Source organism: Macrotis lagotis, chromosome 1 (genome assembly GCF_037893015.1).
Source record: "Macrotis lagotis isolate mMagLag1 chromosome 1, bilby.v1.9.chrom.fasta, whole genome shotgun sequence".
NCBI classification, from domain to species: Eukaryota; Metazoa; Chordata; class Mammalia; order Peramelemorphia; family Peramelidae; genus Macrotis; species Macrotis lagotis.
Window position 1 is genome coordinate 162,853,117 of NC_133658.1, and position 72,089 is coordinate 162,925,205.

A 72,089-nucleotide genomic window follows, 5' to 3' on the forward strand; every position below is an offset into this window, starting at 1 on the left:
TGTAGAGGTCGTGTAGTGAGATGAATTAAGAGGCTAGTACAATAATATAAGTAAGAAGTAATCTTGGAATCATCTAAACTCGAATGTTCCTTCCTTATTCTCTCATGTTGGACCAGTTTTAATCTCTTATCTATTCTTGGCTCATATTATTTCACATCCTTCTTCTTATCTCAAGTTTTATAGTCACCACTGTAGCCCAGGTCCTCATCAAGTTTCTTCTGAACTGCTATATGACTTCTGAATTTCTAATCAACCTTGATGATTCTAGACTTCTCTTTATTTAATCCATTTTTCACACAGCTGACAAAATAATTATTCCTAATCATGCCACTCCCTTTCTCAAATGCCTCTATTTGCTTCTTTTTTTTTTCCTTTAGGAACAAATTAAAAATTCATCTCCATGACATTTAAAGTCCTTCTTAATTTAACTTCCCTCTACTTGTTTAGTTTTATTTCATAACACTCTCCTTCATTGTCTCAAGGTTATAATCAATAAATGTCTCAGGCCTTTCTCTTGGCTCAACATTCTGTTTCCAAAATAAAGAAATATAGGTAGAAAGATAGATTGATGGATGGATAGATTTTAGGAGATAGATTGTTGGCATATATACATATATATATATATATATATGCATATACATACACAGATATATACAAATACATATACACAAAATGTATATATGTTTGTGATACAGAAAGATAAGGACATTGGGAGAAATTTTATTGATATATAATTGTAATGCCAGATCCAAAGTACATTGGTGCAAGATGATTTCATTATTGGTAGAGATTAATGCCTTAAGCTTTCAAATGTGTGGGTGGGGATGAGAGAGGAGGGGTGTCAAAGTTATTGAGAGTGGAAGAAAAAAAGAGTTCTTAATTTCTTTGGAGTTTTTTTTTCTAGTTACTTTACATTTCAGATGGTTTCCCTTATAATTTCTCTTTTTAAAAAATCTCATTTATATTTTATTTTTCCAAATTGCATGTAAAATCAATTTTAACATTCCTTTTTTCCTTCAAATTTTAAGTTCCAAATTCTCTCCCTCCTTCCTTTTCCCTCCCTCATTGAGAAGGAATGCAATTTGACATAGGTTATACATGTTTATTCATGAAAAACACATTTCTGTTTATGTCATTCTGTGAAAGAAAACAAACAAAAATACCCAAGAAAAATGAAGTGAAGAAATGTAGTTTTCAACTGTATTCAGGCTCTATCAATTCTTTCTCTGAAGATGAACATCATCTTTCAATATAATATAGAACTGTCTTGAGAGTACTGCTGAGAATTTTCAAGTCATTCAGTAGATCATCATACATTATTACTGCTACTCTGCTCCTGGCTTTACTCATTTAACATTTCATCAGTTCATGTAAGTCTTTACATAATTTTCAGAGAGCATCCAGTGCAACATTTCTTTTTTCTTTCTTTTTTTTTTTTTTTGCAAGGCAAACGGGGCTAAGTGGCTTGCCCAAGGCCACACAGCTAGGTAAGCATTAAGTGTCTGAGGCTGGATTTGAACCCAAGTACTCCTGACTCTAGGGCCAGTGCTCTATCCACTGCACCACCTAACTGCCCCAAGTGCATTATTTCTTAAAACAAAATAATACTCCATTGCAACCATATGCACCTTGTTCATTTATTCCTCAATTCACGAACCTCCCCCCAGCCTCAATTCTTTGCACCACTAAAATAGCTGTTTTTGTATACACAGGTCTTTTTTTCATTTTTTCTTTTTTATCTCTTTGGGAAACAGACCTAATAGTGGTATTTCTTGGTCAAAGACAATGAATAGTTTTATGTCCCTTTGGGCATAGTTCCTTGTTGCCCTCCAGAATGTTTGAATCAATATACAACTTCACCAAAAGAACATTAATGATTTTTCCCATATTCCCTCCAAGACTTATCATTTTTCTTTACTGAAATATTGGCCAATCTTATAGATGTGAGGTAGTAGCTCAATGTTGTTGTAATTTGTATTTCTCTCATCAATAATGATTTACAGTATTTTTTCTTATGACTACAGATAACTTTGATTACTTTGTCTGAAAAATGTCTGTGCATGCCTTATGACTATTTACAATTGAGGAATGGAGCTTACTTCTATAAATTTGACTCAGTTTTCTATATATTTGAGAAATTAAGTCTTTATCAGAGGAACTCATCATAATTATTTTTTCACAATATTGATTATCAACTATGTAATTCCCTCCATAATATTTTCTCCTGTTTATTCTATTCTCTCTTCTTTTACCTTGTTCATTTTCAAGTGTTTTGCTTCTGATTGTTATATCCCCCAAATTGCCTTCCCTTCTATCTGCTCCCCTTTTCTTTTATCCCCTTCCTTTTCTACTGTCCAGCATGGTAAAATAGATTTCTACACTCAACTGAATAGATATATTATTCTTTCTTTAAGCTAATTCTGATAAGAGTTACATTGAACTACTCCATTCACTGTTTCTTCCCCCATTTTCCTCTTCACTGCAAAATCTTGTTCAGGGTTCTTGTACATCAGATAATTTAACCTAATCTACTTCACCCTTTCCTCCTCTCTAATATTTCTCAGATTGACATATACATATGTATATACATATACAGATATATACAAATACACACATAAATATAAGCATGTATACATGTATGTGTGTATATGATAGGGAAAGATAAGACATTTAATTAAATTTAATTTGTTTAGGTAATATAACATGATATTCAGCTCATACCTTTGCTTTCTTACTATGTATAATATTTCTTTTAACTGTCCAATTAAGAAATATTTTAGGAGTTATAAATATGATTTTCCCAAAGAGGAGTATGATCAGGTTAACATTATCAAATCCCTTATGGATTCTCTTTTCTTTTTACCCTTTTATGCTTCTTTTGCATCTTGTATTTGTAAGTCAAATTTTCTATTCATGTTTGGTCTCTTCTTCTCAACTGTTTGAAAGTCTTCTATTTCTCCTGAAAGATTATACTCAGTTTTTCTGGAAAGATGATCACTGGTGACAAACTCATCTCTTTTGTACTCTGGCATAACATATTGCAAGCCAACCTGATCCTTCCATACAGAAGTTGCTGACTACTGTGTTCTCCTGAATATGACTCCATAATATTTGAACTGTATTTTGAGGAGGGAGGAGCACTTGCAGTGTTTTCCCCTTGATTTTGGAGGGCTGGAATTTGACATTTGACTATAATGTTCCTGGGAGTTTTTATTTTGGAATCTCTTTCAGGTGGTGATCAGTGGAATCTTTTAATTTCCATTTTATATTCAGGTTCTAAAATAACAGGGCGATTTTCCATTATAATTTCTTGAAAGATATCTAGGCTCTTTTTAAAAAAAATCATAACTTTCAGGTAGTCCAATATCCATGTACAGGTAATTCAGTAGAGTCCTGCCCTTGGGGATCAGGGATCAGCATAGAGGATCCCTGTAAATCTCTCAATTTGTTGTACAATTGTTTTTTTTGCATGTGGGCTGAGAGGTTTAGAAAACACCTGGTGCTAATGATTCAATCACCCAGGGATCTGCTCCTGGTTTACTGGGACCTGGTCTGTACAGGTCCATGGACGCCTTTACTGAACTGAGCTCCCTTCTCACTGTAGTGCAACAGATTTGTCTTTCTGACACCCTAAATTATCTTGGACTGGAAAATTGCTTCCCCTCCATCTTTTTTTTTGTTCGTTCTTCCAATCTAAAATTTGTTTGGAGTAATTATTTAAAAGCATTTGGATGGTTTTGGGGAAGACCTCAAGTGAGTACCTCTCTTTCCTTCATCATCTTGGCTCCTGGCTTTCAGTTTCACGAAAAAAAATGGATGATGCCAATCCTTCAGATTGCTGATTAAAGACGTTAAGAAGAAGCTAACATGGGAGAGTTGACAGTGTCCATCATGTTTCTATCCCCAGCTTCCTGTACCAGAGACATTGGGTAACTTCCTTGAGGTTGACTTTACTCTAAAAGAGGGAGTTCCTTCACTCTGAATTGTCTGAATGTCCTTCACTCTGAATTGTCCTATATACTTTATCTGAATTCCACTGTACTGTGATTTGATTAGACAAATATCTTGGCTACTTACAATGCATATCAATTACAGAACTGGTATTTGTTTGAAGGGGGTTAATCCTCAGGTTCCTGTTTCTCTTCATTAATATAAGTTATCAAAAGTTAGCTTGAACTTAAAGAAATCACACCAACTAAATTAATATTATTGTAGGGAGCAGATAAATTAAATGCTCTGCAAATATGCCCTCTCTTTGAGGAAAACAGAGTGACTGCCACTTGCTCCAACCTCATTCTTTACCTCATGGCAAAAATAGCATCCTCCTTTGGAAAATTTTCTATTTTGTTTCTTTGAACTAAAAGCATATGACACCCTTAACTATAAATAATATAATATAACATAATATAACATAATATAACATAACATAACATAATATAATATAAATAAAACTAAAATACAGCAATGCAAATTTATTTTTAAAATTAACATAAATTTTTGTTGAATTGAACAAGGATTCTTTCAATGAGATAAGAAAATTTCTTTTTATTATGAAAATCTAATTATCAAAAGGGGGAAAAAGTAGATCATCTGGATATTAGTTCTAACTTTTTATAGCAGAACAAATAGTTCTCATTTAAAGAGAGCACTAGCGATATATTTGCACATATTTCATCAGATAAACTGTGTAGAATTAGGGCAGAACAAGACCCACTTCCCAGATCTGTGATATTCAAGGGCCTAAAGTCTAAGTGGATTGCTATAGCTGATCAGAGTTTTCCTTATCAGTTACTGGTATCAATGTACTGTTTAGCATGGGAATGTCATGACCTTACAGCGTAATAGCTATGATCTTTTTAAACATCACTGCCTCAGAGAAAAACTTCATCTGTACAATTCCACATTGTTCACTTGAAATACTTTCAAAGAAACCGAAAGAAGAGACTATCAGGGACTATATTTTTTCTGTGCTCAGTACTATTTATCAGTATATTATAATAAGAATATATTCATCTCTTTCCTAATTTGCAGTAAGATCCTGTATACCTATGCATAGTGATTACTTTGGTCTTCCAGTATTCAGTATCTTCCAGATTCAGTGCTTAAAACTTGCAGTTAAAGTCTCCAGGGAGGATCTATTACCCCAAAATATTCTGTGGATCTCTACAACTGGAGTTCATGAACTCCAGCTTCTGGACATGCTTTTAATATTTGACGAGTAGGTAGAATTAGCTGAATACAAAGGTATGGAGTTTTGAATCATTTATCCCATAAACTTAGGGAACACACTCTCTCACAGATACACAAAGTGTCAATGGGAAGATTAGGTGTATATACAGAGTAAATTGATAATGGGGCACACACATATATCAAGCAAATCAAATGAAACAACCTGACCACCACCTTCTCTATGACCCTGGTGGATACAGCTCAAGATTGAGTTCCAGAACCCTGGGAATACCAGTATTCTCCAGACCCCAATTCTCTTTTCAGTCCAGTTTCATAGCCATCATCATGGGTAACAAGCTTTGTAGAGAAAAGTCCCACCATCCTCACTAGTATTATACAAACTCCTTAGTAAAAACCAATTTACTTCAATGAGAACAAGTTCACATGGGAAGGGGGTGAAACTCAAAACCATTCCAAATTGTTTTATCTATTTATATGATTAATCAGTTCATATGAACTTTCATTACTAATGTAAATGTGATGCTATGCAAGTCACTTTTGTTTGCCTCAGTTTCCTCATCTAAATGATTTGGAGGAGGAAATGGCAAACCATTCCAGTATTTCTCCGAAGAGAACCTTAAATGGGTTCACAAATAGTCAGACAAAAGAGATATCTATATTCATATGTGTTCTATAGTCTTTACATGTAAACAATAAGATACTTGATAGTTGAGAGATTATTTCATTTTTTGTTTGGTTTTGTATTACCAGAGTCAAGCTACAACCTGTGTGCAGAGCAATATTCTAGATGAAATGTTACCTCATTTTTTTTATCAGGAACATAATTAGCCTGACTTTTAAGAAGATTTTGTGGTTCAGTGTATCATAGATCACTTAGACTGAGGAGAAAGATTACTATCAACTTTGGAGTGATATGGCTAAACTGTATTAATATGAGAGATATATCTTTAGTATTGATGTATATTGGTGTAATAAAAGAAAGTATGAGATTATGAAAAAAATCACGTTTCCCAAATTTTATTTTGAACTATCAAAAGTTAAGAGAATTTATCTTAATTTATGGTAACCAAAGTTCCAGAATACCAAAGAGTTCTTTTAAAGTAGCAATAACATCATATCAATAAAGTAAATGAAGTTCCTCCACTTAATTAAAGTTTTTTTTCAAGTCTCTTTTCTCAGCCTTTATTTTTTGCTACATAAACCAAAAGGTACACAATCCATTAATGTAGGAGGAAATATTGGGGTGAGGTGGGGCAGGGATATATTTCTAGGGTATAGGATGATGATGATGATATAATTTGTTAACTACCATGATAAATAGATGAAACTTCCCCAATTTTTCCAAATTCCTAATAGTTTTTAGTATTTTAGAATTTTCTATTTGCATCCTGAAGTTTCAATTATGCAACATATTAAGTAACAATAATAGCTAGATTTTATATAGATTCTCCAGATCATTTTTCAGATAACGACAGTGAGGAATCCAGAGTTAAGTGACTTGTCTAGGTTCACATTTGCATTAGAGATGGTTTACTTATATTTGGAGTTAGAAAAATTTTATATATGCTATCTCATTTGACCCTCAAAATTCACAATTTCTTGTTGTTTTCCTCATTTTACAGAGGAGGAAACTGAGGTTAGAAAAGTTAAGTGACACACAGTTGTATGCAGAGCAGGATTTGAACACATGAATTTTGGATTCCAAGTCCATAAACTCAAGTCAATTACAAAATAATTCAATAAAAATAAGACATATAAACTTTGTGTGGTAAATATAAACATATAAACATATTTATTGGAGTTAAGAGTCAGAGAATAGGAACTGAAGCACTGGTTTTATGGCTTTCTACATTTATATTTTAGGGGAAATCAATTCACTTTATTTCTTAGTTTCCTCTTATGTAAAATAATAGAACAGAGATGAATAACATAAAAACTCTCATCCAAGTAAAACATTATATGGTTTGACTGTGAATGATATCAATAAATATTGTTCTTTTATATATATCTATATATATATATATATATATATCTATATATATATATCTATATCTATATATATCTATGAAGGAAAAACATGGCATGAGCTATAGTAAGAGAAATCATTTAAAAATGCAGTATAAAGAATAATGAAAAATGAAAATCCAGCTCATTTATTTTCCCCCATCATAACTTTTGAATTATGTTAATATCTCCTATATTTTCTAATAAATGAGGATGGGGGCAATAAAATGATTGAAGAAAGATGTAATGTAAGAGATTTAGGGAAATTATTTTAGACCACTCTGTAATGGTCATGATCACTAATGTGACCAAATATAGTGGCACCAGTTCTTACTGGGATTGTTAATTAGGAGCATAATTTATCACTTAATGTCAATATTATGCTGGTACTTGACAGCACTAACTTCCATTGTCTATGAAGTAAATGATACATTAAACAATTTCTTCTACAGAGATGGCCGAACCAAATACTGAAAAAAAGACAGGTTTGATTATTTTTCATTATTCTTATTGCTCTTAAATATACAAAATAATAAAGGTGAGAGAGAGTAAAGGGTAATTATCTTGCTTTCTTTGTTTCAAAGTAATGAAAACATGGGACTAAAGTGCACTTTGTCATTCTGGACACTGGCAAATGAAAACTAGCTTACTGAAGTCAGAGATGGATATACATTTTTTTTCTTGAGTGGGCAAGGTGAAAGGGAGCACTGTGAAGAAGGGATACATTTTTCAATCCAAACTAATCTAGTCACAAAGCCTGAATGCCTACCAAAAGGAGTGGATGGCATGCTCATAACAATGTGATTGCCACTTAATGAAAATACCACATCACCATCATGGAAGGACTCTAATGAGGTCAAAGATGAATTTTTTGAAGACCTGGAAACCCTTATCACCAATGTACCAAAAGAGGACAAGCTTATTATTCTAGGTGATTTTAATGGTAGAGTAATGTCAGACTTGGGAAGACTTGGGAGGAATTGAGTTGAAAATAATGAAAAGATCTCATGATTTCATCATGAACACTCTCTTCCATTTACCTTAATTCAATAAAACTTTCTTAAACACCCTCAAGGCAAACATTGGCATCTAATAGTCTATATGATTGTAAGGAGAAGAGAACTGAGTGACAAAGGCAATGGTGCTAGACTGATCATAGACTCATTCTCTTCTAGCTAAATATTCATATCCACATTCAAAATGATTACTAGAAAAATTAATGTCAGGAGATTAGAGTGCTTTTCTGAGCAAGAACAGTTTGTTGTTAACTTTGAGGTAAAGTTGAGCTGATAAACAGTTGACAACAATGGAGCAGAAAGTAATGGACAGTTTTCAGGGATCTAATGTACATTTGCTCATCTGGAACAGAACATACACAAACATCAAAATTGGTCTGATAAAAATGAATTTTGTTACTGTTTTTTTTCTAGTTCAGTAAAATAGTTACTTGGTAGTTTGATTGGTATGGCACTGAATTAGAATTAATTTTTATTATATTGACTTGACCTAACCATGAACAATTGACATTTTTCCAATTACTTGACTTTGAGTGAGAAGTGCTTTATAATTGTATTCATGCAGTTTTGTCTTGGCAGGTAGATTCCCAAATATTTAATGTTGTCTTAAGGTTACTTTAAATGGAATTTCTTCTTCTATCTCCTGCTCCTGGGTTTTGTTGTTTATATATACAGAAATGCTCATGATTTATGTAGGTTTATTTTATATCCTGCTATTTTGTTGAATTCGTTAATTGTTTGAAAGTGTTTTTAAGATGATTTTCTCAGGATCACCTAAGTATAACATCATATGATCTGCAAAGAGTGAAAGCTTTTCTTCCTCATTGCCAATTCTGGTTCCTTCAATTTATTTTTGTTCTCTTATTGCTATAGCTAGCATTTTTAATACTATATTGAATAGTAATGGGGATAATGGGCATCTTTATTTCACCCCTTATTTTATTGGAAATGCTCCAAGTTTATTCACAATACATAAAATATTCATTGATGGTTTCAGATAGATACTGTTTATTATTTTAAGGAAAACTTAATTTATTCCCAAACTTTCTAGTGTTTTAATAGGAATGAATGTTGTATTTTCATCAAAGACTTTTCGATCAACTGTTGAGATAATCATATGATTTCTGTTGCTTTTGCTACTAATATGTTAATTATGCTGAGTGTTTTCCTAATGTTGGACCATCCCTGCCTACCTGCTATGCATCCTACCTGATCATGTTATATTGTCCTTGTAATAACTTGCTGTAGTCTCATTGCTAAAATTTTATTTAAGATTTTTGGAACAGTATTCATTAGGGAGATTCATAAATAATTTTTTTTCTTTAGTTCTTAATGGTTTAGGTATTAACATCATGATGGTGTCATAAAAGGAGTTTGGCAGGACTCCTTTTTCTACTATTTTTTAAAAATAGTTTACATTGAGTTGGAATTAATTGTTTCTTAAATGTTTGATAGAATTCACTTGTCATTCTGGACCCGGAGACCTTTCCTTAGGGATCTTATTAATGGTTTCATTAATTTCTTTTTTCTGAAATGGGACTATTTAGGAAATTTATTTCTTCTTATGCTAATGTGGGCAGTTTGTATTCTTGTAAATATTTATCCATTTTATTTTGGTTATTCAATTTATTGGCATAGAGTTTGGCAAAGTAGCTCCAAATTATCTCTTTAATTTAGTTCTTGCTGGTTTCATTGTTACACTGTAACTTGGTTATCTTCTTTCTTTTTTAGATCAGATTAAACAAAGGTTTCTCTATTTTATTGTCTTTTCCATAAAATCAACTCTTAGTTTTATGAGATCAGTGATTTTCTTGTTTCAATTTTATTAATCTCTCCCTTGATTTCTAATTTAGTATTTAATTGGGGATCTTTAATTTGTTCTTTTTCTAGCTTTTTTAGTTGCATACTCAATTCATTGATTCCTCTTTCTCTATTTTATTCACATAGGCATTTAGAGATATAAAGTTTCCCCTCCAAACTTCCTTGGTTTCATCCCATAAATGTTGGCATGATGTCTCAGTAATATCATTTTCTTGGATATAGCTATTGCTTATTTCTACTATTTTCTGTTTGATCCACCCATTAGTTAAAATAAATTTCATTCATTTTCCAATTAGTTTTTGGTTTATCTTTTCATGACCCTTTATTACATGTAATTTTTATTACATCATGGCCTAAGAAGTGTGTATTTATTATTTCTGCTTTTCTGCATTTGATTAATTTTTTTGTGCCCTAGTACATGGTGAAGTTTGGTATAGGTATCATGTACTCCCAAGAAAAAGGTATAATTTTTTCTATTTCCATTAAGTTTTCTCCAGAGGACTATCATATCTAAGTTTTCTAAGATTTCATTCACCTTTTTAACTCCTTTTTTATTTTATGGTTAGATTTATCTAGCTTTGAGAGAGGGAGACTGAGTTCTTCCATTATTAAATGTTTACTGTCTATGTCTCCTTGTAATTCATTCAGCTTTTCCTCTAGGAAGTTGGGTGCTATATCACTAGGTGCATACACCTAGCTTCATCATATAGCTTCATTACCAATGAGGACTTTTTAGAAAATGGAGTTTCCTTCCTTCTCCCTTTTAATGAGATTGATTTTGGGTTTTACTTTATCTGAGATTAGGATCACTACCCCTGATTTCTTTTACTTCAGTTTCATTGCCAATGATGCTTTACTACTAGATGCATACACCTAGCTTCATTACTGATGGTGCCTTTTAAGAAAATGTAGTTTCCTTCCTTAGCCCTTTTAATGAGATTGATTTTTGCTTTTTTACTTTATCTGAGATTAGGATCTGATTTTTTTTTTTTACTTCAGTTGGGGTGTAATATATTTTGCTCCAACCTTTTACCTTTACTCTGTGTGTATCTCTCTGTTTCTTGTAAGTGACATATTGTAGGATTCTAGTTTTTAATCTGTTCTGCTATCCACTTCTGTTTTATGGGATAGTTCATCCCATTCACATTTACAGTTAGGATTACTAATTCTGTATTTCCCTTCATGCTATCTTTCTCCATTTTTATTTTTTCTCTTTCCTTTCCTCTAATTCTTCTCAGCAAATTTTATTCCCTTTCCTCTTCGACTTTTCTTTTAAAATTTAACTTTAGTCAATTTTCACTTATACCTTTGCTTTCCCTTTTATCAGCCCCATCTTCCCTTATCTTTCCCCTTCCCTGTAGATTATGATAGATTTTTAAACTCAATTGAGAATGTATCTTATTGCCTTTCTAGGCCAAATCTGCTGAACAGAATTTACGTTGCATTTACATTCTCTCTTCTTTCCCCTCTAAAATTATAAATCTTTGTGCCTCTTCCCCTGATCTTATGTATTGCTCCAGTACTATTAATCAGGAATCATCAGACACAGTGTGAGTATTTCAGTGTTTGGTAAACTCATATTGTTATCAAGGTATGATCACAGATTGTTTGCTTGATTACTTGATAAGCAGTATCATCTTAAATTATATTAAATTAGAATTATAATCATTTTTTATCTTACCTCCTTTTCAAATACCTTCCAAGTAGACACAGTCCTCCTCATGAGCCAAAGTGTTATCCAATGGCGTATCATTTCTTGAAGTATTTGTGCCCCTTCCCTGGCCTATTTTCTCTTACACTTTATCCTCCCCCCCCCCCCATTCCCACCCAGGTTACTTAACCCCTCATTGAGTAAAGCACAGTTTATTTTCTCTCACACTTTACTTCCCCCTCCCCACTTTACCCCTTGGTCTTACCTGAAAACTGTACAAATGATTGTAAGTTATGTCAGACACTGATTCAGGAACACACAACTTGTTATTCCGTCATCAGAGTAATTGCTAAGCTTTGTCAGCACAGAAGAGTTAAAGTGGGTTAAATGATAACGAGACATTTAAATTTAGAGTAAATTCCCCTACTTTTCATCAGGGCTTTTTGTCTCAAATATAGTGATGTCATCTTGTACCTTCTCAATGGAGAGACAAAACCCAACTATACTCATATCCTTTAAGTCCAGTCCCTTCAGTTATATTCAACCCTTTAATTATCCTAAGAGAAATAAAGTTCTAAAGAATTAGTAGTGTTATATCTTCTCATTTAGGTTTATATACAATTTTATCATCTTGACCAATGTTTGTTTTGTTTTGTTTTCTTCCCCTTTTCATTTTACTTTTTATGCAACTCTGAAGTCATGTATTTGATGATTGAATTCTCTGTTCAATACTGGTCTTTGTGTCAGGAAGTTCTAGAAGTCCTCTATTTTGAACATCCATCTTTTCCCCTGATATTATATGCTGAATTTTACAGCGTAGTACATTCTAGGTTGTAGTCCCAGGTCCTTAAGTTAGTGAGCACTCTTTTAGCTCTTTTGCTCATCTTTGTTTTTTAAGCTCTGTTCCTGGGTTATCTGTCCATGTTCTGACTTAGGAATGGTTTGTTCATGATCACCCAGTCCTGTCTTTTTCCCTAATGTTCCCATGATTTAGACTTTGTCGGGGGTTGGGATCTTCCCTGCTGCCTTGCTAGATAGCTGCTGGGACCTCTGCTGTTGTCAAGCTGTTGGAACGTGAATTACTCTGTGGCTAAGGGTCTTCTTCTGACTTTACCCACTCTCCCACCTCCTGGATTTTACTTCCCTTTTATCCCTAAGAGACAATGAAGATGCTCCACGATGTCTACCATTGAAAACTTCTTTGAATACTCTCTTTTTCTTGGTAGGATCTGTAACTTGAATGTCAGACCAAACGATTCATTTATCTTTTGTAGGGAAAAGCTCTGGGAGTATGTTAGTTTCACACCACTATTTTCATTCTGCCCTGGAAGTCCTCCATAGTGTTCTTAATAGACCAACATCAGTCAATAAAGAAGTCATTGACCATTTCACTCAAGTTGAAGTCAATCTTTTCCTAGCTGAAGTTCCAATTGCAGAAAGTCATTAGACTTTTTTATGTGGCAAAGCACCTTGTGATGGTTCTATTCCATCTGAGATTTACAGATTATGTGTTTGTGTGTGTGTGTGTGTGGGGGGCTGATCCATTGTTCATATAAAAGGTAACTGAAATTTTCCAGGTTATATGGCATAAGGAGATTGTTCCCCAGGGGTTCAAGGATAGCTCCATCTCTATAAAGATTAAGAGAATAGATTATCCTGTGAAAATCAAAGTTGTTTCTCTCTTAGACATGCTGGCAAGATTCTTAAGAGTCTTCCTTAATAGCCTGATCCTTCACCTATTAGAAGAATCTATCTGAGAGCCAGTATGGTTTTTAAAAATGTCCAAGGAATGCTCAATATAGTGTTTGCTGCCAGATAACTTCAGGAAAAATATCAATAGAAGAGGGCTTTTTGAAAATTATATTAAAATTTGATTGCCCAGAATTTATCGGTATTGTGTATTGGGTTCATGATCGTGTGTTAACCTAGATAGAAGATGATGCTCTTGCAGTTTCTTAGTAACCAAAGAAGTGAAACAAGGTTGTGTACTTGTTCCCATGCTTTTTAGCATATTGTCAGTGATGTAATGAAACATCTTTAATGAGCATGAACATTGTATTAAGGTCAGCTATGACACTGATGATAGATAAATTCTTCATTTTGAAAAGGCTATAAACTAAGATAAAAGTAGAGAATGTTTTGGTTCATGATTTTCTTTTTGTAATTGATTTTTCATTCAATCAAGTCTGAACCTGAGATAGATCAATTCTCTGTTGTTTTTACTAATTTTGGTTTAAAATTAATACCAAGAAAATGCAGGTGCTCCATCAGCCAGAACCACACTTTTCATATAGGAAAACTTTGCAGAGATTAGAGAGTGTTTGAGAGGCTCTCAGCGAAAGTGTGGAAAAGAAGAAGCATTAAACTGACTTCCAAACTGGAGATCTACAGAGCCATTGTTCAGACTTCATGGTTGTGTGCTTCTAAAACCTGGACAGGCTTCCAGTGCTATTCAGAAACTGAATCACTTCCATTTAAATTGTCTTATAAAGATTCTGAAGATTATCTGGCAGGAAAATATACCAGACACTTATTTCATTTCTCAACTTAAACTGTCAAGCATTCAAAAATTACTACAAAGAATACAACTCTGATGGGCTGGTCATATTGTTCTAATGCCAAAGTTATGCTTGCTCAAAAGACTATTCTTTAGAGAACTCACACAGGACAAGTACTTAACAGGGTGTCAGAATCTGCAATACAAAGCCACTTTGAAGGTCTCAAGAACTTTGGAATTGATTGTGCACTATGAGAGACACTGGCACAGGAATGCTCAGTATGGTGTGCTCTAATAGTGCTTTTCTCTATGAGCAAGACAGAATTGAAGTAGTTCAAAGAAATTCAAATTCTTTAAACATGGATTATTTGTGCCATATCTATGCTGAGCATCCTGAGTTCATATTGGTCTGATCAGACCCAGTTTGACACACTGTTATTTTTGTCTAACAAAGTGATGATATCATTTTGGTAAACATACACACACACATCATATAAACACATATTCAGGTAGTCTTATTGAGGGAAGAAGAATGTGAGCATTTTCTGCTTTAAAAGGAAACTGAGGTATGGAGAACTCCTAACTACATTTAAAGGCAAAATTTGAACTCCTCTTCAATAGTCTCCCTGAGACTCTAGGAAAAAAATTATTGGACACAAAAACTATATAATGAGTGCAGCAGATAGAAATGTTTAGGAAGTGACTCAGATGGAGGGAGTGGAAATATCAAACCTTGGGGTTCAGCACCAAATGAAAAAACAGGTATATTGAAATCACAGCCTGGGAATCCCATAAAGAATTCACAGTAATCCGAGGTGTACATTTTGTTCAGTTCCAAGGCATGAAGAGTTTTGATCTGCATATTAGCTCTCTGAGTATTTTAAGCATACACATAAAAATGCATACATATATATCGAGAAACATCTAGACCCTTGGGGGCAGCTGGGTCCATGGAGGCAGTGGAGGTTCCCAGACCTCTGATTTCAAGAATTGCCAAGGATATTTGGGAAGGTAAGCAGGAAAACCCTACTATATCAGAGAGAAAATGGAGTTCAGTACAGCAAAGACTTCAGCGCACAACTGGCCCTGGGGAATCAGTAGCAGACCTGTAGAACCACCATGCAACTGCTTCCAGAGTGCTCATTCCACAGAAAGTTATGGGGGCTGGAAGAGACTGAAGAGGTCTCCTTTTTTCTTTGCTATCCCTGAAGCAAGACTCTGCTGCTTTGCCCATACGCAGATCCAGGTAATAATGTAGAGCCCCCATCTCAGGAAAAAGGAGCAGAAGCATGACAGGACTTAATGCCTGAAGTGGAGGAGGGATCTCCTCATGACTCCAGAGGAGAAAGGAGTTCTTGTGGTCATCCACATACTAGAGCACAGACCAGGAGAGCAGTCATAGTTTCTCATGGGAACTTGGAGAAATTGAGAACATGCACATTCCTGGGATGATATGACTGAAAACAGCTTCAAAAACCTCAAAATCTTGGAACAATACATCCACAACTCTGGAAGCATAGCCCATTTTAACAAAAAAGTGAAAATCAAGTCAAGGCTAAGGAAATGAGCAAACAACAGAAGATAAAAATCTCTGACCTAGACAATTACATTGGTCCTATGAAGGATCAAAATGCACACTCAGAAGACAATAAAGTCAAAATTTCTGCATCTAAAACCACTAAGAAAAATACGAATTAGTCTCAGAATATGGAAGAGCTCAAAAAAGACATTGAAAATTCAGTAAGGTAGGTAGAGGAAAGTTTGCCAAACAAATGAAGCAATATGGGGCATAAAAACCAAGCTTGGTCAAAGAGATACCAAAAAAAATACAGAAGAAAATAACATCTTAAAAATCCATTTGGGTCAAATGGAAAAAGCAGTCCAAAAGACCAAAAAAGGAAAAGAAAGTCTTAAAAATCAGAATTGGTCATATGGAAAAGGAGATAATAAAGCTCTCTAAATAAAATAATTTCTTCAAATATATAATGGAACTAAGGGAAGCTGATGACTTTGTGAGAAATTAAGAAACAATAAATCAAAACCAAAAGAATGAAAATGTAGATGAAAATGTGAAATATCTCACTGGGAAAATAACTGATCAGGAAAACAGATCCAATAGAGATAATTTTAAAATTATTGGACTTGAGAGCAGCTAGGTGGTGCAGTGGATAAGAGCACTGGCCCTGGAGTAAGAAGTACCTGAGTTCAAATCCGGCCTCAGACACTTAATAATTACTTAGCTGTGTGTGGCCTTGGGCAAGCCATGTAACCCACTTGCCTTGCAAAAGCCATAAAAAAATTATTGGACTTGAAAGTCATGAATAAAAAAGCCTATACGTCATTTTTCAAGAAATTATCAAGGAAAAACTGCCTTGATATCCTAGAAGCAGAGGGTAAAATAGAAACTGAAATAATCTACCATTCACTTCCTGAAAGAGATTCCAGAATGGAAATTCAAGGAATATCGTAGCTGGATTTTAGAATTTTCAAGTCAAAGAGAAAATATTGCAAGCAGCTTGAAAGAAACAATTCAAATATCGTGGAGCTGCAGTCAGGATAGCACAAGATTCAGCAGCTTCTACATTAAGGGCATATTGGCCTTGGAAGGTGATAACCTGGAAGGCAAAAGAGCTTGGAATGCAAACAGGATTCCACTACCTAGCAAAAGTGAACAAACTCTTTAAGGAGAAAAGGTAGACATTCACTGAAATTTAGGGGATTTTCAAACTTTCCTGATGAAGTGACCAGAGCTGAATAGAAAGTTTCATATTTATGTTCAGGACTCAGGTGAAGCATAGAGAAGGTGGATGGGAAGGGCAAATAATGAGGGAATTAATGATTTTGAACTGCTTGTATTCTTACATGGGAAGATGATAAAGATAACTCACAGTTATGGCAGTTGGGAGTATATCTATATAGACTAGGCACAAGGAGTTGAATTTGAAGGTATAATAATATTAAAAAATGGAATCAATGGAGGAGAAAGGAATTCACTGGGAGAAAGGGAAAAGAGATGTAGAATGGGCTAAGTTATTTTACATAAAAGAGGCAAGAAAAACATTTTGCAGTGGAGTGGAAGGTGGGGAAGATGAGGGGAATGAACAAGCCTTAACTCTCATTGGAACTGGCTCAGAGAAGGAATGACATACCCACTCAATTGGGTTTAGGGATTAAACTTACCCTAGGGGAAAGTAGGAGATGAAAGGGATGGGAGAAAGGGACAATAGAATATGAGGGGGGTGTAGGTGATAGAAGAGAGGAAAGATCATGGGAGAGGGTAGCCAGATGAAATACAATTTTGAGGAAGGACAGGGTGAAAAAAAGAAAGAATTAGAATAAATGAGGGGGGGGGAAGGATGGAGGGAAACATAGCTGGTAATAGCAACTGTGGGAAAAATATTGAAACAATTTCTTTAATAAAGAGATCAATTCTCAAACATAGAGAACTGAGTCAAATTTATAGAAAATGAGAGCAATTTCACAATTGATAAATTATCAAGGGATACAGATAATTTTCAGATGAAGTTATCAATGCAATCTATTTAAATACTTCTTTAAAAATTTCCTACCTCCCTATTGATAGGAGAAATGCAGATTGGAGGAATTCTGAGGTACTACCTTATAGCTATCAGAATGACTAATAGGACGAAGGAGAAGATGACAGATGGTAGAAGGAATGTAGGAAAATTGTAACACTAATGGACTGTTGTAGATGTGAAATGATTCAGCAATTCTGTAGAGAAATTTGGAACTACTTCAAAGGGCTATAAAATCATGTCTAACCTTTGATGTAGCAGTTCGACTTCAGAGTCTATATTCCAGAAGAGATGAAGTATAGGAAGTAATGAATCTACATGAATAGTGTTACTTATAACAGCTCTCTTTTAGTGGTGGGAAGTTGGAGATTGAGGGGATACCCAGCATATGAGGAATGGCTGAAAAAATTGTATTATGTGATTGAGATGAAATGTTGTTCTGTTATGGGAAACAATGAACAAGATATACTCAGTAAAAATCATAGATGAGTAGATGCAATGGGAAATATGCCTTATACAAAGTAATTGCAATATTGCAGGATGATTAGCTATGAATGTCATAACTTTTCTCAGCAATGTTGTGACCTAGAAGAACTCTGAAAGACTCATGCTAAAAAATGTTATCCATACCAAAGAAAGAGCTGATGGTATTTAAATACAAACTGAAGCATACTTTTTTCACTTTATTTTTCTTGAGGTTTTTCTTTATTTTTGTGTGTGTTATGTTTACTTTTACAATGTGAATCTTGTAGTAATGTTAACAAAACAATTAAATATTTACCTTCCACAAAAGAAAAAAAACAACGCATGTTCCAAAATAAATTGTATAGGAACATTAATATCCAAAGCAGTACAAACATTTAACATCTCCATCCTAAAACTAGTCCTAGATCCTCTTCCCCTTCTCTCCTTTCCCCTCACCCTTCTTGTCTCTCTGGGAAATATAGAGATTTTCCTGACTTATTACCCATTATTCAGAACATACTATGCTAGATTATAAAGCCAGGGAAAAGATGGAAATTGGTAAATATCTGTCCTGGTTATTGGAGTGCTTCAGTTTCATGCAAAACATCCACAGATGTTATGTAGCATAATGGATGTAGAGCTAGATATGAAGCCAGAGAGACCTGAATGCAAGTCCGACTACTGCCATATACTTTCTGAATGGCAAATCAACTAACTTCTCAACACTAGCTTAACCTAGTAGAGTCAAACTCAAATAGAATGGGACACTAAACCCTATTAAAGAATCTTGGGGCAGCTAGGTGGTGTAGTGGATAGAGCACCGGCCCTGGAGTCAGGAGTACCTGAATTCAAATCCGGCCTCAGACACAACGATTACCTAGTTGTGTGGCCTTGGGCAAGTCACTTAACCCCATTTGCCTTGCAAAAACCTAAAAAAAAGAATCTCTACCTTTTTATATTTGTGTATTTATAACATCTAACTAATATTTTATTTATTTCATATCTCCAATTATATTTTAAATGTATTTACTTTATTCTGAATTTAAGGAACTAAAACAAGCATTTCCATATCCTAGTAGAGATGAGCAAAAGAGATTGTACATGAATCTGCAAATCTATTAAATATAACAATTATTCCTCTTAAATATATAATAGAAATTATCATGAGGTTTTCCTTTTCCCACTTTTTTGCTTGTTTGGTTTTTTTTTTTTTTTTTTTTTTTTTGCTTTTGCAAAGCAATGAGATTAAGTGACTTGCCTAAAGTCACACAGCTAGGTAATTATTAAGTGTCTGTTGTCACATTTGAACTCCGGTCCTCCTGACTCCAGGGCTGGTGCTCTATCCACTTTGCCACCAAGCCACCCCCTCCTTTTCCCACTTTTTACTTTCCCCTCCCACCCTCATAAATTGATGATTTGTTGTACTTCATTATTCATGAGGAGCAAAATCACATCACTAATAGAGTCAAGTTACAGTGTTTGTGACTCTGGTTGATAGGGTCAGTATGAACTCAGATGGTTTTACCACAAGTCAGGCACAAATGGACCATGTGAACATTTGGAGTGGATTCTGTAAATTTGTGCATCTTTTTTGGGGGGCTACAATTCTGCTTTGCTGTTCTTTAATGTGAGTAAACCCTGAGTGTGGGTCCTATGCCTATCCTAGGTTCTTCAGAGAGACCTTAAGTGTGTCTCTCTTTTGTTTCTTCTAATCACCATCTGAGCATTTGCCTTGTGTAAGTTCTCCTTAATATGGTCTTTTATCCAAGATTATGTTTGACATTTGAACAAAGTGGCTAGCTCATCAGAATTGTCCTCTCTCAGCAGTGCAGTTTGAATAGTTGGAGTTTGGAGTTCCATTTTCCAAGAAAGTCAGTCAGTTCCAAGGAAGATTCTGCATTTTTTTTCTTTATGGTTAAAGAAATTGACATGCCAGTGAAAGACATACAAGGAATTTAAAACTGAAAGAATAGTTTGGATTAAATTTGGTTCTTTTCAATAAGAAGCAGAATAAATTCTATTGTTTTGTATTTTGCCACTTGATTACATCTTTGTGCCTATTGAATTTAAAATTCTAGAGTTCAGGGAAGGCTTGGTAATGAGTGAGTTTGTGAACTTAGTTAACTGTAAGGATAGTGGTGTTTTCAACAGAAATAGAGAGAAGTGCTTAGGATGGAAGACAATGAATTTCATTTTGGACATGTTGACTTTGAGATGCTAATTGATGATGATTCATTGATGATGAGTTGGAAATGTCTAAGAGATGTTTGGCAATGAGAGACTGGTGTTCAGAAGAGTTTTTGCATTTACCTTCAAAACTGGCTTTCAATTTCTTATAGTACTCTGTGATACCAGATATAGGTACATTTTGATAGCAATACTCCTGGGGTTGATGGATAAAAAGCTTTTGTGCTGCCTATAATTCAGGCATTATTTAAATCCCTTAGCAGAATGGTTCTAGCCTTTTTCTCTACAAGCAGTCTGGGGCTTTTTTTCTTTTATCAAGTTGAATCAATCTTAAGTTCTTATGACTCCAAATTATTCTCCATTGATTATCCATTGAGCTTCTGAGAATGTTAGATCAGGTTTAAAATTTGATACTCAGAACTCCAGGTAGGTTCTATTATGATCACCATTTTACAGAGGAAGAAACTAAAACAGACAGGTTAAGTGTCATGCCCAGGGCAAGTACCTGAGTTAGGAATTAACTCAAAATCCTCCTCACTCTATATTCAAAGATGTATCCATTGTGGTACCCAACACTTCTGGTGAAAAGAAAACAAATTTCTTGACTTGGATCTTCAAACTCACTTAGTTAAAAGTATTAGATGACCTAGGGGTCCCTATGGAAATGTGAGCAGAAAAAATGACTCATTTCTGTCCATTGCTGATAATAGATATTGATTCAGTCATCATATTCGTTGCTAGTATAATGACTGGGGACATTAAATCATACCTTATCCCTAAAACTGAATCTCAAGATAGCTGACCTTTTCTGTTGCAATGTATTATTAAGCTGGAATTATTTTCTGGTTCTGTTGGGAAGTCATTTGTAGAGTCATATCTCAATATGGCACAGTGCTTACCTTGTCTAGTTTGAATTCTGCCAAGGACCTCCATTCCTAAAACTATGAGTACAAAGTTCCACTTTCCCCTCTTATTTTAATTCTTTTTTTCTTTGTAATTATATTCTTACTACTGGTTCAAATAGAACTGATAGTCTATTTTGTGTTCCTAAGAGAAGAATATTAATATGTAATTCTTTCAAGTCATTCATGAAGGACTCCATTTAGATTTTATGCTGGTCAAATTATTAAGAATTGAAAGTTGCTGAGTAATTATCTTTGACTAGCCTATTGAAAAGATTCTGAGTGTGCTTCTGGAATACTATCTGTGTTGAGGAGTACAGTAAACATTTAGAAATGATAAATGAGGGTGGCTAGGTTGCATAGTGGATAGAGCACCAGCCCTGGGGTCAGGAGTACCTGAATTCAAATCTGGCCTCAGACACTTAATAACTACCTGTGTGGACTTAGTCAAGCCACTTAATTCCATTGCTTTGCAAAAAAAAAATCTAAAAAATTAAATGATAAATAATAAGTCATACCTTTCATTTTTGATGTTTATACTCTCAATCAATCAACCAACAATCATCTAATAAGTGCTCACTATGTGCCATTTAATGTTAAAAATGAGGATATAAAGTCAGGAACCAAACATCCTTTGTTTTCAAGGAATTTGCTTTCTAAAAGGGAGATTTGTCAATATCTAGGTAAATAGAAAATACATATACATAAATAAAATGTGATTTTTCTTTTTTGTTCTAGAGAACTGGAAATGCCTTCTGTTTAATGTGAATTAGGAAAGATAATGGGGCTGCCAACAGGAGGAAAGGGAAAGTTAAAGAATTTCAGACCTAGAGAACAATTGAAAAGACATGAAGATAGGAAATGGAATGCTTTTAATGAAGGACAATGGGACACTGAAGGACAAACATTCATTTAAATGAAGGAGAAGGAATAAGAAGGGAAGTAATGAAAATACTAATGGCAATTACCAGTAATAATTATTAGTTGTTATTAGTAGCTTTATGGTACATATAACTTCCATTTATGTGTATATGCTATATAATTTATAAAATATGAAACATTTCATATATAATCATACAATATATATATTATTCTATTGTATACAATATTAATAATGATAATTAGAATTTATATAATGCATTAATAATTGAAATGCACTTTACACAAATTATCTCAATTGTTATTGTAGTTGATCTGAGTCAGGAATGACACTGAAAATTCTATGAATGGGAAGGGAAGAGGGACTACATTCCAGACATGGAAAGCATCCATTGAAAATATTCCAAGACAGGCTTGTGAATGAAGAACAGTAGGAAGGTCAATTTGAATGAACTAGAGAAAACCTCCAGGGGAGTAATAAAAAATAATAATAATAATAAAATGCTGATAGCATTTCTATAGAGATTTAATAATTTAAAAACAATGTATCCATATGATCTTACTTGAGCATCACAATAGTACCGTAAGGGTCTGTTTTCTGAATTTACACATGAACAAACTGAAGATGAGAGAAATTAAAGGATTCATCAAGTAACAAAAAGTAACTAAGAGATGATTTAAATTCAGGTCTTCCTGATTATAAGCCTAGCATTTTATTGATCTTGTCACCTAGTTGTTGATAATGCCTAATTAGTTGGATTGATAGATTGGAAACAGTTTGTAAGATATTTCGTATTTTATATTAACACTTTATTTGAATGTCATACAGACCCTAGAAATAATAGAGAAACACAAACATTTTTTGAGAAGGGGAGTAAAAGGGAAAATCCCCATTCTTTAGGAAAATCACTGGCTACTCTGAGGAGAATGGTTTTAAGAGGGAAGAAACATGAATCAGGGAATTCAATAGAGAAACTAGTACAACAATTTTCACTTAGAGACTCAGACTTTATCCCTATTGAAGAGTGTTAAATAAAGATGACTGTTCTACAAATACCCTAACAGTGAGCATTCTCCCCAAGATCTCTAGTAGAACTCTATCATTTTATACAAACACAAAAATGACTACTAACAAGCTGTGCTATATTCTGTGATGTCCCCTCATCTTTAATCTTTAAAAAATCAAGGAAAAAGTAGATCTTCAATACTGAGACACTGTATTTAGTTTGCTATGATAATACCAGGCTTCCAAATTATTAACAGAAATGTCTATGTTTCTTTAACTAATGGTCTGATTAGTTTGTCAGGATTTTCTTCCAGTAGCTGACAACAGTGAGGACAATGTTCCCAGAAAAATGGGAAATGAAAAAAAAAAGAAAGCCAAAGCCTCTATAATTAGTCAGCAATTGAAATCTGTTACAGGGAAAAGCAAGGCAGGAAAAATAGTTAAGGATTTGAATGGCATTTTGATGGAGTTGTCATCTCCTTAGTCTGGATGTTGCCTTTGATGGAGCTTATTGCAAACTCTTTATCACCTCTTTTCCATTTTCTGCCATAAAACATTCATTGGCAATCCACACAAAGATCTATATTTTCTGCCTTTATATCTCTCAGCATTATGAAAGTGGCCATGACAGAAAATTAATAAGCATTTATTGACTCATATCTCATCAGAACTCACAAACAGCCTCTGCCTATTTGTTTGGAGGATTGATAGGCAGAGCAAAAAAACTTCTTCCAAAACTTCCATATAAAATGTACTCAATAAATTAATTATTTCCCACCAACTGCACTCCTTGAATTCTATTCCATCATCACATTGCTTGTATATTCTTCTTTCCTTATCTAATTTTTAAAGTTCCTTTTCTGTATTCTCTTCTCCTCATTAGTTTATAAATCTTTGAGGGTAGAGATTTATATCTCTTTTTTCTTTATGTGTACACAGAACACATATAGAAGTTATTTAATAAATATATATTTTAGTGTATTCAATAAAACAAAGATTCTATTTTCCTTGAACACATTGATATTTTAATTTTTATGTTGCCATACAGCTTTGAGTTGAATAACACATCATTATCCAAGGCATAAAAATTGAAAATCATTCAAAGTACAATGCCCTCGAGGAGTTTAAATTTTTCTTTATACCCAGATTATATATTTCTCTAAATACATGAAGAGTTTCTCAAGGACACACACACACACACACACACACACACACACACACACACACACACACACACACACACACAGACAACCATACATACACAAACACACATTCAGACACATAGATATACACACACATATATCTGATGACAGTTTTATGAACATTTTGCCTGTATAATTCTTACGTGGTAATGTTGCTGGCGACTCATGCTCAACACACCTCTATCTAGTATATTAGATTGTACTCAGATCTAATGTCTTGGAGAATGTGGTGTTATTAACTGCATTACCCATATGGCACAAATGTTCATTTACTCTCTCTTTGTCTCTGTCTCAACAAATATATATATATATATATATATATATATATATATATATATATATGTATATATATATACATATATATATATGCACATATGTGGATGATGCACATGTTTATATATGTGTATATGTATATATGTGAATATATGAACATATACATATGTATGTGTATACATATATATGAATGGATGGATGAAGAATTTCTATGTGTTAGAACTACAGATTATGATTTATAGTATGAATAAAAATCATTACTTTCATTTGTAAGTCTAGATTGGAAAAGGAGGCAAAACAAAGGAAACCCATTGAAGAAATTTCATTGAGATTTAGCCCACTCTGGCAAATGTGAGCACATAGAATTTATTATTTTGTCTTTCTGTTCAATCTTTCTATGGCTATTTCTTCTCCCTTTTCAAAGTCTCAGGAATTTGTAAGAAGAATTGAGAGATGAAATTTAATAAGTTTTGTTAATCATTGGTACACCTTACATCTGTGTGATTGCCTTTTTAAAAGAATCTTCTTTTGCCTACAAAATGTCAATAACATAACAGAAATGATTTCTGTTAGAAATAGTTTATTTACTTTACCTCCAAACTCCTATTCTCAGGAAAGAGATGGATACATATTAGTTATTTATACCTCAGTGAAAATTTAAAAATGCAAAAGCACAATCCATTGACACGTCTCTTACAAAGGTAGTTGTATTCTACTGCCTCATTTCAATTGTGAAGTAAAAGTCTTTGCCTTTATTTGGTAAAGGACTTTCTGCAAGTAGAGATTGCCTGTTTTCACTTCTTTGAAATACCATCAGAAAAAAAAAAAATTTCATTGCCCATGGCTAGGAATGGGATAGGGATAGGTCCCTGAATAATGTTGTAGTGTGAGTATTAGGATAATACCACCCAAATCACCTTTACCCCCTTTTAATTTTTAATCTTTATTCCAATTAAAAATGAATTTCAAATTATCTTTCTCTGTTCCTTTCCTTCTGCTTTCTTGAGAAGGCAAACAATTTGTTATAGTTATGTAGTCTTGTAAAGTATATTTCCATATTAACCATGTTGCAAAAGAAAATACAAACTCCTTTCCCCTTCCCTCCCCCAAAAAAGAAAAAGAAAGTTTAAAAAGTTTGTTTCAATATACTTTCAGATTTTCAATTCTTTGTGTGTCAGTAGATAGAATTTTTCATCTTAAATCTCTTCAAAATGGTCTTGGATAATTGAATTGCTGAAACTAGACTAATTATTCACAATTCATTATCATATTATATTGCAGTTACCGCATACAAAGTTTCTCAAGTTCTGCTCACAGTATTTTGTGTCAGTTCATATGAGTCTTTTCAGGTTTTCCTGAAATCACCCTGTCCTTCATTTCTTAAAGCACGATAGTATTCTATCATTTTGCTCTCCTTTTAGTATGTCTGTAAATTAAGAATTTTTTTTATATTTTTAAATACAATGAAACCTTGTTTAAATATATAAAAATAATTCTTAACTCTAGGTGTGTTATAAGAATAGTAGCATAGTTGAATTTTTCCCACAGATTGAAACCCTGTCCTAGTATGGTTGAAGGAAATTGCATGTTTTATAAAACTCAGTTTCCCATTCTGAGACTGTAAAATGGCTATCCATTCTCACTGCTAGAATAGCCCATGAAGCTACTTGCTGAAAGATACAAGTCTAACTGTCTGCCTGTCGGTCTGTCTATCATCTCTATCTTTCTGTCTAAAGATGTAAACAATTTCTATCCTAAGTTTCTAATTCTCAGTGTGAAGTATGTTTCCACTGGCTCTTTGACAATTCTTGGAATATTCTTCCAACTGTTGTTTGAAATGTCAATTCAGGTCCCCAAAGTTGACTATGATATCCTTTAGATTTTGAAGAGTAGAACTGAGTAGCTAAAAAAGGGTTATTCAGTGTTAACTTTTCCCAATATTTAGTCCTTTATCTCTATTTTAATATCTTCCTTTTCTACTTCACATTCCTTATTCCTGGGGAAACACAGGAATGATTTACTCTTTGTTTCTTACCAATGACTTGATTAAAGGACCTCATGCATTTCCCTCTAACATTCTTCTTTTTTTAATGTATCCTCCCATTTTGTAATTTACATACATCACAAATATGTATCACAGAAACATTTATATACCTATATAGGTGGGTATCATGAGATTTAGTCCAGGGTATTTTATAATTTATTCTTTGCCACAATTAATTTTATTTAACTTTCATTTCCAACTTTTTTCATTGTGTTCTTTTAGAAGTAAATTTCTTATAGGTATCTTTCAGTATTCATCCTCATTGGTTGTTACGGGGTAATTTATTTTATTACTTTTATTTGTTTACTGTAATTGTTTACCCTTCCTGCATTTCTGATATCTGAGGTATGTGCAAAACAAATAGTCTGCTCAGAACTTTTAATATGATTTTTGTAAGAATATTTTGAATTCCTCACATTTTTAGTACACAGTTTTTTTTTCTTTTAATAATATTATTGGTCACTAGGGTCAGTTTCAAAGATATTTCATTTTTTGCTTTCATCTTAAACATCTTAAGCATTAGATGCTCTTCAGAATATATTAATAGAATTCCCTTCTACAGATTCTGGTGAATGTAAGATAGTCTTCATATTTTCTTTACTTTTATTTTTAGCTCTTTTTTCCTAGCAATTTATAAAATTTATTCATTTTCTCTTAAAATTCTAGCATTCTGTAAAGAGTTTGAAATACAGGGTTCTTCTCCATTCCCTTCCTAATCCCTCACTCCCAGCTGTTCATCTATGAATTATTCAATTGGCAATTTCTTTCAGTAATTCTGAGTTTTCTTGTTTTAACATGGTAAAGTTTTCTGACTTATTACATTCTTCTAGGAGATTGATAATCCTTAAATTGTGTCTATGAGGACAGTTTTCTTGATCAATATGTATAATTTATGTAGGCATTATGTTTTCATTGAATTAAAAAATAGTTTCTTCTCTTCTATTTATGTGTATTTGCAGGTCAAATCAGTAATTATCTCTTGTTCCTTTGATGATATTTGCCATTATTAATTGAAATTTTTCTGTTCTGATAATTGTTTCTGCTGTGTAGACCATAAATTTTACTTTCATGATTATTTTTCTCCTAAATCATATAATAATACTATACTATAATTCCATGGCTTTTTTGCAAATGAACAGATCCTTTGCATCATTTTTCTTGTATGGAAACATTTACTCAAAGTTGCTTGGGTTCTTTTAGTTACAGCAGAAACCGTCTTCCATTTTATTCTTAATATATTTTTCCCATGGGTTTATTTGGTCATGCTCAGGATTTCTAGCTGAGTTACTTTCCTTCCTAAAATCCAGGATAATTACAGCTTTTTATTCTTAATGACTTCGTAAGTCATTTCTAATCTTGCCAATCCCCAAATGACAATCCCCTTTTCTTCAGATTTCATAGATCCCCCCCACACACATACACACAAATACATGCACACAAACTACATGATTTATCTCAGGTCGCTTAGTTCCTCAATTTTCTGGCTGAGCATTGTGACAGAGCAGCACACTAATACTGCCACTCCAAGCAGAGAAAGCTTTAGCCTTCCTGTTCCTCTACTTCTGTAGAGGATTTGGGGAGGGAAAGAGTTAAGTCCTCTTATTACCTCAGAATCATGAAGGTTCAGAGGACTGAGATATTACTATCAGAGATTACAAGAGAACTAAAATGAAAGCCATTATAACTCCAAATTAATTGAAAACTTGATTTCTACAGCATTTTTAAAATTTAGCCCTCTGGCTGGCATTTCGCATTTAAAAAACTGAAATTATTTAGCTGCTATCATTAATCAAGCAATTAGCACTTCCAAATTTATATTTTTCCCACAATAAAAGTAGAAATTAAAACTTCCCTGCTTTTATTCAAAATTGAGCTCATTGCTTTTATAGTTAAATATCTTTATCATCCTGATTGTCCTGCTTCTGTTGTTAATAAAATTCCCTAGACCCTAAATTTAGTCACAGAATTAAAGGATTTACAACTGGGAAGAACTTTGGGAATTTCCCTTGTCTCTTCCCATCAACAAACTTGTCTCCCAAATAACTTCATGACATAACAAGTCTTATTACCTCTATCTGACCCCTTTTTCCCTCATTCTCTTTAATAGTCCCTCATTGACTCAGTCCAGGACAGTTATAACAGCCTCCAAATTGGTGTCCCCTGCACTACTTTAGCCCATTTACAGACCTCTGCCAAATTAATCTCCCTTAAGTGATTTCTTTTCACGCCACTTTTCTCCTTGAATATTTCAATACATCTTCATTGTCTATTGAATAAATTCCAAGTTTCTCAGTCAAGGCATTCAAGGTCTACCTACTCCATCTTGCTTTTCTAGCCTTGTGATTTTCTGCATTCTTTCATGTCTTTTAGAAGTCAGAAAAACTGTGATATTTAGGGTACAATAAATATACTTTTTTTTCACCTTTGCTCATATGGTCATGTATGGAATCTCTTGTCTTCCCCCCATCTTCCCAAGGTCTATATGTTGAAATTGTAAAGAAGTCCAAATTTTCTTACAAATGTGATCTGTTTCATGAGGCCTTCCATGGTCTCTTCATATGGAAGTATTGTTTTACTTGGCTATAGTTTAAACTCTATTAAAATTTCATTTCTCTTTTACAGGATATATCTTAACTAAGTTCAACTCTGAAGACTAATTTTGCTTTGGAGATTGTCCTGAACCCTTGATGGCTACTAAAATGGAATCCAAGTTCTGGAAGTTATTACCAAGTAAGATGTAATGAAAATGTGTAGGGACGGAACCAAAACATCTGAGTCAAAATGTAACTGCACTATGATGCAATTTTAGCTACAATTCATGTATTCATTCATCCTGCATTCATTAAATTTCTCCCTTGTATCAGTATGCTAAGGACAAGGAATACAAAGATCAAAATATAATAGTACTTAACTTCAAGTAATTTTTGTTCCAAGTAGGAAATTACAAATTTATGGATAAATCGTCACAAAATATGTAAAAAATAAAGAATAGCTTTATGAAGTCAATAGCCTGAACAAAGAAGGCATAGAAAAGATATTGAGTAGTAGATGGCAACTTGAACTGAAATATGAAGGAACTGCTAGAAAAAGGGGTTAGTAGGTAATGCATTGTGGATAAGAGATTTCACCTGTTCAAAGATTATGAATACAGGATAGAGAATGTTTTAGGTTGACATAGGCAAGGAGGGCTTTTTGACTTGAGTGAAGAATGTATGAATGTAGCAATGAAAAATCTATGAAGAAAAATAAGTTGGATTTAGATTGTAAAGGGAATTTCATATATTGTTTGTAGAAAGCAAGGATGAGGGATGACAAGATATCTGCTTCATGAAGATCAGTTTGCAAGATTCAAACTCAGATCTTCATAAATCCAAATTTAGTTTTCTATACATGATTCCACCTAGCTGCTGCTGCTGCTGATTGGTCTACGGAGACTGAGGAGTGTTTAAATAAGGATTAGAAGAAAGGATGATTAGAGTCATGAAATCTTGAAGGAGAGAAAGAGCTAGTAAAAATGGGTCAACAGTGTTAAAAAAGGTCAAAAAAAGGATGAGAGTGGGGAAAAGGCCATTAGTTTCTCAATTAAAAATAATTACTAAATTTGAAGGGAGAAGTTTTAGGTATTGTGGAAAGAAGTCAGATTGAAACAATTTAAGAAGTAAATGTCAGGAGAGGAAACTGAAGGTAACAATTATAGACTTTTCCAAATGAGTTTGACTAGGAAAAGGAGCAATATTTGATGATAACTTGGTGGAATATGGAGTCAAGTGAAAATTTCCTGCTCCCCCACTCTAACTGGAGAAAACTTGCACATCAATGTTATCATCAGGAAAAAAAAAACAAAAAAACTAGCCGATAGGAAGCAATAAGCAGTAAAGTTAGATGAAATTGTTTAAGAACAAGATATTGGAGAAGAGCGTAGGAAAGGTTAGCCTTGGTGAAGAGAAAGTTTGCATCTGCACTGGAAAATACACAATATACAAAATAACAGCAATATTGTAGGGTGATTGGCTGTGAATGACTTACCTTTTCCCAGCAGTGCTGTGACTCAGGAAACTCTGAAGGAATTATGATAAAGAATGCTATACATCCCCAAAGACAGAGTAGAGCAGATGGTGTTTGAATATAGAGAGAAGTGTACTTTTTATTTACATTTTTATTTATTTACACATTACTAAAATAGTCTTGTAAGAGCAAACATAATCTCCTCTCTCCCCTCAACAGAAATAAAAAATCTCATGGGAAATAAAGTGAGAGAAGGATGGAAAAATGTACTTTAGTCTATGTTCAGATACCATCAGCTCTGTCAGTGAATCACATTCTTTATCATAAGTCCATCAGAGAAGTTACTTCCATATTTTTCTACAGTTGCTGTGCTGATTGCAATTTAGTCATCCATTCCCCCCCCACTACAATTTATTTTATTTTGTCTCACCTTAATTCTCTCCCTCTTCAAAAGTGTACTTTGGGACAGCTGAGTGGTGCAGTGGACAGAGCACCAGCCTGGGGGCAGGAGATCCCAAGCCTACATCCCACCCCGGAGACCCAGCAAGCACCCAGCTTTGTGATCCTGGACAGGCCACCCAATCCCACCATCTTGAAAAAAAAGCAAAAGAAACATTTATTGTATCTGACTATATATCGCATGATCTACCCTCTCCTCTATCACCTACATCCACTTCTACCTCCCCTGTCCCCTTTCTCCCATCCCCTTTCTTTCCTATTCTTCTAGATTTCTATACCATATTAAGTACATGGGTTGTTTCCTCTTTGAACCATTTCAGATGAGAATGAAGGCTCCTTCACTCCCCCCTCACATTCGTCCCTTTCATACCATTTTAAAAGCTATTTCTTGACTCTTTTACATGAAATATCTTAGCCAACTCTATATCTCCCTTTCCTTGCCTCAAAACATTTTCTTTTTACTTATTGACTCCATTTTTACAATATATTATACCTTAAAATTCAGCGCCCTCCTGTACCTTGTCTATATATGCTCCTTCTAACTTCTCCACTAAATGAGAAGCTTCAAAATGAATATTAGCAGTATCTGCTTCCCATATAGGAATACATGCAGTTCAGCATCATTAAATCCCTCATAATTTACCCTTCTCATCCATCCTCTCTATGCTTCACCTGAGTCCTGTACTTGAGGATCAAACTCTCTGTTCAGCTCTGGCTGTTTCAATAGGAACATTTGAAATTCCCCTGTTTCATTGAAAATCCATTTATGTTTGCTGGGTAGTTGATTCTCATTGCATTGCAAGCTCTTTTGCCTTATGGAATACTATATTCCAACCCCTACAAACACTTAATGTGAATACTGCTAAGTCCTATGTGATCTCGACTGTAGCACCACAATAAATGAATTGTTTCTGTCTTGCTGTTTGCAGCATTTTCTCTTTGCCATAGGAGTTCTGGAATTTGGCTATAATATTCCTGATGTTGTTTTGGATCTCTTTTAAGAGGAGATTGGTAGATTCTCTCAATTTCAATTTTTCCCTCTACTTTGAGGATATCAGGGCAATTTTCCTGTAGAAATTATTTAAAAACTGAAGTCAAGGCATTTTTCCTGATCATGACTTTCAGGTAGCCCAATAAGTTTTTTTTCCTGCTTTTTGCAAGGCAATATGTTTAAATGACTTGCCCAAGGTCTTACAGCTAGGCAATTATTAAGTTTCTGAGGCCGAATTTGAATTCAGGTACTCCTGATTCCAGGGCTGGTGCTCTATCCACTGTGCCACTTAACCACTGCTAGCTCAGCAATTTTTAAATTGTCTCTCCTGGATCTGTTTTTCAGGACAGTTGTTTTTTTTTTCAAAGAGATACTTCATGTTTTCTTCAAGTTTTTCATTCTTTTGATATTGTAGTTTTTTCCTTGATTCCCACAAAGTCATTGCTTCCTTTAGCTCTATTCTACTTTGAAGGAGTTGTTTTCTTCAGAGAATTTTTTTTATCTCCTTTTCCATCTGGCCAATTCTCCTTTTTAAGGTATTCTTCTCCTCATTAACTTTTTGGACAGTTTCTTTTTTCCATTTGACCTAAATTGGTATTTAACATGTTGTTTTCCCTTTTGCATCTCCTTGACTAAGCTGCAGGCTTGATTTTCATGTTTTTCTTGCATCTCTCTCATTTCTCTTCCCAGTTTTACTTCGACCTCCCTTACTTGATTTTCAAAAATCTTTTTTTGAGCTCTATCAAAACCTCGCCCAACTCCTATTTTTCTTGGAGACATTGGATACAGAAGTTTGGACTTCATCATCTTCTGTGTGTGTGTTGAACTTCCATGGAACCAAAGTAATTATCTACGTTAAGATTCCTTTTTTTCATGTTTACTCATTTCCCCAGTCTGTGCCCTAGTTTGGGGGTGCTTCCAGAGCTTTTGAGTATGGTTGGGGAACCCCCACAAGGACCTCAGTTCCCTCAAGGTCTTATGAAAATTTCTGATTGCTCTCCATGCCTGTGTTCTGGTCTGTGATTGATCACAAGCATGGCCCTCTCTGCCTTGCTGCTGTGAGGAGGGTCCTTGTTCTGCTATGGCAGTATGGGGGTCCAGACTGTGACCGAGGTATGAATATGGACAAAGCACCAGAGTCCTGTTGCAGGGACAGAGGAGAGACCTCATCAGTCTCCCCTTACCCTCTTACATTATGTGGGCTGGGTGCTCTGGGAACAGCTGCCAGGCAGCTCCCTGGACAATGCCTTTGTGGGCCTGCTTCTGTTACCTAGGATCTGGGCTGCACTGAGGTTTGTGGCTGCACTGAGGGCCATGATGACCTGGGCTCGGGGCTCTGGGCTCTCTCTCTGGCAAAGGTTTCCCCGTTGATTTCCAAGTTGTGCTTGGTGTTCCCTGGGTGACAGGTCAGAAAATTGCTTCTGCTGCCAAGGGCTGGCACTGCCAGGGACCTAGGTGTCCTTCAGGCTGTTGTCAGAAGGCTGGAACTCCTTTGCTCCCATGCCATGATCCTGACTGTTGTACAGCCCCCCCCAACCCTGTGAAACAGAGCATTACCAAGATCTTCTAGGTTAACTTGGGCTAGAGAATTACCTCACTGGATCTTTCTGTGGGTTCTATAATTTTAATTATTAATAATTTAATAATTAGTTGTTTATATGTAGCAATTATATATAATGTATAATTATAAATAATTTAATAATTTTAAGGTTTTTCAAATATTTTCGAGAGAGCTCCTGGGGAAGCCTGCTCTTATGCCACCATTTTGCTCCCTGTACATTTTTTTTTGCTTAATTTTTTGAGATTTTTTTGGGGGGGTGATCTTGACTATTATGGTAATGTTTTGTATGACTACACTTTTTAAACATATAGCAAAAAACTTGTTTTCTCAATGAGGGGGAGTGTGTTGTGAAGAAGGGAGCAACTTCAGTCATCAAAGTTTTACAAATGAATATTGAACTTGTTTTTTCTTTGAAACTGGGAGAAAAAAAAGAAAATAAAGTGTATATCAAAACAGAAAAATAGAAATAAAAATCTTTATCAACATTTTTTTTCAGAGACAAGAGCAATGAAGGATGCTCAATGATGATATCAAGGAATTTTCAGGTGTAGAATAAGGGAGAAGAAAAAATTCATAGCAACCCTAGGTCAGCTGCCCTACTTGAGGCTAATACTTTTGCATACATTGAAGAGCAGAATTTTAGAGACCACAACATGGTGGAATCACAGCTCTCAGTTTTATGACTCTCTTCCTGGGACAATGCTACCCTCATTGCTGAATTTGGGAGTTCAAACTCATAGTCTACCACGACCAGTCAGCAATGTTTCATCCAGTCACCTTTTTTCTTACGTCACTCTAAACCTGACTTTTATCTTATACCTCTTTCCCTGAAAAAACAAAACCAACTATTCAAATCAATGTTACAATGTCTGGTGAAATGGATTTACTGATTGAATGATCTGTGACTCGATGGACCTCCCTTGGAATTCCAAGATGAAATAACCTTCCCAGCATTCCCCTACCCTTACATGCATCACCTCTTTCCACTAAATATAGAAACCGTTAGGATAGACACTAGCTCTCATTTGACTTTTTATTCCCATATCTTAATTAACACAGTGCTTGACACATGGTAAATGTCTAATAATTTTTTTTTATTTAAGCACTCATTCTCAACAATATAGAAGATATAATCTCCCGTGAAAACCAAAGGGAGGGGATGAAATTAGCATCAATCATTTAAGTGCTTACTTTATACCAGGGATCATTCTAAGAAGGGGACAAAAGATATTTTCAAGTTGTTGCTGTGGGGAGCATGCTAGAAATTTATATTAAAAGCATTGAGAATTGATATGAGACAGAGCTCTGGTAAAATAAGATTTAAAAACAACCTGTGGATGACCCAATCTGAAAAACTGTGTGACTCAGTTCAATGCTATTAAATAGTAGATAGAAGGAGCACAGAAGGCAATTGGAAATAGAGGTAGTTAGGCTGTGGCAATTTTAAATGGCAATGGAATAAAAACAAGGATTAGAGACTTAGAAAGGTAAATTACAGGGTCAAAGTTTAAGAGGAAGGAAATTGAAATCAGGACAGGCATGATTGATGGAGAAACCAGAAAGGGATAAATACACTGGAAGTCATGAGTAGATTTAGTAAGAATGAGATCCAAGGAGAAATTGAAAGTTAAGTTATGGTCAATTTTCTTGGTCATAGTAGAGTATTTATTGGTGATGGTGAGTTTGAGGGTATAAACATTCCTGTAAATGACTGAAGTAGAGTGAAAATGTAGTTTATGAGAGCTAAGGAAGAAAATGACTGGGATGTTAGAATTATTCAAGGGACAATCACCAAGGACTTTCCAAAATTTTGAACTCTGGGATGCTAAGAAACTGAAACTCAGTTCTCAGTTTCCTTTTAGGACAGAAGAGCAAAAAATAGACTTCCAAGGAAGCTGAAAGCAAGTTTGTGACTGTCTTAATTAAGACCCATCTGTTCTCTTCCTTTATATATTGGTCCCTTGCTATGTCTCTTGTTATGTGTTTGTTGCATTGGTTATTATTTTACTGTATTCTACTCATTACATTATTTTCCACTTCTTTGGACAGAGGTAAAAGGGCATTTTGTTGATTGTCCTAATTTTTTATTGGTATTGTTATCCTCTTCATTTTGAATCATGGAGTAATGGAAAAAAACAAAAGAAGAAAGTAAGGCATAAAGAAGAAAAAATAACCTAGAATGAGCTGTAGGGTGAGGGTGAGGGTGAGGAGGTGGTGTTGTGAAGGAGGGTGGAAGTCACAGAGACAAAACTAATTAGCCAGTTAGAACTGTGGGAACTCTGAGGACAAGATGTTCTCTTAAGTACATCATTTAATGTGATTCATCTGTGATTTGTCTGCCTCCACTTGACATAACCAAAGTGACTGAAGATGACTGAACTCTGACCTGAGAAGCCCTCACATTAGATCTCCTGAAAACTGATAGCAGAATTAAGACCATTTCTTTACTCTCTAGCCTTTTCTTCCATGCTGTCTTTGCTTGATTCACCCCAGAACATCCTCACACTTGGAGTACCCTTACCATTTGACAGTTTGCCAATCCAATAAAGCTGTCAATAATGAAAACCCTAAAATAATCATAAGGAAAAATACATTATCTTTTGATTTCAGCCAGACAATTTGAGTTAAATGGACTCTTCCCACTTTCTGAATGACTTTGTTATTGACTGAGAAGGAAGAAACCATTTTGATTATATAAAAAGTAAAAACCTTGTTTGAGATCAATTGAGAAGAGATTTTGATGGTAACCAACTAGCTATGAAGGTTCTATATGGTTCCATTTTTTACTAAAAGTGAGATTTATATTGACATCAGGATGTCTGAATATGAGACAAAATATTTTCCCTTTTGTAAGAGGAGAGAAATCAGATTCAAAAGTGCATTTTCCATTCCCCCTTCCCTACTCCTTGCTACACCCTGAAAACCAATATATTTATGTACTTTTACAAAGACATAAAACCCAAGAAACTTGCAATTCAAATCAATTCAACAGACACCTTAAGCTCCCACTCAGTGCAGCATAACTTAAGGAGGGGGGAGCAGGATCATCCAATCTTTCTGGAGAGCAATTTGGGATTATGTCTAAAGGGCAACAAAAATGTGCACACCCTTTGACCCAGCAATACCACTACTGGGTCTATACCCTGAAGAGATTATGAAAAAGAGTAAAAAACATCACTTGTCCAAAAAAATTTATAGCAGCCCTGTTTGGGGTGGCAAGAAATTGGAAATTAAGTGAATGTCCTTCAGTTGGGGAATGACTTAACAAACTGTGGTATATATTATATATATATATATATATATATATATATATATATATATATATATATATATATATATATATGTATAGGTCATGGAACACTATTGTTCTATTAGAAACCAGGAGGGATGGGAATTCAGGGAAGCCTGGAAAGATTTGCACAAACTGATGCTGAATGAGATGAGCAGGACCAGAAAAACATTGTATACCCTAACAACAAGGGGGGTGATGATCAACCTTGATTGACTTACTCATCCATTCAGTGTAACAACCAGGGACAATTGTGGGCCATCTGCAATGGAGAATACCATCTGTATCCAGAGAAAGAATTATGGACTTTAAACAAAGATCAAAGACTATTACTGTCAAATTTGGGAAAAAAGATATATTATTATGTAATTTTACTATCTCATACTTTATTTTTCTTCCTTAAGCATATATCTCTGTCATCACATTTAACTGAGTTCAATGTATAACATGGAACCAATTTAAAGACTAACAGAATGCCTTCTGCGGTGGGTGGGGGAGGGAAGCAAGAATTGTAAAACTCAAAATATCTAAAATATTTCTTAAAAAAAGTGGGGAGCAGGAGAAAGAATGCAAAGATTAAGAGCTATTTTGCTTGTCCTCTAGGAGCTTTCAGTCCAATGATCATAGGAAACAATTGTATGTGGTAAATTGATCACTTACAAAACAAAATATGAAAATAATCTACAACAATAGGAATTTTAAAATTATCTATTATATACTTGCTTGTATGGGAATATACACATTTACAATCATTTCTAAAAGTTTCCAGTGACCAATGAGATATTGCTTTGGAGGACTGGGCTACTTATTGAACTTGAGGGAGATATTTTTGTGAAATAAAAGGAAACTGCAAGGCATGAAGTTTGGCTTCAAAGGAGTAAATCAAAGGTAATTATGAGAGGAACAAAACAAAATCTCAAAGATATGCAGGAGCATTTTTGATTGGTGGGGACCTGGGTGTAAGTGAGACAAGGAAGGCTTCCTGGAGGAAGTTATACTTGAGGTGAGTTTTAAAGACATGATAGATGTTTAATAGGCAGTAGGTAATGGTTTGGACGTTATAGATGTAGGAAAATAGAGTAAAATTAAGCATATTTATGAATATGAATAAATTGGGATACAATTAAATATTTTAAATTGTATTTTATAAAAAATATCTTAGATTTCACTTTTGAGGTAAGATTTTGTGTGTTTAATGTGAATACTAGGGATAAGGACAGAATTACATTTCAGGGTAACATTTAGTTCTTAATAACCTTCACCCCTGGATCACTGAGAGAAATGATTGTGGAAAGCCATCAAAGAGAGGGGAGTACTGGATCATCTTATTTGTCTCTTAAGGTACCTGTATGCCAGCCAAGAAGAAACAGTTATCATCAAACATAGAATAAGTGATTGGCTTGATAGAAAATGGAGTACAAAGATGTTCATTGTCTCATTAATTATTGAACTTATATGTAGAATAAATCATGCAAATTGACAGATGACTCCAGAGGAGAAAGTGAGACTGGTGAATTATCACAGCTATCCTCCTCACTCAAATGCAATTTACTTGCATGTTATCACATTACCTCCCTGATGTCATGGTTTTCTTTGAGAATGAAAAACAAATGTAGCAATAGTAGCATCATATCTGTGTTGTAAAAGGACTTGTTTTTCACCTATTTTCCCAATCAGTCTAGATAATATTAGAATTAATTCTACTTTAAATATTTGGTAGAATGTAAATCTATCTGGTTCTGGAAAAAGTTTTATGTAATTCATTCATGACATTCAATTTCTTTTTTTGTGAAATAGATTTATTTAAGTATTTTATTTCTAGACAACTTTTAATTTTGTAAATTTTCATCATTTTACTTAGATTGTCAGGTTTATTGGATTAAAGTTGGGCAAAATAGCTCTGAATTGATTTGTTACTTTCCTCTTCAATGTAAATTCAGTCTTTTCATTTTTGATACTGATAACATGATTTCCTTCTTTGTTTTTTTGTCAAGTTAACCAAAATCTTATATATTTCTTGTTTTTTCATAAAACAAGCTTAGTTTTATTGATTAGTTCAATAAATTTCATATTTTTAATTTTATTAATCTCTCCTTTGATTTTCATTTCTAATTTGGTATTTAATTGGGAATTTTTAATTTATATTTTTCTAGATTTTTTTGTTGATAATTTTTGTTGTTAATTTTTAGCCTACCTTTTCATGGCCCTTTATTACATGTAATTTTTTATCGCATGATCATCTGAGAAAGATGCATATAATATTTCTGTCAATCTGTATTTGATTGTGAGGTTTTAATGACCTAATACATATATCACATAGAAATGTGATAATGAGAAAAGGTATAATCCTTTCATTCTCATTCTGTTTTTCTCCAGATGATTATTATATCCAAATATTCTAAAATTGTATTCATCTTCTTAACTTCTTTCTTGCTTATTTTGTGGTTAGAGTTATCTAATTTTAAGAGATGGAAGTTGAGGTGCATAAATTATTTAACTCCTTTTCTAAGAATTTGGATTTTATACAACTTGGTGCATATATGTTTCCATTTATATTATTTCACTGACCATTGTACCTTTTTTGGTTCCTTATGAGTTTTAATTAGATCTATTTTTTAGCTTCGGCTTTGTCTGAGATTAAGGTTTATTTTTAAACCTGTTTTTTATTAACTTCAACAAAAGTAGAACATATTCTACTCCATTCTTTTGCCTTTACTCTATGTGTATCTCTCTACTTCAAATGTGTCTTTTGAAAGCAACATATTGCAGAATTGTGGTTTTAAATTCACTCTTCTATCTGCTTTCATTTTGTGGTGAGTTCATCCCAATAACTTTCACAGTTATGATTACTAACTGTATCTCCCTCCATCCTAATTTCCTCCTTTCTAATTTTTTCTTCTTTCACCCTGTCTTCACCAGTAATTTGCTCTTGAATATCATTTTCCTTAATCTGTTCTCCTTTTTATCAATACCCACCCTCTTCTTTTCCCTTTCCCCTCCTACTTCTGTCTGCCTTTCCACCCTTATTTCTATTGGTCTCTCCTTTCTATTTTTTCCACTTTTCTATTCTATTTTCCTATAGGATCAAATAAATTTCTAAACCCAATTGGGAGTATATGTATTCAATGAGAGTAAGATTAAATCAGTGCTTCCTCCCTTATTTCCCTCTACCATAAAATGGGCTCTTTGTGACTCTTCATGCCAGGGTTTCAGTAATGGGCTTTTTTTGTTGGGGATCAGGGTCTGGTCAGTGCCTTTGGACTCCAGGGAATGGAGCTGGAAACTTGCTCTTTGCTATCAGCTAACTAGCCCAGTGTTGCCTATTCCACAGGCATCCTAAGACTTGCAGTATGCCTTCTACACTAGGGCAGGGGCCCTAACTTCTGACCTGCTGTAAAACTGGCCTTCCTTTTCCCCCATTATAAATGGTGAAAGATATGAATAGACCTAGTTTTCAAATGAAGAAATTAAAGCTATAGACAATCTTATGAAAAATGTTCAAATCATTATTGATTAGAGAAATGAAAATTAAAACAATGAAGTATCACCTTAATCCTATTCAGATTGGCCAAGATGAGGCAAAAAAGGGGAAATGATCAATGTTGGAGAGGTTGTGGGAGGATGAGGACATTGATGTATTCCTGGTGGAGTTGTGAACGGATCCAACCCTTTTGGACAGCAATATGGAACTCTGCCCAAAGAGCAATAAAACTGTTCATACCCTTTGACTCAGCAATACCAATTCTCAGTCTAAATCCAGAAGAAACTATAAAAAATTGGAAAAGTCCTACATGATCCAAAATATTCATAGCAGTTCTTTTTGTAGTGCCAAAGAATTGGAAATTGAGGGGATGCCCATGGAATAGCTAAACAAGTTATGGTACATGAATACTATGGAATATTATTGTTCTATAGGGAAATATAAATGATTGAACTCTGGAAAAACATGGATGACATTCAGGATCTGAACTGATGCTGGAGCGATGGGAATGGAACCAAGAGAATAATGTACACATTAATAACATTGTGAGAGGATCAACCTTAATGGAAGCAGCTCCTCTCAGCAGTTTAGAGACAACCATATTAGACCAATCATAGACAATGTTATCCACATATTGAGGAAGAAAAAAAAAGGAAAATCAACCCTTCAGAATCTGATGAATACTTCACAAAAATTATCTCATATATCTCTTTCCCTTAATCCTAATTCCTCATACCAAAAATGACTAATATGCAAACATGTTTAACAAAAATATGTATGTACAGTGCTAACCTGATTTTTTTGCTGCTGAGGGGGAGGAGGGGTGTGGGAAGGTAGGGTGGAAGGAAAGTTTGTAACTTGAAAAAAATGTGCAGGTGGATAAAAACAAATAAATAAATACATTCTAAAAAATAACTGGCCTGCTTTGCATTTATCTAGGGGACTGTGTTATTGATAGGCACTGTGGATAAAAACCTTCCAGTGACCTCCCTACCCCACCACCTGCATTGAAATGTTTTCCCCTTTTTAACCAAATGACCGACCTTTCCTGAAATCCCTCCAAGATATCTTGAACTAGAAAAAGTTTCACTACATCTTTTTCTGGGTTCTGTCACTTTAGAATCTGCTTAGATGCTTCATTTATAATTGCTTCAGAGGAAAATTAAAACCAGATAAGCTAACTTCCTTACTTCTCTCTAACATCTTGACCAATATTTCTCCAAAATATTTTTAAAATTTTATTTCATTTCAGGAAAAATAGGCATTTAATTTGGATGATAGTAAATATATTAATTAGTGTGGGCAAGATTGTAATTTTTGTTTAATTGGTCCTGCCTACTTATAAATAATTTTTCTTCAATTATTTAAATCTTATTTTATTTGTATAAAATTGTTATTAATAATTTTATTTCTACAATCCCTAGATTTGTTTTGATAGGTATACTCCTGGAAATTTTTCTATTGTCTAGAGTTAATTTAAATAGGGCATTTTTTATTATCTTTTACTGAAGATGTTTGTTTGTTAAAAATAAGAATACTGATTATTTATTTCCTGCTACTTTGCTCAAATTATTTTTCAAACTATTTTTTCAGTTGAGATTATGGAATTTTCCAAAAGTATGATCATATTGCCTGCAAAAATAAATGACTTTCTTATCTTACTGTCTATTTTGATTCACTCTGTTCTTTTTTCTTTGCTTATTATATTGCTAGGATTTCTAATAAAATATTGAATAACATTTCTGAAAAATTTAATCCTAAAGAAAATATAATTTTGCTAACAGATTCAGAGATTTCTACCTCTCTTTATTATGTCATTTTCATGGTCCAATATCTGTAACTAACTTAAATTGGAAAAAGAAATAGAGATTGTTTATCCGTTATGCTTTATATAGGTCTTCCAATTTTAAGTCATAAATCATGATTTCCAAAATCTGTGGAATACCCATAAATATATGGGTACTCCAGAAATTTAGGCAATTCATAGGAAGAGTGTTCACAAACTTAAATATAAGTATCATCAGTCATTTGTAAAATACAAACATTACAAAAGGATTACTCACAACCTAAGGTTAATACGTGTCATTTTTCTCCCTTTATAGTCTCAAATAAATTTATCTTAGGGGTAATTTTCTGTAGGACTCCAAAGAGTAGTGTCTTTGGAAGTAATAGGTTGTATTTCTCTCTCCCAGAAAGATCATTCTTGGTTAGATGTATTGATTCCAATGGTTTCGCTGCTGTTACAACATGGAGAAGAGGGAAAAATCTTCCTCTTTGTAGCTTGCCTCAACCTAGAATCACTCAGGTGTAGCCTTTTATCATTAGCCTTGTCCACTGATAGATTAAATCACCACCAAACTGATCACCAGTTTAATACATATAAATGTTAAATTTGCATGTATCTAATAGGTCAGAAATGTATCAAATTCTTTTGATTGACTCAATCAAAGTATTAGGGTAGGGAGAGTACCGTATCTTCATAGTAGGAAAAAACAGTAATTTCAGGCAACATGCTAGGATAAAATAAGACTATTTTGTAAATACTAGTAAGTATCTGCAATAAAACATTTGATATTTTTATGTTCTAGTTACTTAAGTAAAGAAAATCTAGAAAACTCACCCTTATGATCACAAGTACTTAATAGTATGGATAAGAAGAGAACTTTGTTGGAAGTGGGGTATGCGCAAACCATTGAAAAAATAGAGGAAGAGGTTAGCTCTACACTCATTAGTATGTAATACATCTTCAACCAAAATTTGACTGATTTTAGATCCAAGAAAGTCAGTCTTCATTTCCTGAAATTAGAGGATAGCAATGCATAATTTGTTATGTGATAAGGAAGGTTCTCTCCAAATCAGAGAACCATCTGCTATTAATGCAGAACAGGAAAAGGGCCATAAGTGCCTGGGGTCATTTTTAAATTTTCTATTACATGGAATGTCAGGTCAAAGAATCTATCACCAACTGGCAGGAGTACTAGAATAAGTTTCTCTGTACTTAATTTCATACTTTCTCAGATATCTGAAGTGTTTCCAGCATGGCAAATCCCTTAAGAACTTACATAGCAGTACTATAACTTTCAAGAAAACATGATTTATACATTGGAAAAGGATTTCAAGCAGAAGTGGAGAAGATACTGGATTGCCTTTTGGAAATAATAAACTAATTTTAATGAAATTAGGATTCATTCTGAAACAAAGGTTCATATTTAATACCAATATTCGTTACTGTATAGTTTCTAATTATGGAATACTGTAGTTTCCAAGGATATGAAATTGAAGAATCACACAAAAGAAAATGAAGACCTGTATACTGGGTATAAAGATGCAATAATACATCAAAAACAAACAATTATGCAGGAGTATTATAAAGAACACTATTAAATGTATATAATCAGGGGGAAAGGATAGGCTTGTAATGAGATAAGAGTGACATATAATTGATTGATAACTCACTGTATAAAAGTGTGGAATCCTCATTACAGATTTGTAGGAGAACAAGGAAGAGAATTTAATAAAATGGGAAGGCATAAATTGGTTCTGATATTCATCACCAATAACCACATTAATGAACATAATAACTATATGGAATATAGAATAATTGCAGTAAGAAAATCTTGAGACAGGGGCTGATCTCCTCAATCAATTGTGAGATGCTATCCTAGGAAGTAATTAGCAAGACTCATAGTCTAAATTCAGTACTTTAGGCTCATCATTTTCATATCTTAAGGTGGGTCCTCCAAAGCTATCATGTATGTCGATGACTTATAATCAATAGAAATATTAATAATAGCATCAACTAGCAATTATAAAGTGCTATAAAGTTTGGAAAGTTCTTTTCATAGTTATCTTATGTGATCATCACCACAAACCTGAGAAGAAGGTGCTATTATCATGAGTCCAAATTATCTTAAATCCTTATTTTTTTAGTATAACTGTTATTCATAATTGATCATCTTGCAATTTTGCTATTACTTTGTAAAATATTCTAGTTATTCTATTCACAACTTTCTATCAGTTCATATTTCCTGATTTTTGTTAAATGCATCCTGCTGGTAATTTCTTATACTACAATAGCATTTCATTAATATCATATACTGTATCTTGTTCAGTCATTCCCCAGTTGATGGTCATCCCCTCAATTTCCAATTATTTGCCATTACAAAAAGAACTGCTTTAAATGTTTTTGAACATTAGAGACTTTTCTTGTTAATATTTTATCTATGTGATACTAATAGAGCAATGATATTTCTGAGATAAAGGGTATGAATCATTTTATAGCTCTTTGACTATAATTCTAAATTATGGTCCAGGATGTTTGGAACAGTCCACAATTCCACCAACAGTACATTAGTGTCCCAATTTTCCCATATTCACTCCAATAGTTGTCACTTTCTTTTTTGTCATGTTAACCAGTTTGATAGGTATGAGGGAATACTTCAAAATGGACCTATTTTATATGCTTTTTTAATCAACAGTGATTCAGAGCATTATTGCTATATAGATAGCTTTGATTTCTTCATCAGAAAACTATTTGGCCATTTATCAACTGAGAAATGACTTATAATGTTATAATTGACTAAATTCCCTACAAATTTTCGAAACCTGTCCTTTAATAGAGAAACATGCCAATTTTCAGTTTTCCTTCTAATCTATGTTAAATTTTTTTCTGCAAAAACCTTTTAATTTAACATAATTAACATAATTTATTTTACATTCTAAAATGTTCTCTTTCTCTTATTTGGCTAAATTCCTCCATTATACATAGATATACATACATAATATGCAAACTATTTAATGCTCCCCAAATTTGCTTCTGTCTTATGGATGAGGTCATCCCATTTCCATTTTCTGTTATGATTATTGTGTATTTTCCTTCATCCTACTTTTTCCACAATACCACATTGTGGTATTACTGGTTCAAAGGGTATGCAAATTTCCTTGGACATAGTTCCAAAATACTCTGAAAAAGGTTAGATCAGTTCACTAATACATGTGTTCCAATTTTCCCAAAACTTATCCAATACTTAGTGTTTTCCATTTTTGTCCCATAATTACTAAATAATCTTGTTGGATTTCTTTTCGAAGTCATGTTTTTCCCAAAGAAATATTTTACAAAATATTTTTTCATCCTTTTTATTTTTTCTATTGTTTCATGATGTCTGGTAGAATCACTGATTTCTACTTACTAAATTCTTATTTTTAGGTTATTATTTTCTTCAGTGAGCTTTTGCACTTCATTTTCCATTCCTCTGGCCTATTCTACATTTTAAGCATTCTCCTCAGTGGATTTTTTTGCTCCTTTTACCATTTGTCCAATTCCATTTTTAGGAACCATTTTAATCCATATTTTCATTCCTTTTTCTCAAAGCCTCTTCCTGATGATTTTCTTGCATAACTATCATTCCTTTTCCAATTATTTCCTCCAGCTCTCAGTTGATTTTGAAAAATCCTTGTTAAGTGCTTTCTGAAATTCATTTTTGGAGCATCAGATCAATTTATATTTTTCTTTGAGGCTTTGCATGTTGCAACATTTTTGTCCTCTTTATTCTTTGATTATCCCCGTCAACATAGTAACTTTCTGTGATCGGGTAGTTTTTTTTTGTTGTTGTTTTTTCATTTTTCCAACTTATTTTTTGACTTTCAAACTTTATTTTATAGTTGGTTCTTTTTCCTGTGTGAAGGGGGCACTATCTGATGTTTCAGAATTTTTGTGCTACTGATTTCAGAACTAATTCTATAAGTTTTAAATTTTTCTAATGTGACATGATATAAGTATAATGATAGTCATTGCTCTCCTGATCCGTGCTTTTGTGGTGAGGAAAGAACAGCATTTGTTTTTACTCTGAAATAGTATCCAGGAACTGATCCAGCTAGTCTTCCTTTTCTCCTTGAAACTCTGAACAAGAATTGCATCTGAGCAATAGAACAGAACATTTCTCCCATTTCTAGCAAAGAATTCCTTGTACTTTCCTTTTGACCAATCATCTGACTCCCTTACTACTATCTGTGGGCTTAGAGCTCCAGAAGTTGCCTGCACCAATTCAGCCTCCTTCAAGTCCTATGGGTGCTAGCTGGGGTGCATCTTATACTATATTTATGCATTATTTTCAACCCAGTGTAAAAGACCTTTAATGTCAACTTTCTAATTTGTCTTCAATGCCACAATTTCTTTACTCTATCCTTTTGTTGTTTTTCCTGCTTCACCATTCATTTTGAAACATTTTTTATTGTTGTTTGAAGAGAATTTTTGGAGACATAAGGGGAGTTTCTATCTTTACTCAGTCAACTTGGCCCCACCCTTCATTGAACATTTATTGACCATATCTAATATATACACGTGTATTCTAAGGACTGAATCTTCTTGGCTAATAACATTTGTTCTGCAATTACTGAACTCATAACAGACTCACCAAAGGTGACATCCTTCAGTGACACTATCTTGACAAATTCTTCTTCCAAAGTCCTTTATTTCTTTTTCTTAGAAGTCAAATGTTATATTTAAAGGCAAACTCAGAATATCTTTAACCAAGAAAACTAACTCCTCAGGATTTTCTCTTTCCTTTTTTGTGTAACATTAAAAAAGAGATTAAAAATATCTTAATTGATGTCTTAAGAATAAAATGAAGTAAATGTATACGAGTATATATATATATATATATATATATATATATATATATATATATATATATCTCAACTAAAAAGCAATTCTGAAACAACTGTCAGGAGCCGCTGTCAGTGCCCTGTTCAATGTATGACACGTAAAGCTCCCTGCCTCTCTAATGTGGGGAAGATGCATTTTAAGTTGACATAATTTCTGTTGCCTAGAGATTGTCACCAATATATTGAACAAATTTCCCCATTTTAAAGGAACATAGTCCATTCATCTCAGTGGAAATGACGCATACAGAATCAGGGCTAGAAAAATTTTATCAAGTAAAATTTGCTTCCATTTTTCAATGAAGAAACAAATGTGTAGAGAAGAGACATAAATTGACTAAGACCAAAAAATGAATAAGTGACAAAGTCTAGACTTGAAATCACTTCATTCTTAAATTAACATCTGTGTAATTTTTATTGCTCAATTGTGCCTTCACCATGTGCTAATTTTTGACTCAGGCTGGCTATTTCCTATAACTGAACAGAACAGTTATAACTAAATGTTTTTGTCTAATGTCAGGGAAGAACATTATGTGAATGTTTTCTATTATAAAAACTATTCTTTTCTATGGGTAAAATGCCTTCAAAAATCTATAAAGGAATGAAAAAATATTCCTAAAGGGAAGTTTCATGTAAGATGAAGAAAACATTGTCAGTCTCAAAATGCCTAATACCAATTTATTAGAAAGAATAGGATGTCTAGAAACCAAGTGAGTTCAAAGCAGGATTGATGAAGATACAGATTGTCAGGACTAGTTCTTCCTGAAAGGAAGAAATTTCCTCAATAAATGTCACATTTGTTGATCTCATACTTTAGAGTTCTGTAAAGAAGGTCTCAACAACAATATGGAGAGAAAGTATGGGCCAATTAGGAAGCAAAAATTATGTGAATATCCAGAAAAATCCTGCAAAATGAATAGAATGGCCTTTAGTGTGCACTCCAATTCAAACTCTATGATCCTATTGAAAAGGAAAAAAATTCTCACTTTAGCTGAGAGGGAAAATTTTCCCCAAGTAATTGGCTATCAGTAGTCAATAGTCAAATGTAAACACTCTCTCTCTCTCTCTCTCTCTCTCTCTCTCTCTCTCTCTCTCTCTCTCTCTCCCTCCCTCCCTCCTTCTCCCCCTCTCTCTTTCTCTCTCCAAAAAGGGAGAGAAAAACAGATTATCAAGAGCTTTTGCGGATCAGGGGAGGCTAGATGGCACAGTGGATAGAGCACTGGCCCTGGAGTCAGGAGTATTCGAGTTCAAATCTGGCATCAGATACTTAATAATTACCTAGTTGTGTGGACTTGGGCAAGTCACTTAACCCCATTTGCCTTGCAAAAAAACCCTAAAAACCAAAACAAAACAACTGGATCAGCTGAGACAGTAGCAAATGAAAAAAAAAATGAAATTCCCTGAATAGAATCAACCCGAGGAGCAAATTTGAATGCTATGGAGAAATCTTTGAGAATATTTGAGAATATTCTTTTCACAAGAATAGAAATTGCTCATAACAAGTTTATAAATAATGATATGGCAGGTGAAATTTACCAAAAGATGAGCAAATAATATGGGAATCTTTATGTATTTCTATTTATATTCCTTCATTTTAGGTACAAGTACACTCCAGTGTTTCAGATTGTTGCCACTTTGGAAGAAATCAAAATTTGTATACCATCAGAGAAATCTCTGAAAGCAACTGCTGAAAAAAAAATCTTAGAACAGTATGGCCACCCTATCAGAAGCTATCAGGTTAAAAATCAAGAAAGGCTGAAAAATGAGCATATACCAACAAAATAAAAGAATCTAGTCATACCAAGTTAATATGTGAGAGAAAAAAGTAGAAATACAAATTCAGGTGAGGACAACAAACTCAAAACTGCTACATCCAAAAACTCAAAGATGTGAATTGGTCTTAGGCCCAAAATGAATTCCTAGAAGAGCTCAAAAAAGGAGAAAAAATTGGGAAGGGGGGAAGAAATGTAATTAATGAAAGAAAATCATGAAAAAAGTCAACAGATTGTAAAGTAGGGACAAAAAAATTACTGTGGGAATCAGTTGCAGAGATTTTTGACCTCCAATTAATCTGATTAGAAACAATTGGACACAGTGTCCCTTAACCCCAACATAGTGATGCCATTTTGGTCTTCTTCAACATGAAAGACAAAAACCAATTCATACTATTGGATCAAAACTTTTTGGATAAGTTTCTATTCACTTTCTCCTCATTCCTATATGGATAGTCAAATTTACTCAATTCTTCAAACTCATCTTATCTCTTCTTGGAAACTTTCCTTCATTATATTTATACCTCCAGTCTTGATTTATCATATCTATAGGACTCTTACCAGTATCTCCTTGGCTATTTCTCCAAGCTCAACTTCCAAAAAAATGACAGCCAATCTATTATAGATTTAAATGTTAAAGGTACTATTGAAATAATATACTTTTATATGGAAATAAGATGGACAGAGGTTAAAATATTTTTGGTCACAAATATCACTAGAATTTGAACCTAAAATTTCTAATTTCCAATTGAACTTTTTCAAATGTATCACAGTGCTTACAAGTATGTGGTGTCCTATCTATTTCATTTTAGTTTTTAGATGATGTTATTTTTCAACCTACCTCAGAAATTTATCCTAGTATTAGATAGAAATTCCTTGGAACATCTTCTATACTTAGTATCACAGCAAACATTTGCAAATTCTACATAACTTTTATAATCAAATCTGTATATGCTCACAAATCTAAGCAACCCTACTGAAGGGCTGCCTCAGATTATATAATATTACCAAAAACTCAAAAACTAGAGCTGTACATTTTTGCATAATTTTTCAGAATTTAAAAAATATATTTCTATATTCTATTGTATAATAATTCTTAGAAAACATCACCTCTATTGAATAAATTAATGATGATGATCATGGTGTTAAGAAACATAGTTTGTATTTATGTAGAACATTGAAGTTCTTTACATCTGAAATACTTTACATCTGTTATCACATTTGAAGCTCAAGTGAGGCAATTGCAGTTGTTATTCTCATTTTAAAAATGAGGGAACTGAGGCTGAAAATTTTAATGATTCACTTAGGGTGTTACTGACTAGTGCTTGAAGTAGAATTTGAACTCAGGTCTTCTTAAATCTATTCATTGTGGGACCATATTGAGAGTTTACTAGTATATCCATAAAATAGATAGGTCTTTCAAATTGCCAAAGAATCATCATGGTGTTACTCATGGGAAGATACAATGAATTCTGAAATTTCTAAGTGACTAAGAGATCTGGAGAGACATAAAATTTTATTTGGGTCTTAGGTTCATGGCTGCAATGCTATAAATTTAACTTTTACTCATGAAATCATGAAATATCATTTTAGTACAATAATATCCTACAGTAAGTCATGAGAAATAGAAATAATTCTAATAGAAGAATTGATTAAATCCTTAGTAGCCTTTCTATTTTTTTATTTTTTCAAGTTGTTTTTTTTTTTTTTGCAAGGCAAATGGGGTTAAGTGGCTTGCCCATAGCCACACAGCTAGGTAATTATGAAGTGTCTGTGACTGGATTTGAACTCAGGTACTCCTGACTCCAGGGCTGGTGCTCTATCCACTGCACCACCTAGCTGCCCCTTAGTAGCCTTTTTTAAGATGTATATTATAAAGTTTTTGTCTTTCATTTTCTGAAATGTGAGGGTGTGAAAGGGAGAGAAAATAAATTTTTGCCAAATTGAAAAATTTAACTTTAAAAAAGGCAATTTGATATGACTTGTTTAAAAATTTATTTTTTAAACCTTAAGTATCTCTAGAAATGTGGCATTATTATTATCATCATCATCATTATTAAATTCTACTAGAAGTATATTATAGTTCCCTATAGCAAATATTTGTTCACTCATATCTCAGTAAAAACGAGAGAAAAACTGAATCATTTCACTTGAGGAGTTTTACACCAGAATGGAATGTTCCTCTTCCATGAAATTATTGTTTTCTTGTCAGACACAGTGTGATTGTCAGTGTTTTAGGTAGACTAAGTTCAGGGGAGAATCTGTTCCTGAAGACACTGCCTTCTAGTGTAAACTGTGACTACCAAAAGTCTATTTATGGTCAAAATAAAGAGTAAATGCCTAAATGATTGAAACATTAACCTGGAAATAACAGATAGCTTGAAACTGCCTGAAATCAAAGGAATGGGATAAGATTTTAATCTGAACAATGTTGGATGCAAACTACGCTCCTAAACTCTCAGAATGTCCCATTGCATCATATTCAATGGAAATTTATCTGAAGCATTAAACTCTATTAAAAGACTAGTAGTGGTGGAGGATTAATGGCAGAAATGTTCAGGTCTTTTATTTCTCTTCAGAGAAAGAATTTCTCTTCAAGGCTTAGGAAGGCTACCAGGAATTTTGAATGACTTTAACTTCCAGTGTGAAGTGATAGATGATAAAGCAAATGGAAAGTGGTACATATATTTATTTCTGATGCCAGTTTGACTCTCATGAATTTGTGGTCTAAACCACTGAGGATATGGCCAAATTCCTGAGCACAGGACTTGCATACTTAATCTACCAACTATCCAGATGATGACAGAGACAAGGTATTGCTGTGAAAGAAGCAAAATGGCAAGGCTATAGACATTCTTCAGGTTAAAAGTAACTTTCTAAATAGGCACCTTTAGGATTATATTCTTCCTAGCTGATATTTATTTTCTTACTCTGGGGAAATTAGTTAATCTTTCTGAGGTATAGTAAAATAATTTAGTGTACACAAATGAAAATGAGGACAATAATACTTTTATTACAATTTTCATAGAGTTTTATGGGCAAAGTGCTTTGGTTGGTTCTTGTCTTTCATTATCGAAGAATTTGTCTGAAACTATAATTTGTCTCAAACAAAATGACTATATTTGAGAGAAATTACAGGGCGCTATTCTGTGGTCAATCAGACCAATCCTAGCTTGGAATATTCTACTACAGTTTGGGCACAAATAGTCCATGTGAACACCTGGGACGAGTACTCCAAACTTACAAATGTCATGTTTCCTTTGAGCTGCTTCGATTCTGCCTTCCTCATAGAGTACAGCACCCCCATACTGGGGGATCTTGTACCAATTTCTCCCATACTGTGAAATCCATTCTTTTTTAAGAAAGATTTTATTTTGGGTTTTTAATTTTTCCCCCCATTTTGGCTTCCCTCCCCCCCCCCCACCCACCACAGAAGACATTCTGTTTGTACTTACCTTATTTTCATGGTATACATTGATCTCAGTTGAATGTGATGACAGAGAAATCATAACTTTAGGAAGTAAAATGAAGTATGAGATAGTAAAATTACATACTAAGATAACTTTTTTTTCTAATTTAAAGGTAATAGTCTTTTTTCTTTGTTCAAAGTCCATAATTCTTTCACAGATACCGATGGTATGCTCCATTGCAGATTGACCAAAATTGTCCCTGGTTGAACTGATGGAATGAGTAAGTCCATCAGGGTGATCATCACCCTCATGTTGCTGTTAAGGTGTACAATGTTTTTTTCTGTTTCTCCTTATCTCACTCAGCATCAGTTCTTGCAAATCCTTCCATGCTTCCCTGAATCCCCATCCCTACTGGTTTCTAATAGAACAAGAGTGTTCCATGACATACATATGCCACAGTTTGCTAAGCACTTTCCCAATCACTGGACATTCACTTAATTTCCCATTCTTTGCCACCACAAACAGGGCTACTATAAATATGTTTGTACAAGTGATGTTTTTACCCTTTTTCATAATCTCTTCAGGGTATAGACCTAGTAGTGGTATTGATGGATCAAAGGATGTGCACATTTTTGTTGCCCTTTGGGCATAATTCCAAATTGCTCTCCAGAAATGTTGGATGAGTTCACAGCTCCACCAATAATGTATTAATGTCACAGATTTCCTGCATCCTTTCCAACATTGATCATTGCCCTTTCTGGTCTTATTGGCCAGTATGAGAGGAAGTAGTATCTCAGAGATGCTTTAATTTATATTTCTCTAATAATTAATGATTTGGAGCAATTTTTCATATGACTATGGATTGTTTTGATTTCCTCAGCTGTAAATTGCCTTTGCATAGTCTTTGACCATTTGTCAATGGCTTGTTTTTGAAATTTGACTCAGTTCTCTGTATATTTTAGAAAGGAGTCCTTTGTCAGAAATACTAGTTGTGAAAATTGTTTCCCAATTTATTACATTTCTTTTGATCTTGGTTACAGTGGTTTTGTCTGTGCAAAAGCTTTTTTAATTTAGTGTAATCAAAGTTATCTAGTTTCTTGTTAATGATGTTCTCTGTCTCTTCCTTGGTCATAAACTGCTTCCCTTACCATAGATCTGAAAGGGAAACTACTTCTTGATGTTCTAGTTTGCTTATAATATTGTTTTTTATGTCTAAATCCTCTAGCCATTTGGATCATATCTTGGTATAGGGTGTGAGGTGTTGGTCTAATCTAAGTTACTTCCATACTAACTTCCAATTTTTCCAAGAGTTTTTATCGAAGAGAGAGTTTTTGTCCCAATAGCTGGTCTCTTTGGGTTTATCCAACAGCAGATTATTATAATCATTTCCTGCTATTCCACCTAGTCTATTCCACTGATCCACCACTCTATTTCTTAGCCAATATCAGACAGTTTTGATAACTGATGCTTAATAATATCATTTTAGATCTGGTAAGGCTCAGCCACCTTCCTTTGCACCTTTTTTTCATTGAATCCCTGGAAATTGTTGACTTTTTATTTCTCCATATAAATTTACTAACAACTTTTTTCTAACTCATTAAAGTAATTTTTTTGGAATTTTTATTGGTATGGCACTAAAGAAGTAGTTTAGTTTTTTGTAGAATTGTCATTTTTATTATATTAACATGACCTATCCATTAACAGTTGATGTTTGCCCAGATATTTAAATCTGATTTTATTTGTGTGAAAAATATTTTGTAATTGTTCTCAAAAAGTTTTTGAGTCTGCCTTGGAGGTAGAATCCCAGGTATTTTATTTTGTCTGAGGTTACTTTGAATGGGATTTCTCTTTCTAGCTCTTTCCGCTGTATCTTGCTAATCATATATAAAGATGTTGAGGATTTATGAGGGTTTATTTTATTTCCTGCTACTTTGCTAAAATTGCTATGTTTTAAGAGAGAGTTCATCCTATTCCCATTCAGAGTTATAATTACTAACTCTTCATTGCCTTCTGTGCTATCTTCCTTCTGTTTGTATTTTCCCCCCTTTCCCCTTTATCCATATTCCCCAGTGTTGTTTCTGAATACTGCCACCTTCAGTGTGTTTGTCCTCTTATATCATCCCCCTTCCCCTTTCTTTCCCCTTTCCCTTTTCCCCTTCTTCTCTTCCTTATGTTAGTTCTCCTTTTCTCCCCCTCCTCTTTTACCCTTTTAATGCTTTAAAAGTAAGATAAGTTTCTTAATTTAATGAAGTAGGGCTGAAGATTCAGGTGGTTCTCACCTTCTCCCTTCTTCCCCTCAATTACAATAGGTCTTTTCTTCTTCTTGATGTAATGAGATTTACCCCATTCAGTCTCCCTCCATCCTCCCTTCTCCTTACTGTCCCCCTTTTTAAGGAGGTATGGTTTATAATTCATTCTGAGTCACAGAAAAGTTATGATTGTCCATCACTTCTGACTTTGTATATTCTCTCTAATAGTTACAATTCTCAAGAGTTATGAGACTTTTTCTCAAGTGGGTATATAGCCAGTTTCATTTTATTGGATAGCAGTTTTTTTTTTTTTTACCTTTTCATGTGTCTCTTGAGTCTCCTGTTAGATGTCCACATTTTCCATTTAGCTCTGGTCTTTTCATCATGAAATCTTGGAAATCTCCCATTTCATTAAATGTCCAACTTTTCCCCTGGAAGTGAAGGCTCAGCTTTGCCAGGTAGTAGATTCTTGTCTACATTCCAAGCTCCCTTGCTCTTCAGAATATCTCATTCAAGGAACATTGATCCCTTAATGTTGTTGTGGCTAGGTCCTGCATAATCCTTACTGTGGCTCATTGGCATTTAATTATTTTTCTTCCTGGCTGCTTGCTGGATTTTTTTTTCTTTTTTCTGATTGTTTTGGAATTTGATCTCATCATTCCTTAGTGTTTTCATTTTAGGATCTCTTTCCAGAGGGGACTGATGTATTCTTTCAATAACTATTTGCCCCCTGGTTCCATAATATCAGGGCAATTTTCCAAAACTAAATCCTGTAATATTAAGTCCAGTCTTTTTTTCCCTCTTCAGTAAGTCTATAATTCTCAGGTTCTCCTGTCTTGGTCTTGATCTATTCTTGAGGTCTATGGTTTTGCTGATGAGTTATTTTGCATTTTCTTCTATTTTTTTCAATGTTTTGGTTTTGTTTAACCTAATCTTGTTGTCTCATGAAGTCATTAGTTTCTGCCAATGCCATTCTCTTTTTAGAGAAAAAGATATTTCTTCATTTATCTTTTGCAACTCCTTTTTCAAGTTGGTCAATTCTATTTTTGAAGGAGTTTTCCATTTGCCCAAGTGTTGTTTTGAGAGAATCACTTTCTTTTGCATTTGACCAATTGAAGATCTGAGAGTTATTCTCATTTTGTATTTGTCCAATTTTATTTTCCAAGTATTTTTCTCATTGCAAGATGTTAATTTTCTCCTTAGTTTCATTTCCCAATTTTTTCAAATGATTTTTAAACTCCTTCCTGATTTCTTCAAGGAAGTCTTTCTGGACTGGAGACCAATTCATATTCTCTGCAGCAATGCTAGACTTCTCTGGGTTAGAATCTATTGTTTTTTAAGTATTTCTCCATGGGTTGCCCTTTCTATGGCCTTTTTTCATCTTTCCAAGATCTTGTGTGTGGGGGGGGCTGGTTCTCAGAGGTTTGCTTTTAAAGCTCCTAGAGGCTTTGTTCACTTGGCTTAGTAATTCCAAGAGCCTGCCACCAGGGGGCACTGCTTGCTTTCTCTGGAGTGTTTGAGGTCCTCAGCCACTGGATCTGAGTTGACCTTGAACACTGGGCTGGGCCCTGGGGGAGGGAGTTAATCTCTTTCCTTTGAGTGAACTCTGTTGCCCTGAGGGGTGTGTGTGTGCTGAAAGCATGGAGCTCAGGTCCCAGGCCCACCTGGTTATTCTCCAGGCATGTTCTGAGACTGTCCTGGAACTCACCTTCCCTAGCTACCCCCCCCACACACACACACAAAGAATCCATAGCTACAGTTGGATCTTGCAACTCAACACTCACCAAAGTCTCTATGTCTTAGGCTGGCCCTCTGGCTTCCCCAGCTGCTGTCCCCATGCTGATCCTCTGCTCTCATCTCATGGTTTATCCATGGTCTCCTGAAATAGACCTTCTTGGCAGGTGTTCTTCTCCTAGTTTCTTTTTCTTGGTTTTGTTAATTGAATTTCTGTTAAGAGGTTTATCTCATGTCATTTTTGAGGGGAAGGAGAGCACTTATCACAGTGCCTGTCTTCTCTCCACCATATTGGCAGGAAGTCCCGTGCAATCCATTCTAAAGTTCTTCAATGAGACATTCAGGGTGTCATGGTATTGCTTCTTCTGACCCCCTTGTGAGAGCTTGCCCTGTGTGAGTTCCCAATAAAATGATTTTTTCTCTGTAAGCATGTGTCTGACATTCTAACAACATGTCCAGCCTATCATAGTTGCATTCTCTGTAGTAATGTTAGAATGCTTGGTAGTTTAGCTCAAGAAAGGACCTCAGTTTCTTGTATCTTCTTCTGTCAGGTGATCTTCAGAATCTACCTTGGAAAATTTAATGTAAGATAGACTGACCAGATTTCACAGGCATATAGCAGTGAAGTCAGCACAGCTGTAGCTGAAGTGAAGGGGAATGCCATTAAGCTGGGGTAATTTTTGCAATCAAAACTAATCAGTCAACACTCTTGAATGCCTGCCAAAAGGAGAGACCACAGGCTAGTGGTAATGAGATTGCTACTTCAAGGAAAACACCATGCCATTCTCATCAGTGCCTATGCTCCCACCATGACAAACACTGATGAAGTAAATGAAAAATTTTATTTAGACCAGGAGACCCTTTTCATTAATGTACAAAAAGAGTACAAGCTTATAATTCTGGGTGACTTTAATGTTAGAATAGGTTCAGATTACCAGACGTGGCAAGGAGTACTTGGAAGAAATGGAGTTGGAGACAGCAACAGCATTTTTCACCTACTACTGGAGACTTGTGCATCTCCTAACCTCCTCATCACAAACACTTGTCTTCCATTTACCTTAACACAACAAATCTTCCTGGATGCAAAGTGCTTTATAAGATTTATGAAGAGTTAAAAATGACCTGTTTTCAATAGTGGAAAAGGAGAATTCAGGTTCATTGTCTCTAAATTTGCAATGGTCCTCAAATTGCAGCAAATCTTTAGGGCTATTTCTATCTTCAAAGGGGGACTCTTACAATTTTGATGATCTACATTCCATATTTTCCTTCAGTTGGATTATGGAAACTTTGTGTGATTAAATGTTATTACAGAAAGGTTGAACCTAACAATGTTCGTGAGTCTTTTCTTGATTGGGTTTTTTTTTTATGTGAGGCAATTTCAGTTCATTGCAATAAGCATATATTATTTCTATACTCTACCAGCTATTGTTCTAATGAATTTAACATTTGAAGAGAAAAACTTGGATAATATAATACAAAATATGCAATATAATTACAAATTTCAGCAAGGAATATTATCAACTGGAGAGCCTATGGGGGGAAAAGGCATCTTGTAAGAGATAGCACTTAAGGGCCAGAAATTCTAAAATACGGAAGAAGAAAATTCATTAAGAATAGAGGATTTTGTGAGTGGAGCCAAGAAGGTAGAGAGCAAACAAGTACTTCCCTGATCTCCTCCCAGTTTCCCTCAGAAACAATGCAATGTTAAATCAAGCCTCTAAGTGAATACTAGAGTGCCAGAACCCACAAAAAAATAGAGTGCAGCATTTTCCAGCTTAAGATTTCTTGGAAGGGTTTCAGTAATTAAAAACTTTCACTTAAATAGAGCAGGAGCAGAGTCCAATGTAAGAAACAGAGTCCAGGGCAGATGGGGTATGGAGGAAGCCAACAGGAAGCTCTCAGTCACAGGAAAGATCAGCAATCCTAGATCCCAGCTCAGTAGGGCAATGACCCAGCAGGTCAGTTACAAGGTCTTCAGATTCAACATAGAAGGCAAATTGTGAACCCCAGAACTCTAATGTAGCTGTCACAACAAAGCCAAGCAACTCCAACTCAATGGGCAAGCCAACAACACCTGACACTCCAGCACAAAAAAAGTCATTGAGCACACTCCACGCCCCTATCCCCCCTACAGACAAGAAACTTGGGACAAAGCATTATGTGACCCAGGAGCACAGCTTAACTTTAAGAACCATGAACTAGGCTAATAAAATAAGTAAGAAACAGAATAAAAGCCATGAACAGAGAAAATTACTTTGGCAATAAGGAAGATCAAAGATCTCCATGTAAAGAACCAGAGGAAAATATGATTTGGTCTCAAATCCAAAAATTCCTCTTGCAAGAGCTCAGGGGCAGTCATGGGGGCACAGTGGTTAGAGCAATGACCCTGAAGTCAGGAGGACCTGAGTTTAAATCTGGCCTCAGACACTTAATAATTAACTAGCCATGTGACCTTGGCTAAACCACTTAAACCCCTTGTCTTGCAAAAAACGAGAGAGAGAGAGAGAGAGAGAAGAAAAAGCAGAACAAGAAGAAAAAAAGAAGAAAGAAGGAGGAGGAGGAGAAGGAAGGAAGGAAGGAAGGAAGGAAGGAAGGAAGGAAGGAAGGAAGGAAGGAAGGAAGGAAGGAAGAGAACCAAAAGATTTTGTTTTAATCAAGTAGGAAATTTGGTAAAGAAATGAGAGGTTTTCAAGAAGGGATCAATAGCTTGGAAAAGGAAATGTGAAAGTTGCTTTGAAATTTACAATTTGAAAAATGAGAGAAAAAAGAAAAAAAACTTTTAAAATAGAATTGTGCAACTCCTTTAAAACTAAAATTATTCAAATGTGAAAGGAATTACAAAAGCTAACTGAAAAAATAATTCCTTAAAAATAATTGGACAAATGGAAGCTAATGACTCTATGAGATATCACAAACCAGGCAAAGCAAAATTTTCAAAATGAAAAAAAGAAAAAGTAAAATACCTCATTCAAAAAACAAGAGACCCAAAAAATAAAGCCAAAAGATATAATGTAAAAATTATTGAACTACTTGAAAGTCATGATAAAAAAAAGCTTGGACAACATCTTACAAGTAAACATCAAGGAAAACCATCCTCATATCCTAGGATAAGAGAATAAAATAGCTATTGAATGAATCTACCAATCATGGCCTGAAAGATGTCCCAAAATGAAATTTTTAAAGAAAATTGCAGCCAAATTCCAGAATTATCAGGTCTAGAGGAAAATACTTCAGGCAGCCAGAAAGAAACAATTTAAATACCAAAAAGTCAGAGTCAGAATTGAGGGCCTGGAATATATTATTCTGAAGAGAAAAGAAGCTTAGATTAAAATCAAGAATCAACTACTCAACAAAAATAAGGATAATCTTTCAGGGGGAAAGATGAACATTTGATAAAATAGGGAACTTTAAAACTTTTCTGTTGAAAAATCCAGATCTGAACAAAAAATTTAATCTTCAAATTCAAGAATCAAGATACACATAAAAAAGATAGAGAAAAAAGATATATTTTTTTGTCAGTAAGACTAAACTGTTTGCATCCCTACTTGGGAAGATGAAACTTGGAATTTTGAAGAGTCCTTTCTTCAGTAGAATGTGTATAATTAGATACAGTGTGTGGCCCTAATTTGATTTTGATATGAAGATATAAAAATGTTAAGGCAAGAAAAAAGCATTGTGTTGGAAAACAGGGAAGGGGGAAGCAGAATAAAGTAAATTGTATCACATGAAGAGACACAAAGGACCTTTTTCAATAGAGAGAAAGAAGGAAGGTATGGAAATTGGGTGAATCTTATAAGATTTGGTTCAAAGAAGCTCTAACATATACACTCAGTTTGGCTTAAAAAATTAACTTACCCTAAAGGAATTTAGGAGGGGAAACGAGGGGTTGATAGAAGAGATGACAGGCTAAAAGTAGCAGGGTAAAGGGGGAAAGAAAAAGGAGGGGGTTTTGATAAAAGGAAGGGCAGATTGAAGAAGGGGGTGGTCAAAAGTAAATCACTGGTAAGGAGGGATAGGGTGAAAAGAAAGAGAAAACTAAATGGGGGTGGGAGGATAGCATGGAGGGAAATGCAGAGTTAATAATCATATCTGAAAATGTGTACAGGAAGAATTATTCCATAAAATGGAAGCAGATAGCAAAGTGGATAAAAATCAGAATGCTACCATACTGTTAATAAAACATTTTAAGCAGAAAGATTTACAAAGAGGAAAGGTAAAAGGTTCAAGCAATCTATCTTATGATTTATCTGAGGTTAAAAAATTCTCTGAAAAAGCAGAAACAAAATAGATCTAATTAAAAGGTATAAGGAAGGAAAATATATCTTGCTACAAAGGTACCATGGACAATAAAGTATTATCAATTCTAAATACATATATACCAAATAGCATAGTATTCAAATTATTAGAGAAATTTAATGATTTACAGGTAGACATAGACAACAAAACTGTCCTTGTAGGGGAACTCAAGCTTCTTCTCTCATACTTTTCTTTTTCCCTTTTTCTTCTGATTCTTCTTTCACAACATGATAAAAATGAAAAACATGTTTAACATAGTTATGCCTGCATGACCTATTCTATATTGCTCTCTGTCAGGGGTATGAAGGAGGGAAGAGAAGGATGGAGAATAATGTGAAAACTTACAAAAATGGTTGTTGATAACTATTTTTTCCATGTAATCAGGAAAATAAATAAATAAGCTTCTAAAAACCCAAAACAAATAGTAAATAACAACCTAATCTTAAAGAATGAGTCTATCAAATAAGAAATTATAGAAATAATAATTTTATTCAAAAAAGACAAAAATGAGGTAAGATGACAAAAGTTGTAGGATGCAACCAAAGAAATCCTTAAGAGAAATCTTATATCTATAAATGCTTACATAAATAATATAGAGAAAGAGGAGGTTTAAAAATTGGGCATACAACTAAAATAGTTCAAGAAACAAATTAGAAATTCTGGAAACTCAAAGGAGAGATTAATAAAATCAAGGGTAAGAAAATTATTTTAAGAAAAGAAAAACAGTGAAATATCTAAAGCCATGGTTAATTTGATTTAAAAAAACAAGAAGAAAAGTAAATTACCAGTTTCAAAAGTGAAAACAGTGAATTCATCACCAAAGAAGAGGAAATTAAAATAATAATTTGGATCTATTTTTCCAAACTATATGCCAATAAATTTGGCTTTCTAAATGAAAGAGGTGTATATAATAATAATAATGTTTGTCCTTCCATTTTGAAGAGGGAGATGATGCCATGACAAAGCATGTGAATTGAATTTTACTGAGGGGATTTCTGTGCTAAGTTAACAGTCTCACTTTCTCCTCCAGAACCATCTTGGTCTAGGGGCCAGATATGAATCAGGACAACTGGACATGGTTCTGGATGTGAAATCATCAATGCTAAGTGTCCTGTCAAAAGCCACACAGATAATCAATATCATGTGTCTGAGGTCAGATTCAAACATGAGTACTCCTGACTCCAAGGTCAGTGCTCTATCCACTGCGCCACTTAGGTGAATATTTGCAAAAATACAAGTTGCCCAATTTAACAAAAGAGGAAATGAAATACTTAACCGAATTTAAGTAAAAGAAATTGAACAAGATGCACTTCCTAAAAAAATCTCTCAAGCGTCAGATGGAATTACAAGACAATTCAACCAAAAATTTAAAGAAAACTAGTTGGGGGTAGCTAGGTCGCACAGTGGACAAAGCACTGGCCCTGGTGTCAGGAGTACCTGAGTTCAAATCTGGCCTCAGACACTTGATAATTAGCTAGCTGTGTGGGCTTGGGCAAACCACTTAACACCATTTGCCTTGCTAAAACTTAAAAAAAAGAAAGAAAACTATTTGGTACTGACCAGTGTAAGTAGACAGATTGGAGAGAAAAGAAACAACATTCAATGAATATAGAAATATGCTGTTTGAAAAACCTAAAGATTCCAGCTTCTGGGGTAAGAACGCACTATTTTATATAAACTGCTGGGAAACTTAAAAATGTTATAGGAGGAACTAGGCAAATGCCAATATCTCACATGCTATACCAAAAGAAGGAAAATTGAGTGCAGATTATAGAAATAAAGGTTGATAACATAAACCAATTAGGAAAACAGGAATAGTATACCTATTAGATCTATGGAAAGGGAAAAATCTTATGATCAAAAAAGTGATAGAGAGCATTTATAAAATACAAAATGGATAATTTTGATTGCATTAAAAACATTTTGCCAAAATATAACTAAAATTGGACAGAATTTAGAAAGTTAGGATATAATTTTTATAGCCAGCATTTCTGATAAAAGATTCTTTTCTAAAATATATAGAGAATGAGTCAAATTTATACAAATAAAAGCCGTTTTCCAACTGACAAATGATCAATGGATAAGAAGAGACAGTTTTTAGATAAATAAATTACAGCTATCTAAAGTTATGTAAAGAAATTCTCTAAATCATTATTGATTGTAGAAATGCAAAATAAAGGAATTCTGAGATACTACCTGATACTTTTCTAATTGGCTAACATGACAAAAAAGGGAATGATGTCTATTGAAAGGGATGTGAGAAACCTGTACTACTAACATGTTGTTGGTGAACTGATCCATTCATTCTGGAGAGAAATTTGGCCCTATACTCCAAAGGCTATAAAACTGTGTATACCTTTTGATCTAGCAATACCACTAATAAGTCCATTTACCAAAGAGATATCATAAAACAGGGGAAAAGAGCATATGTACAAAAGGGTAACAGCTCTTTTTGTATAGGTAAAGAAATAGAATTGAAGGAATGCCATTCAATTGGTTCAAAATTTTTTGCTATGTGAATATGATGGAATACTATTATTCTGTAAGAAATGATGAGCAGACTGATTTCAAAGAAAATCTTGAAAGACTTATATGAGCTAATGCTTAGTGAAGTCAGATCCAGGAGTTCGTTGTAGGTCTTAACAGCAAAATTGTGGGATTAGCAACTATAATTGATTTAGCTCTTCTCAGCAGAACAGTGAGTAAAGACAATAGATTACAAATGATATCCATATCTAGAGGGAAAAAAAAACCTAAGGAGTCTGAATGCTTACAAAAACATACTATTTTCTTTTAAAATTTGTTGCTTTGTTTTTCCTCTCAACCTTTTTTTTACCTTTTATTCTGATTTTTCTTTCACAGCATGACTAATATTGAAATATGTTTAACATGATTGTACATGTATAACCTATATGAGATTATTTGCTGTTATGAGGAGGGGTGTGGTAATGGAGGCAGGGTGATAATGTGGAACTCAAAATATTAAAGACAAATGAATGCTGAAAACTATCTTTACATATAATTGGAATAATAGAATTTAAAATTATAAAAAGAATGGAGAACATAATTTGCAAAGGTACAGAAATAGAATATGAAATACAGTATCTGGAGCTCATTTAGCTGGACTGTTTGGAAGAAATGTCAAATGAATTGAGGTAATTACTATAAGACTAGTCTAGAAAGGTTGGCTGGAGACAGATTAATAAGGGTTTTCAGTCAATTAACAAAAAAAATTACTGTGAATTTCCTGTGCTTTATGTACAATTCTAAGTACTAGCAATTCAAAGACAAAAGTGAAAACAGCTATCAAGGATCTTATGGCTGCGCAAACAAACCAGTTATGAGGGTGACTTGTGGAAGAAGTCTTTAATATCTAGAGGATCAGATTAAAGCCTTATGTAGAAGATGACAATTGAGCTGAATCTAAAAACTGATAAGTTTCAGAAATAGAATGCAAAGAGAATGAATTTAATGCGTAGAGGAGAACCAATTCAAAAGCAAGACATAAAAAGTTATACTGCACTATGTTTGCAGAAATATAGTGTTCAACAAGTTTGGAATTATGAGTGGAACCTAGGATATCAAGCACTTTTTTATTCATTTATTTATTTAAATTACATGGAAACAATTTATTTATTTTTTTTAATTTTGAGTTTAAATTTCCCCCCCTTCCCTTTCCTCTTTGCAAGAAAGCAAGCACTTTGATGTAGATTATTCATGTTCAGTCATGGAAAACATCTTCTAGATTAGTCATATTTCAAGAGAAAGCAGACACAAAACCCCTCAAATGAATAATTTTTTTTTTTAAAATGCTTCTCTCTGTATTCAGACTTATGGAGTACTTTTAAATACCAAGCAGAAAAGTTTATGTTTGATCCTAGAAGAAATGGAACATTCCTGGAGCTTATTCATGAGGGAAGGGATATCATCTGATTTACACTGTGAGAGAATCAGTCTGGGAGCTCTTTGGAGGACATGAGTTTGCATTTTATCTGTAATATGGTGCTTCCTATGATTTGAAAAGTTTTATTAATATTTAAGGGTTTAGAAACTAGGACAGTTTTGAAAGAATCATTGAGGAAGCAATTTACACAGCATATACTCAGAAACAATATAGGTTTCTTTTCTCAGCATTTCATTTTTTTTCTTGACTTGTAAGAAATGTGAGGTTAATAGCTAGGAAACTTTTTTTTTTACTTTTTGTTTTTGCAGGTCAATGGAGTTAAATGACTTGCCCCCAAGGTCACTCAGCTAGGTAATGTTTAACTGACTGAGGCTGTATGTTAACTCAGGTTCTCCTGGCTCCATACCTAGTGTCCTATCCACTGCATCACTTAGCTTCCCCTAATTGTTTGGAAACATTAAACCCTAAAATTATTTAGTGACATGAACAACTGTATATTGCATAGTTGAGGATTGGTTACCAGAAATATGAATTTTGTATTTTTATGAAGAGTAAAAGCTGAGTCATTTCACATTGTAAATCTCATTATGCTACCAAAGAAGTGAGAAAGAGTAGATCACAAAACAAATTAAAAAAAGAACCTGAAAAACATCATGCAAAAAATATTAAGGGAAAACTGTCCAAAACTACTAGAACAAAATAACAATATAACCATTGAAAGTTTCTTCAGAACCAATCCAGAAAGAGACTCCAAGGACTGTAATAGTCAAATTCCAGAACTCTTATATAAAGGAGAGAAAGGATATTGCAAGCAGCAAAAAGAAAATTCAAATTCGAAGGAATCAGATTTCACATAGGACCTATCAGCCTCAACACTGAAGGATTGGGAGACATGGAATAACATATTTTGGAGAGCAAAGGACCTGAGATTATAAGCCAGCATGTACAACCCTGCAAAACTCAGAATATAATGTCAGGGGAAACGATGGATGTTCAACAAAATAGAAGACTTCCAGAATTTCTTGACACAAAGACCAGAACTGAACAGAGAATTTAATCACCAAATACATGACCCAAAAGTTGCATTAAAAAAGGTAAAAAAAAAAAGGGGAAGAAAAAAACAAAACAAATGTTGGTCAAGACCATCAAATTTTATAGAACCCTACAAGGGAAGATACAACACTTCTAATTCTTTAGAACTTCACTTCCCTTAGGGTAGAGTATAGTATACTATAGAGTATAGTCCTAAAGGACATGAATATATTCAGTATCATGTCTCCATTGAAGAAGTCCAAGATGACATCATTATGTTTGAGACAAAAGCCCTGAAGAAAAGCAGTGGTGTTAACTTTAAACTTAAGTGTCTCATTATTCTTTGACCCTCTTTAATTCTACTCTGCTTAGAGTTTCTGCTTAGTATTTTTCCTAATGAGGGCATCATAAACTTTGAGGACCTGATTCAGTGTCTCTGTAACTTACAATCATTGTAAAGTTCTCAGATGAGTCTTTCAGAGCTTCCCAACACTTAGAGATCTTTAAGATTCTTACTGTTAATTAGATCTGGGTTTGACTTAACCTGTGCTTCATTTACAAGGGGTTAAAGTACCCTGATCCTAGTTTGGCTGGGTGGGGGAAGTAATATGTGAGAGAAAATAGGCCTGGAGTGAGGGTCACAAATAATTCAAGTTTTGTATGATAATTTGGCATATGAGGATGATTGTGTATACTTGAAAGATATTTGAAAAAGGAGTAAGGTAAAAAATGATTATAATCATAATTAGAAGCAATTTGAGTCAATGCTGCTTATCAAGCAATCAAGCAAACAATCTGTGATAACCTAACAATATGAGCTTATCAAGCATCCAAATAATAATAAAAAAGATCTCCAAGTAAATCAGAGTACACCTTGGAGCAGAATCCTCAGGACTAGATTCAATAGAGGACCCTGACTGGATTTGACAATTATTGGATAGTACTTGTCACCTATTGCCTAATAAAACTGATCTTTAGGTTCAAAGAGGATCTTTGGTTGAGTTAAGGGAAAGAGGTTGTACTACCATCTGCTGCCTGAGATGTTGAAACCCTTCAGAGTCCAGTCAAGAAAGTCTCTGTGAAAAAGTTCCATAGACCACAGGCTTATTTCTTTTTCACTGAAATAATGTAATGTTGTGCCTAACTCAGCAGAAGGAACAGACATGGAAAAAGCTCAACTTATATATGACTTAAGGTTCAACTTTTTACTAAAATAATTTAAAACTGCATTCGTAACCTTGAAGAAAATTGGTATACAGAGAAGTAGATATGCCAATCATAAGGACATCTCTAAAAGGATGGAAGCTAACAAAGATACCCTGACCATCAAGGAGAGTATAAAGACCAATAAGTGGAATGCTCCTATCTGTGAATTGTTGAGTATGACTCCCACACTGTATACATGAGAGATTACCAAGAGTATGAATCTTCCACAGAAAGATTGAAGACTGAGAAAGGATCGTGATATTTAGCATTTATGAGATCATTTAGTAACCTTAGAAAGAAGAGTTTCAGTGAAGACTGGAATTTTTAAAAAATTGAATAGTGAGTGGGAAGTGATGTGTAGATAATTAGGATAGACAGTTTTTTTTCAGGAAGTTTTCCACTTTTTTCCCTATGTTTACAAGTCTTAGTCACTGGAAGAAAAAAAAGACTCTGGAAAAAAGCTATACACTCTTCTTATATTCTTGAAAGATCAGGCATCTTTTAGTTTATATTGAGGAGGGATAATGTCAGCACATCTGTGAATGTCAAGAAGAAATTGAAGTTGTTCAGGTTTACTGTCAATCAACAAATATTAATTGGGCACCCATTATGTTCTAGGTAATATGCTAAGAACTGGGGTTACAAAGAGTGGTAAAAGATACCTCAATTATTAATGAGGTCAAAAGCTATTGGAAGAAACTATGGAAATAATTATGTACAAACAAGTTATATTCAAGATAAGTTTGAAAAAACAGACAGAAGGCACTAGAATTAAGAGGAATTGAGAAAGTCTTTGAATGATGAGATTTTATCTGGGACTTCACAGAAGTTAGGTGGCATAGAATTCCATACATAGAGGACAGCTATTGAAAATTCTTGGAATCAGGAGATATGTGTTTTGTTTGAGGAACAGCAAGGAGACCGGTTTCATTTGGTTACAAAGTACTTGGAGGAGAGGACAGTCTACAAAGACTAAAAAAAGCAAGAAATTTCTTCTACCTCCCACCCCATCATTGACATTGGACTTGGAATTTCTCTTTGGATTTACTTTGTATTCAATACACAATATCTTCACTATATATCATATTTTACTTTTCATTCCCCATTATAATATAAATTCTACACATGCAGGTGATTTTTTTTGTCTTAGTGTATCCTTGCACATAGTAGGAAATGAAAGTTGAGATTAAAACTGAGCACAGTTCTGAAGCAATTTACTCTTTCAACTGTCATGACCAAATCATCTGGAAAGTATAGCATTATTTTACCTTCATTCTGGGTCATTCCCTTGCATCTCTTTATTTGTAGTCAAAAGATAGATATAAGCACCCGTCTCACTTCACAGGAAAGTTATTGATATATTTCTTTCAAAATAACAGCAATTTTCTAATCTGGGAATCTATTGTGCTGACCCAGGAACTTAGCCATATTAGATCAATTTCATAGTAAGCCAAAGAACCTGATAAGTACTCAAAGGAAGATCGAATTTAAATTGCACTGATATTTTATGTTTACTAAAGACAGAAAAAGTTCTTAGAGGAAACTTTTTAAAAGAATCCGTGTGACTGATTATTTTTGAAGTGATTTTAGAGTTTAGATTTAGAGTTTAGAAGTAAAGGTAAATATTTTTCAAGAGAGAATAAGAAAGTTCACAATAAATATTACTTTTGAAATGTGAGTATTTTATTTGGGGTCTGAGTTCCTGTATTGCAATCCAAGTTTTGCTACTTGCCATATATGTGTCTTAGTAGAAGTCACTTCAAGACTTTGAAACCCAATTTCATCCTGTGAAGTGAAGGGATTAGACTTACTTGTGGGTAGGAGAGTGGACCAGAGTGATTCACGATGTCCCTATCTTCCATTGCAGATTGATAGGTTTCATCAAACCCATTTCAAAATAGAAATCATTGAGGAAACGAGAACCAAAATAATTTGTCCAGGATCAGCTGGGAAGTCATTGACTAAAGTAAGAATTTAACCTAGTGCTTTCAATGTTGCATTTGTTGTTTTATCAGACAAAAATCATATGCTAAAAGTAGCCGTATTGTTTTGTTGTCCAATCATTTCAGTTGTATCCTACACTTTGGGATCCTATTTGTTGTTTTCTTGCTACAGATACTAGAGTGGTTTGCCATTTACTTCACCACTTTTTTTGTAAATGACGAAACTGTGAGAAACAGAGTTAAATGACTTGCCCATGGTCACAATAATTAGTCAACATGTAAGGATAGATTTGAACTCAGGAAAGGGAGTTTTCCTCACGCCAGGTACTGCACTCTATCCAGTGTGCTACCTAACTGCCTCTGTCTATAATGAGTATTATATTTCTTGATTTCTAAAATTTCTCAATTTCTCAGTGGAAGGGACAAAAGGAGAAAACTTGGAACATAAAATAAAATTGTGCTTGGTACTACTATAACTGCTATTACATAACAAGTTTTGAATTTTTCAAAGGGATAGAGTTAAACTTTCAAACTGCATAGAATGATTTGTACAGGAAGAACTTGCTGTTTTGGTAAATAAAGGAATCTATTTTATTTGATACATTAACAGCGTGTATTCATTTTCTCCCAGTGGTTTGACCTATTTAAAGCATCTTATGGATAGTACCTAAAAAACCATGCAATTCAAACCATAGTTGAAAAAGGCCAACCTCTGTGATATACGTGGTAAGTGGTCTTTTTGGACTCTGCTTGAAGAACTACACAGAGAGAGACAATCCACTAACTTATGGTCCAGGCAGTGCAGTTTTAGAAGCAGCGGTTCAAATTTTTAGGAAGTTTTACTTATATCAAGCTGACATTTTCTTCTTTCCACCTTCTTCTTTAGCTTCTTGCTTTTATGGCAATAAAGAACAAAAAGACTATAGACATTTCTTGATATTAGTTTGCAATTGTTATAATGGATAACTCAGAGCCTGAAAGTTCAAATACATAAAACTTTTACTAAAATCATCCTCTAACACCCCCTATATAGAACAGCACTACATTTGGAGTCTAGTTGTAGTTTATAAGATAAAAGACATTAGAAAGAAGATTAAAATAGTCAGCAAGGTGATTTCTCTGAGCTTTTAGAAACTCCCAGTCTTAAAAACTCTTTGTATATTTTTCTTACCTAACAAACCTACAGTCAGGTCATAGAGCAATCCACCTCAGAACAAAGTTAACCACAACTACTTCAAGTTTGATCCATTGCTTTCTTACTCACAATAGTTCTTGTTGGTGTTTTAGTAGATAATGTATGCCTCCCCAAATCCAACATAATCCTGGCCCTTGAAAAGAGGCAGTACGCCTTCTGGGTCTTATTTTTTCGGACTAAATATTCCCAGTTACTTCAATAAACCTTATAAGAGCACAATTTCAAGGGTCTTAATTTACTCACCCTCCCCTGTAAATTCTTCAAATTCATCATAGGCTTTTCTAAAAGAAGATACCTAGGTAACAATAGCCAAAGTATTACATGGCTAAGGAAGAAGTCAATAGAGCTTACCTCTTATCCTAAACATTATGCCAAGCATTTAGCAGCTCAAGATTGTATTAAATCTCTAGACTGTCATATTGCCCTGTTGTTTAATATTGAAATTATAGGCCAACGCTTAGCTCTTTTTTTAGTAACCAAGTCCTCATATATTATATTTATGAAATTAGCTTTTAATATATATGTAATATTTTATATGCTTGAATTTGAATGCCAAGTTATTTAATTTGTCCCAATGTTCTGTCAAGATCTTTTTGAATTGTCTTTTTTAGGTCATCTTTATGTATAGTAAATGTGTCTTCTCTGTCTTTATTCATCCTAATGATAAAAATGTTAAAATAGCATATCTGAGGCACTCTGATGTAGACCTCTGCACAAGGAGATTTTGATCCATTACTGAATACTTTATGAGTCTAGTCATCCAATTATATCTGAATTTCTCTCATTACACTTTCATCTAGACAACACAGTTTCATCTTTTTCCAAATGTACAACAAAGTTTTTCAAATTCTTTGCTCATATCTAGTAATCTACCTACTGTTTTACCAATCTTCTCTATCAAAAATGAAAGATTAGAATTGAATTATATTGGGGTGGCTAGGCTTTCCAATCAATTTTTTTCAGAAGAAAAAATAAAATTAATAACTGAACTGCTATGTTTCTTTCCATTTCTTATCATTATCCCATATACCCTGAGCAGCAGCAATCTTACTTTTTTCATCCACTCCTTTCTATTTCTATTTCCGTAGGTAATGTATCCACTTTTTGTTATGTTTAGCTTTTCTTGCCACTGTCAGGTCATTGGGTGATTTAGTTCTTTTGATATTATTCTTTCAAGATGAATCCATTTTTTTTAATCATCCAATGTTACTTCTCTTTACTTCCTTCTTCTATACTATTTATTTTTTTTTATTTTTTGAATTTTTGCAAGGCAGTCAAGTTAAGTGACTTGACCAAGGTCATACATCTAGGTAAGCATTAAATGTCTGAGTCCGAATTTGAACTCAGATCCTCCTGACTTCAGGGCTGTTGCTCTATCCATTGTGCAACCTTGCTGACCCTGAGAACATTTCTATTTCTTCAGAAAAAAATAGAATGTAGGAGTTTTCTGCTTTTCCCCCACTTCAAGAAATTTAGCTGTTAGCAGCTATGCTTTCTCTTGCAAAAATTGCAGCCCTTTCTATGGAAGCAGAAATACAAATGAGGTTTGGAAGCCATGTGAAGAAATTGATTTAACATTCAGCTAAAGTAGTCCTAATCAACTAAGAATAACCACATTGATTGGTTTCTGTAAAACATGTATGCATGCCTTTTTATAATATATTACATTAAAATTATATGTATACAAAACAGAAAAATATATATAAATATATACATATATATTTAAGGGAAACCTGAAATAATTCTTTTATATAAAGCAAATAATCTCTTCTAGTCTTTGTATTTTCAAAGGCAGCTTTGTGGTTTGTAAATATTTGTTTGAAAGGAAAATGATTCAATTTTGTGAATTTAATGATACTGGAAAAGGCAAGAGAAAGTCAGACTGAAAGATGAATCTTCCTTCTATTATCTGACAGTCAGAACTTTGAAAGGAGACTAGGAGCTGTAGGTTCTATCAAATACACAAGCAGATGCAAGGACACACAGTTCCAAAAAATAAATTGACATGATATGAGTTTTTTAAAAACTAAAGCAGAATTTTATCATTTGACTATCTTTCAAACATTTGCACTCTTGCTCACTTCCAAGAACAGTACTTCAAAAACATTTCTCCCCTGCAACAACATTATTGAAGGGGGGAAAAATCCAGACTTTTGAAGTTGAAATAGTTTGTCCAAAGACATACACAGGTTTCGAAAGCAACATACATATTTCATCTTTGGATAAAAA